Source organism: Moschus berezovskii, chromosome 19 (genome assembly GCF_049115385.1).
Source record: "Moschus berezovskii isolate FMDL1 chromosome 19, NW_MosBer_1.0, whole genome shotgun sequence".
NCBI classification, from domain to species: domain Eukaryota; kingdom Metazoa; phylum Chordata; class Mammalia; order Artiodactyla; family Moschidae; genus Moschus; species Moschus berezovskii.
This window is the reverse complement of record NC_142478.1, coordinates 64113684-64185438: the sequence shown is the minus strand read 5'-3', so window position 1 is coordinate 64185438 and position 71755 is coordinate 64113684. Positions and strand designations below refer to the sequence as shown.

General features: G+C 48.6%; 1 long non-coding RNA gene across 2 annotated transcripts; it reads left to right on the top strand.

Annotated features, from left to right (window-relative positions):
• Window positions 1-44840: 44840 nt before the first annotated feature.
• LOC148774894 (uncharacterized) lies at window positions 44841-52842 on the top strand. Of its 2 annotated transcripts, none has more exons than XR_016035280.1 (4): window positions 44841-45113; window positions 45623-45766; window positions 50081-50131; window positions 51357-52842. It is a non-coding gene; the product is annotated as an uncharacterized LOC148774894 (long non-coding RNA). The 2 variants fall into 2 exon arrangements; XR_016035279.1 differs by lacking the exon at window positions 51357-52842 and adding an exon at window positions 50422-51107.
• Window positions 52843-71755: the final 18913 nt, after the last annotated feature.

Genomic DNA, 71755 nt, shown 5'->3' with positions numbered 1-71755 from the left:
TGGAACTGCTCGATGAACAATTCTTCAGAGAAGTCAGGAGACCAGCTGAAGCCAGACTATAGCTCCTCACCAGTTCCTCTTGGGTTGGGACACAGGTTTGAGAGGCACAAGCCCGCTGTGATCCCCTTTGTCTGGCAAAGCAATAAAGCTCTTTTTTTCCTGCTTCACCAAAAACTCTTGTCTCCAAGATTTGACTGTCACCAGTGCATAGAGGCCAAGCTTCTGGCATCAGTTAGAGACTGCTTCCCCAATCGGAGCTTCAGGATAACTACTGAGAGGGTGAGAACAGCATCCCAGGCAGAGTATGGGTATGTGTAAAGGACCTGAGGCAGCATGTTTGAGTCACTAGTGGGAAGCCAGAGGTCTGGGGGAACAGGAGGGATGGGCGGGAATTTCAACCAGTTTCTTGAGTCTCATTAGGAAGCTCCGGGAGTTGGTGATGGACTGGGAAGCCTGGTGTGCTGCAGTCCATGGGGTCGCAAAGAATCGGACACGACTGAGCGACTGAACTGAACTGAGGAAACCACCCTTAGGACTCTTGTGCCCCTAAGTTTCTCAGATTAGACGCTGTGACCTAATGTAGAATTTAATGCTCCTGTAATGCATTTTTGCTTCTGTACTTTGCTTGCTGCTTGTAAAACCAAAGTTATTCCATTTTAAGATAAGGTTGTTTTTAAGTAAAGATTCCTAAAATTGTTTTTGAGTAAGGATGTATAATGATCCCTGGATCAAACTCTACCCACGGAGGAAGATTCCTCCGTTTGAACAACAGAAAAGGGGGGAATGTAAGAATGGGTTAGCATAAGAACGGCCATCTTAGAGGCCGGAAAAACCATTTTTACTGAGTATGTGACTTGAAGGAAGAAGAACTAGATAAAACCTGGGAGACAAGTTAATCTTAAGTACCAAGAATGTGGGCGGCTGCGACACTGAAAATTAGGTAAACAGGTCTGATAAGTTTATCTCGTTAAGACACCAGGATAGAGATATGCACAGCTGTGTATGTGTGTGTGGAAAATTCCTGTGAGTTAGGTAATTTAGAAATATCATGATTTGAAAATGCTATATAACCCCTTGGCTCTGAGTGCTCGGGGTCCTTGTTGAAACCCGCTGCGTCGGGCAGACACTTGGACCCCAGCTAGCTGGAAATAAACCTCGCTGTGTGTCTTGCATTATCGTGAGTGTCCTCTGTTCCTTTGGGGGAAGGGCGACTCCGGACCCTAACAGTCCCCAAACATTCCCAGCCCAGGCCACCCAGCTCTGGGGCACAGAGCAAGACTCAGGGAGGGCTGGTTTGATTAGATCACTGTCAGGGAGGGACGGGAGGTTAATTGCTATTCTCTCTGAGTCTGGCTTGGTCGGGGAGCTCTACTCCCAACTCTGTGTGTGTGTATGCATGCGGATGTGCGTGTCTGTGTGTCCCTTCGCTGAGGGAAGTTCGGCCTCGGGTTGGAGGGAGGCCACGGGGCCGGGGGTGGGTTGCACAAGTTCTCTCTTCGAGTTCTGAGCCTTGTCTTGTCTGGTGCGCAGCAAAGAGCAGTACTTAACAAGCATTAAGGGACGCAAATAATGCCCCCTTTCTCCTCTTTGTCTATTCTTCCCTCTCTTTTCTTGTAAATCCCGCTCCTTGCATGTGAATAGCGGAATGGCTTCATCTGGGACCTTTAATCAGATCCCTGGTAGGCGCTAGGAGGGCAAAGTACTGGAGGGATTACCTTTTATTTTAGGGTTTTTCTCCCCTAGTTTTGCCTCTCCACCCCCGCCCCCTCCCCCGGGCGCGTTTTCCTCCCTGGCGTCTGTTCTCAGCAGAAGTAAGGAAGGAAGGCTTACAGGGCGGGGGAGGGGAGCTTACAAACTTAAGGGGATCGGGCCCTATTCAGCAGGGCTTGTCCACAGTCTTTCTGCTTTTGTTCCCGGGCCATTCTTCAGCTGATTTCTTCACTCCAGTAAAAGCACTTTAATTCCCTTTTAGATACGGAGAATCCGTCTTCTTCCCCTGGCTGCCGCCTCCCTCCCTCCACCCCACACACCCCATTTCACTTTCTCAGACCCTTTATGCTGTGTCCTCCTCCGCCCCAACAAAGACCTAACATCCTCGCTGCAAAGTATTTCTTTCACGGATCGAGTGAGGCTGGGGAGAATCTGGAGGAGGGGGAGGGGAGCAGAGCGCAAAGGAGGAAGAGAGGGTGCTTCTTGGGGAAGAGACCCTCCCCCACCATAAACCGGGGCTGGGGAGACCCTTAGCTTCGGACTGTACCCGCTTTGGTCCCTGCCGCGCCTTGGATCCAAAGGAAAGGCGTGGATGCCGGCACGTGTGTTGGGAAGGACCGAGTGTGTGTGAGCGTGTGCCCGTGTGAGCCTGTCAGGGGCAATAGAGACATCCGAGGCCTGGTGTGGGCTTGCTCAGCATTCCTGAAAGAAGCCAAGAGGTTTCCAGGAAGAGGACACAGGCCCTTCAGCCTCCATCAGAATCCCTGAGACCTCTCAGCAGAGCATCAGAGGGACCAGGAGCGAAGCCTGGGGCTCCTGGTCTCCCGGCTAAGACCAGACAGCATCTTGTGGAAATGTTTGAGGCCTGGAGGAAAGTGGCTGGCTGCAACATAAAAAAATACAGCCCTCAGCTCCAACACGAATCAATGCAGAGTTTTAAAGGCTGCACAATGTATCTTAGGTCGGCTGTCCTAATTGTTCAATTCGACACTGATCAAAATTTCACGGCGTATGAAAAGAACTCGTGGGGCAGGTTTCATTGTTTCTCTCCATCCGTGCCTCCCTCTCTCCCTCCTTGTCTCCTGCCTTTCCCATGATATAACTGAACACCTGGGGACCAACCCAAATCTGGAGCATTGCTGTTACTTAGTATAACATACTCAACACGGACAGGGTATCATGACTTACACTGTCTTGGCCCTCCCATCCTGATTCCGAACCTCTCCCTCCCTGCCAGGGGTAACCATCTCTTTATATTTCCCAAACAATATTCCTTTATTTATTTATTAATTTTTCATTTTGTAGCTACACCTATGGGATCTTAGTTCCCCAACCAGGGATTGAACCCCGGGCCCTGGCAGTGAAAGCACCAAATACTAACCACTGAACCACCAGGGAATTCCCATCCCTTTCTTCTTCCTCGTCTTCTTTTTTAAAAATAATTTTATTTATTTATTTTGGCTGTGCTGGGTCTTGGTTGCTGTGCAGGCTTTTCTCTAGTTGCAGAGAACGCAGGCTGCTCTCGAGTTGCAGTGCGAGAGCTTCTCATTACCGTGGCTGCTTATGTTGTAAAGCACAGGCTCTAGGGTGTGGAGTCAATAGTGGCAGTACACGAGCTTAGTTGCTCCAAAGAACATGGGATCTTCCCGGACCACGAAGTGAACCCCTGTCCCCTGCATTGGCAAGGCAGATTCTTTACCACTGAGCCACCAGGGAAGCCCTCCATCACCTTAGCTTTAGTTCAGACTTTTCTCACTCTGCAATAACTTGCCAAGCATGCCTGCGGATGGCTGGGCAATCATAGCTGACCATCAATTCAGTGAGTTCCTTACAGCCAAACTGCAAAAGGAAAATGTGAAAAATCCTTTCAGATTTTTTGACAGCAAAGCCAGGTCTCTGTCCTGCTTTTAGCTGGATTTTATAATGTGGGAGGGAGGCTTCAAGGTAAGCGTGTCCGCGGGCCTACCTATCGGGAAATGGTTCTGCCTGGAATCCTTTCATGATGGAATCGTGTGCTATCAGTTATCAGCCTTGGTGTCCTCATCTATGAAATGGGAACAACAATGAGGCTCGGCTTTTCACTGAGAAAAAAAATGGGGGTGGGGAGGATGAGCAAGAAGCAATCTCCCTGAAAGATAAAGTGAGCTATTCTATCTTCTCCTCTTTCTGTGTGAGACGTGAGAGAGATGAGACCCTTTTCAAAATGTCGACAAATTGACGCCGGGCCATTTAAGAGAAAGTGGGCCGCGGCCGTAATAGCCCAATTGGGAGTCTGAGCGGCAGAAGGGGCTGGCTTCCTCACCATGCCAGAGGATGGGCAATTACTGCCAGGCATTTTTCGGGCAAAATAGAAGGCAGAAAAATAGCAAGTAGGGGCCCCAATTATGGAGAGTCATTCTCAGGACGAAAAATGCTGTCTCATTCTTTTGCCGCAAACTGTGGTCTGTGAAACGAGGCGTGGGGCAGTCAGAGTGGTTGGAAGACGTGGAAATTTCAACGGGGATAATGTCTGGTCTTAGCCTAGAGGCTGAGCTGGGGGAGGAGGAGGGTGGCTGGGTGGTTTGGGAACCCGTATGGATTGCTTCTCCCTCCTGGTTGGTCTGAGACCCGAGGAAGGCAAGTCAATTTCTCTTGGTCCCCCAATTAAAGCAAGGGATCTTTGCCCCTCTGTGCTTCTAGACTTGCAGACAGAAATGACCGTGTGTCTTAAGCCACCATGAGGGTTTTAGGCAGTGGTGTGCTGGTAAAGCTTTATCATCAGGCTCTATCGCTCCTGCCCACCCTCTCCAATCTGTGAGCTTGTCAGTTACCACGGTGCAAATATTCCCGCTTGACACGGTGGAACAGAGTTGGGAAGCGACCACTGTGTGTCTTTTCAACCCTCCTCTGATGTGGGCAGTTGTTGTTTATTCGTTAATTCGTGTCCGACTCTTTTGCGACCCCAAGGACTAAAGCCCACCAAGCTCCTCTGTCCATGGGCTTTCCCAGGCAGGAACACTGGAGCAGGTTGCCTTTTCCTTCTACAGGGAATCTTCCCGACATGGAGAATCGAACCCACGTCTCCTGCGTTAGCAGGCAGATTCTTTAGTGCTGAGCCACCAGTGAAGCCCTGATGTGGGCATGTTTGGTCCTTCTATGACAAAGAGGCATTTCATCTCCCCTGTGGAAATCTCAGCCAATGAGGTCTGGGATCTAGTGGAGACTAGCTCCACTAGTGGGGAGACAGGTTCCCCACTTCCTTTATCTAAGCAGATGGTTCTGGAAGGCATTCTGTACGGTCGGGGGTTCCCAGCAGAACCGAGCTCCAGGGACCCAAGGCAATGGTCTCCACAATTCACCCTGGTATTGCCTTCTTTTTGAAATTTTTTTTGGTTCTGCTTTGCGACGTGTGGGATCTTAGTTCCCTGACAAGGGATGGAACCCGCGCACCCTACAGTGGAAGCATGGAGTCCAAACCACTGGGCTGCCAAGGAAGTTCAGTATCGCTTTCCGTTTTCTCCCTGACGTCTTCCCTCCCGCTTCCTGGGATCATCAACCAATGTCCTACCTGTACACGAGGAGGAAGTGGTGGTGGTGGGAGGAGACTCAAGCTCAGCCAACACTATCGAGGGTAATGCAGTACTGGGAAGCTACCTGTGAGACGTGCACAGGGCAGCATGACTGGATTGGAAAAGCAGAGAACTGAGTGTGGGGAGGGGGGAGGAGGGAGCAAATAAGTATTCAATACAGCATAATCCGCATATGTGAAAAATGCACGCACGCAAATAACTGGCTATTTTGCAAGGACACATTGAAAGCAATCATTAAAATGATATCTGGGAGAAGGAAATTTGGAGTGAGGATAAATGGGGAAGAAAGAGAAAAGGAGAAAGGAAGAGAGGGAGGGGGAGAAAAGGCCTTCCTTATGCAGAAATAAAGGAAGAAGCAGTTTGGCTGGAGATGGGAAGCATTCTGTTGTTGCTGTTCAGTTGCTCAGTTGTGTCTGACTCTGCGACCCCATGGACTGTAGCCCGCCAGGCTCCTCTGTCCATGGGATTCTCCAGGTAAGAATACTGGAGTGGGTTGCCATGTCCTTCTCCAGGGGATCTTCCTGACCCATGGATCGAATCAGAGTCTCCTGCTTTGGCAGATGGATTCTTTACCGTCTGACTCACCTGGGAAGCCCTATCTGTCTTTTTATGACTGGCTTATTTGATTTACAAAACATCCTGAAGGTTCATCCTTGTTGTAGCATGTGACGAGACTCCCTTCTTGAATAACAGTCGTATGTATGTATTTACCACATTTTTTTTATGTATTCATTGGCTGATGGACATCTGGGTAACTTCCATTTCTTACCCAGCTGCCTACTGTAAAAGGCTCTTTGGGGGCAGGTCTGACTCAACCCCTGATAGGCAGGTCAACCTATGGAAGGAAGGACCCAAGGACCCTCTCTGCGGCAGCCTGGGGCTACAGCTGTCCTGACACTTAGTGTCCCAGAAAGGCTGCACCTCTCAGGGCCAGGTGAGGCCCGTTCAATCCCCTAGGGGACCAGTTGGCTGCTGGCTCAGGCCCCCTCCTCTAGGCTGTCACATGGCCGACACCCTCCCTCTTCTCCATGCGGGGTCTAGGTTGGGTGGGGGACAATGCTGATGGTTTTCTTTGCTTTTATTCTATCTTCTGAGTCAATGTTCCCTGCAGAGAGAGCACTTTCACCTCCTGGAGCCCTCACTGTGACTGGCACCCAAAGGTCTGGAGGGGGAAGGGGTCTGAAAACAGCCCTGGGTCATAGAAGGTGATGGCAATGGCCTCTCTGCTCAAAGTAACAACTGCAACAATAGCAATCAACGTAACAGCGCCAATTTAAACATCAGTATTAGTTACTGAGTTATGTGCCTGGCATATTCCTAGATCCTTTAAAACATTAGCTCCGTTATTTTTCACAACAATGGACAAGGTGTGGGTTAGATGGTAGAGCCGTGGCAATGTCAGGGTACTGAGGTTGAATAACTACGTGGTGGTTAATTGTGGCTCCGGCTCTAGGGAAATACACACTGGAGTACTAAGGAGAGAAATGGCAAACAGTCCAACAAAGAAAGGAAAGTAGAGACAGACGGATGGGGAGACAGATGTTGAGAAAGCAAATGTATCAAAATATTAACACTTAAAAAAGAAAGAGAGAAAAATATTAACACTTGGGGAATATAGATAAAGGTATACAGATGTTCGTGGATTTATTATTCTTGCAACTTTTCAAGAGGTTTGAAACTGGTTTAAATAAAAAGGAAAAACACAAGTGTGAGGGTGGCATTGTTATTGCTCCCATTTTGCAGATGGGGAAACTGAGGCATAGAGCAGCTAGCATCTGTAGGATATACTCAAGAAATGTTAGATATTTGAGTCCAAGGCTCATCTTCACACAGCATGAAAATGGATAGACATTGGCTTTGAAGGGCCTCACCTATCTCCTCCCCAAGGGCTATGTGGACCCCAGGCTGGTTCAGACAAGGCTGAGGGTGACAAAGTGGACTTTCTCCAAGGGGCCTTCAAATCAGGCACCCTCGTCCTCCCAGCTGCAGGGCGAGTCTTCGTGGAGTCGGTCCCTTATCCCTCCCCTGCTGGGACCCCTCCTGGGAACTCTTTGCTCCTTCTCCTGGCTCCCCCATCCTCTGCACCAGCAGCCCCATTGGAGGGGCCTGGCAGGCTGGGGATATTTGCTGGCAAACACGAGATGTGTGTTAAACACTCTGCCGGCAGCTTCTTCCCACCCGGCGGTGTTTGCTCAGCAAACATCACTAATTTCCCTGATTCTCAGGCTGGGCTGGGGGCCCCAGAGCAAACTTTATTTCCAGCAGTCCCACTGACAGCTCCACATCCTCCTCTCCACTCCCACCCCCTCTGGCCCCCACGTATATCTATCCCCTCTTTTGTGGATTTCCTTCCCATGTAGGTCACCGCAGAGAACCGAGTCAAGTTCCCTGTGCTCTACAGTAAGTTCTCATTTGTTACCTATTCTTGCACACGGCAGTGTATATGTGTCAGTCCTAATCTCCTGGTTCATCCCCTGTGCTTCCCTCTTGGTGTCCACATGTTCGTTCTCTACATCGGCGTCTCTGTTTCTGTTTTGCAAATAAGGTCGTCTTTACCATTTTTCTAGATTCCACATAGATGAGTTAATGTGCGATACTTGTTTTTCTGTTTCTCACTGACTTCAGTCTGTACGACAGTCTTTAGATCCATCCATGTCTCTGCAAATGACACAGTTTCATTCCTTGCATATGGCTCAGTAATATTCCATTGTGTATGTGTGGTAAACTACCACCGCACCTTCTTTATCCATTCCTGGCTTCATTTTAAAAGTTCACTGGCTGCTATCTGCAGGGATTGAGAGGAAAACAGAAAGTAGGGCTGGTCCTGTGAGGGGAACCCCTAGTGTCCTGGTGAGACACAATGTAGCCTGCACCAGGTTGGCGGAGGCAGTGGTTGTGGAGAGAAGTGTCATCACTGGAGAGACTCTGCATGTGCAGAGAGACGATCCATTGATCTATCCCGCAATTACTGAGCACTGGCTATCTGCCACGCAGCGCTAGGTGCTGGAAATACAGCGAGGGGGCAAAGCTGGACAAGATCCCAGGCTTTCAGAACTCAGAGGCATGAAAGACAAAATAACAGTTTTGATCAGACACGAGGGGGAAGATGCAGCTGTTTTGGCTGCCCTGAACCTGTAGCTGTTTCCAGAGATGAAACCCATCAGTTGGAGGAAGACCTACCACCTAACTGGGAGAAGTGCTGAAGAAAACTCTCTCTGGAGATGCTGTTAATCCGGAAGTTATCCCCACCATCCTGCAATATGGCAGCCTCCTTGGAATAAGCATATGGCCTCCCAGGGTGACCACTTTGAAGGGAAACACCCCCTTGGGATGGTTGGGTGCTGAGTCGTGTTAAAAAAGAACCAGGACTCTGAGTGGGTGGCCTCCCTCTCTCTCTGGTCTTTAGAGGAAATTAGGAGGCCTGCGGGGAAGATGGGGAGAGGCCCATTAGCTCTCCCCAGTCCTCCTTCCCCAGCTCTCAGGCGGCACTGTCTCCCCCGTGACTGATGACGAGTCATGGCAGGGGGCTGATTTAGAAGAAACGAGGCCAGGAGACCCCTCAGCTCCCATGCTGGAGACACCCCATTAATCTTTAACAAACAGGAAGTTCCAGGAAGCCAAGCGCTCAAGTAATGAGGCCTGGTTTTCCAGGACTCCCTCCAGGGAAAAGGAATTAACCACCAGAGGTCCTGCAAGCAGGAATCTGATTCCCTAAGGAGGGGGACTTCCCTGGCCATCCAGTGGTTGGGACTTTGCCTTCTAAGGCAGGGGAACACGGGTTTGATCCCTGCTTGGGGGCACTAAGATCCCATGTGCCTTGAGGTAAAAAAACATAAAACAGAGGCAATATTGTAACAAATTCAATAAAGACTTTAAAAATGGTCCACATTAGCAAATCTTCAAAGAAAAAAGAACGAGGGTGGGCTTGTTCTCAGTCTCTCTCATTTGGGGCCACTTTGACCATCCCTCCCCCCAAGACTCAGGCCATACCATCAATTCCCTGATATGTCTCTTTGTGGACACTCATTTTTATTTATTTATTTGGGTTTTGTTGTCTTTTGCCTGGTCATGCGGTTTGCAAGATCTTAGTTCCATGACCACGGTTGGAACCTGTGTCCTTGCAGTGAAAGCATGGAGTCTTAGCTACTAGACTGCCAGGGAATTCCCTGGACATTCATTTTAAAAAACAACTTTACTGAAGAGTAATTGACATACAATAAGTTGCACCTATTTAAAGTATAACTATCTTCCCAACCCAGGGATTGAACTCAGGCCTCCTGCATTGCAGGTAGAGTCTTTACCAGCTGAGCCACAAGGGAAGCCCAAGAATACTGGTGTGGGGAGCCAATCCCTTCTCCAGAGAATCTTCCTGACCTAGGAATCGAACCCAGGTGCATGGCAGGCGGATTCTTTACCAACTGAGCTATCAGGGAAGCCCTTTGATACAGCTGCTGCTGCTAAGTCACTTCAGTCGTGTCTGACTCTGTGCGATCCCATGGACGGCAGCCCACCAGGCTCCGCCATCCCTGGGATTCTCCAGGCAAGAACACTGGAGTGGGTTGCCATTTCCTTCTCCAACGTGTGAAAGTGAAAAGTGAAAGTGAAGTTGCTCAGTCTTGTCTGACTAGTAGCCATCCCATGGACTGTAGCCCACCAGGCTCCTCTGTCCATGGGATTTTCTAGGCAAGAGTACTGGAGTGGCTTGCCATTGCCTTCTCCGTTTGATACAGCATATGCCTATAAAACCATCACCACAGTCAAGATACTGAACATATCCATCACCTGTGAAAATTCTCTCTTTGCAATTCTCCCTCTTCCCTCTCTCCACACTCCCATCCCCAGACAGCCTCAGGTCTGCTTCCTCTCTCAGTGTAGATGACTTTGCACTTGCTAAAGCTGAACAGGAAAGAGGTCATACAATGTGTAGTCTCTTTTGATCGGTCTTCTTGCAGTTAGCATAACATTTGCAAGTTCATCAGTGCTGTTTCTATCGATAGTTCATTCCTTTTTATGGAGGAGCAGTATTCCGTCATGCGTGTAGACCACAGAGTGTTTATTGATTCCTCTGCTGATGGACATTTGTAAAGCCATTCTCTATCATTTTAAAAAGCACATTAAAAATGTTTATTTATTTGGCTGTTGTGTCTTAGTTGCAGCATCTTTAGTTGTGGAGCTTGGGCTTAGTGACTCCGAGACATGTGGCACCTTAACTCCCCAACCAGGGATCAAACCCACATCTCCTAGCATTGCAAGGCAGATTCTTAACCCCTGGACCACCACGGAAGTCCTCTCTTTCATGTTAAATAAACTTTTAATTTTAGAATAGTCTGATTTAGTTTGATTTACAGGAAAATTGAAAAGCTAGGACAGAGAGTTCTGTATACACCCACACTCTGTTTCTCCTATTAGTATCTTACATTGCTCTGGTACATTTGTCACTTTCAATGCACCGATACTGATACATTATTATTAACTGAAGTCCATCCTTTATTTAGATTTCCTTAGTTTTACCCATTGTCCCAGGATCGCATGCATGATACCACATTACACCTAATGGTCCTAACTCCTTAGGATTGTCTTGACTGAGACAGTTTCTCAGACTTCCCCTGTCTCTCACCTGGGGTTTGTCAGATGTTTTTCTCATGACTAGATTGGAGTGATGGTCTTCGGGAGGAAGACCACAGAGGCAAAGTACCATCTTCATCACATTGTATCCAAGGTACATCAATGACCAACATGATTTCCTGCTGTTAACCTCGATCACTTGAATGTCTTAGGGTTCTAAAACTCTATAATTCTAAGACTTTAAAATTCCGTAACTCTCACACTTTGTATATTTTATTCTAAAATTCTATTAGTTTAATATTCTAAAAGTCTGATTCTTATGCAAGTATAAAGCTCCAAGGATATAAGGCACCTTAAAGCTAGTTTATAAAGTTAATTAGCTTAATATTCTCGTGCGCTTGTGCTCAGTCACTTAGTCGTGTCCGGCTCTTTGCAGCCCCATGGGCTGTAGCCTGCCAAGCTCCTCTGCCCATGGAATTTTCCAGGCAAGAACACTGGAATGGGTCGCCATTTCCTCCTCCAGCAGATCTCCCCGACCCAGGGATCAAAGCTGCATCTCTTGTTTCTCCTTCACTGGCAGGCAGACTCTTTATCACTAGTGCCATAAAAATTCCCAGATCTTACTCATTACCTTTTCTAAAATTTTATGATTCTTAGGTTATATAAATTTAGAGCTGTCAGGCTTTAGGGGTTCAATTTTAAAAGACTTCTCTAATTTTGAAATTTTATGGTTCTGAGTTCTTATAGAGCTAGAATTTTAAGATTCTCTTGGTCTAATATTTAGAAACTCTAATTTTAAGATGCTATTGTTTTGTTTCCTAAAATTCTAAAATAACATAGTTCTGGGCTTCCCTGGTGGCTCAGAGGTTAAAGCATCTGCCTGCAATGCGGGAGACCTGGGTTCGATCCCTGAGTCGGGAAGATACGCTGGAGAAGGAAATGGCAACTCACTCCAGTATTCTTGCCTGGAGAAGCCCATGGACAGAGGAGACTGTTGGGCTACAGTCCATGGGGTCGCAAAGAGTCGGACACGACTGAGCGACTTCACTTCACTTCTTCACTAAGTGTCTCTTGAGCTAATATTCTAAAATTCCCTCACTCCAAGATTCTACGATCTCTTGGAGAATCTGCAGCTGGAGAGCTATCTCTGAAGTCAAAGAGTAACCTTCCCAGTGCTTGGACCCAGATTCTCCTGGGGATCACCAGTCCAGTTCTAGATTTAGGTCAAGATCCAGCACCTAGCTCTGGAATAGAACTCGAAGATCACCAGCTCAAGGTGGCTCGCTTCTCCACTCCACGAGGGGCACCTTAGGTGTACTGAAGCCTGGCTCCTGTGGACCCAGGAGCTGTCATAGGCATGGAGATGCTGCCTAACTAAATGAGCAGCCACCATTTGGTAGATGACAGGTCCTCAAGAGAACACAACACAGGACCAATAAGTTGTGTTGAAGGTTTCTTAGCTGGCAGGCTCTTGTATCTGGATGTAAATGGAGAGCTGTTTCTTCAGACCCTTTCCTTCCTTTCCTATTTTGAAATTTTGCCTGGAGCCAGTCCTTGCTAAAGGCCAATTTTCTTCCCCATCTCCTTACGATTTATGGTCCTTCCAGGTTGCTATCTTTGCTGGGTAATAGAGATGAGAGAGCAAAGTGGGTGATCATTTTGAGCAGGAGGGATGTCAAAGCTATTTCTCCCAATCCTTCCAGTTTCTTCTCACTTTCCTTACAACTCTTGGAGAGGATGTACCAGGCAGGGGGTTTTCAGTTTCAAATACAGGAACCCCACTCTGCCAATTAGGATTGTATTTGGTTGCAGATAGATAGAAATGCAAGTACAGTAGTTGAAACAAGCAGAGGGGGTTATTTTTTCACAGGTAACAAGAAATCCAGAGATAAACATTGCATTTGTCATCCAGATAGGAAAAAGTGGAAGGGCAGAGAGCAAAGAGCTAAGAGCCTTCTCCCAGGGTCTTGTGCTTTTCCTTGAGAATGAATGTCCTGCCAAAGACTGCCACTCTTCTCATTGCCTAGAACTGGGTCACATGGCCACTGAGAGCTGCAAAAAGTTCTGAGCAAACATTTCAGTTGGCTGCGCTGAGGCCTCAAGCAAAATCTGGATAGTATGGATAAGGAAGAGAGGAAAAATGGATACTGATAGGTGACCAGCAGCATCTGCCATACCAATAAAAGTTATGTAACTGGCGGCTCAGACAACGAGGAATCTACCTGCAATGCAGGAGACCTGGGTTTGATCCTCGGGTTGGGAAGATCCCCTGGAGAAGGGAATGGTTACCCACTCCAGTATTCTTGCCTGGACAATCCCATGGACAGAAGAGCCTGGCAGGCTACAGTTCACAGGGTCACAAAGAGTCGGACATGACTGAGCTGCTAACACACACACACACAGACAACTAAAGATAAAAGGAGGGAATCCTGACATACATGGGTTTCAGGCACGGCTGGATCCAGGAGCTCAAACAACGTTGTTAGGAATTGTGGTTCCTCTGTGTGACTCCACTCTGGGTGGCAAAATGGCTTCTAGCAACTGCAAGCTGACTTTGCTATGCTACCAGGTTAGCAATCCCAAAAAAGAAGAACACTTCTTTCCTAGTAGCACTGGGGGGGTCAGACATCCATCTCTGGCTTACTCCATAATGGCTGAGAAGAGACTCGGATTGACCATGCTTGGGGAGTGTCCTGGGGCTGCAGGTGGGATCAGCTCCAGTGAAACCACATGGGTGGAGACCACGGAGATGGAGGCAAGCACAAGCAGGGACAGGTAAGGTCATCTATTCCCACAGTAGGATGGACATGGACATGCCAAACTGTTGTCTGGAGAATCCCATGGACAGAGGAACCTGGCGGGCTACAGCCCACGGGGTCTCAAAGAGTCAGACACGACTGTGCGACTAACACTTTCACTTTTTTTTTTTCCCCACGGAATGCTAAACATGGGCCAAGCGTCTCGCTGCATGCTCTACATACCTGTTCTCATTCATCCTCCTCCCAACAGCTCCATGAGTAGGTAGCTTGATGGAGGCTGAGGAAACGAAGGTTCTCCCGTTTTTTCTCCCTGTTTTCTCCATTACTCCCAATGAAGGTCAACAGAGGATCAGCAAAGTTTCTGAATGCTGAGTCATAAGTCAGAAGAGGTGGCTTTCATTCAGTCATCACATATTCTTGATTCTTCCTGTGTGATTTCAAGTTCATCACATCCCTCTTTAAAGAACTCAGCACCCCTCTGGGAAAGATGCAGACCTACCTAAAACCCTTTCATCCTTAAGACAGTTGGCTCTGAGGTCAGACACCTTTGTTTCATTCCAGTCTCTGCCGCTTCCCAGCTCTGTGGCCTTGGATAATTCACCTCCCCATTTGGAACCTCCGTTTCCCTAACCTCCATCAACCTACCTACTCATGGAGCTGTTGCGAGGAGGATGAATGAGAACAGGTATGTAGAGCATGTAGCAAGACGCTTGGCCCATGTTTAGCATCCGTGAAAAAAAAAAAAAGTGAAAGTGTTAGTTGCACAGTCGTGTCTGACTCTTTGAGACCCCATGGGCTGTAGCCCACCAGGCTCCTCTGTCCACGGGATTCTCCAGGCAACAATTTGGCAGCAGTCATCATCATCATCATCCTGGTTATTATTATTATTAGTACCAGCCTCAGGCCCCTGGCCCAGAAAGATTCCCACAGAGTCTCAGAGCATCATAGGGATATAGAACAGACCCTCAAACACAGGAACTCAGTTCCCTTTGCCTACCTCTCATCTCACCTCCAACAGCCAACTGCCTTTTCCAGCTTTTGCTTGGGTTGTCTCCCCCTCGTCATAGCTTGGGGGACAGTGACTGACCCCTTCTTTAAATTCATCTCCCTCCGTGTTCCAGGAGGGCCATCCCTGTTGGAAAAAAATGACTCACAAAAGATCCCTCAGCAGCAATTATCTAAATGGGAGGCTGGGAGGGGGAGAGCCATTTAGAATCCACTTCATTGCGGGATTAGCTAATTAATTAACGGTTTCACTGACAACTCGTTGGAGAAGTGTGTGTTAAACAGGAGCGCACTGGGGCGTGATTTATAGACTTTGACACCCCCATCCCCAGCCTCTCCAGCCAAGCCCCCTCCCTCCCACTCACCCCATGGCCCCCACCCTTTTGCTCACCACACCCCCCCCCCCCAGAGCAAAGAAGCCTGGGGACCCTCTCGGGAGCTCCCTCTGGAGTCCTGGGGCTGGGCTGCTGGCTGGGGGAGGGCGGGGCACGTGGAGATGACAGAAGGGCGGCCGGGGAGGGGGTGGTGGACTGGGGTGACAGGGAGACAATGAAGAGATAACAAGGCAGCTGAGGCTCCAGGGGTGGCTGCATCTGCCCCTTGCCCCCAGCCCAGAGCCACTCCATCTGTGCCCGTCCCGGCTTGCAGGGTCCCGTAGGCACCTGCTGGTCACCGCTGCTCCCCCTGCCTCCCAACAGTCTGGGGCTTTTCAGAGCACGGTCCACACTATTCGTGGAAAAGAGAGCATGGTCCAGGGAGACCGGAGACTGGGCTTCAACTTACTCTTGGGAAGGAAGTTTTCAGAGGACTTGAAATAGCTGAGGGAAGATGAAGGGCAGGGTGCAAAAGCAGGGTGAGAAAGACAGGAGGATGGCGCACATTCTCACCGGCTTCCTGCACTGAGGTTTCTCCAAACACAGCCCACAGGCCACCTGCACGAGCACCACCTGCAGGACGGTGGGTCAACCCTGTGCTCGACCCGGATAGAGTGTACACCAACCCAACGTCAAACTCAGCTATGGGGCCAGGTGTGTGCAGTGTTAACACCGTGATTCTGAATGCCAGCAAAGCGTAGGGCTTGACCAATGCTTTTGCTAAAGGAGATCACTAATTTGGTCCATACGATGAACTTGGTAAAGCCCAGATCCGTATTTCAGCTTTGGATTCTCTTTGCTACCATGGAAATTCTCAGCCAGCTGCAGGGTGAATGTGGGGGCCCTGGAGCTGCAAGGCGAATATTCTGTGGGTAGACAGACAGGCAGGCAGGTTTTTGGGGAAGAGGTTCTGGAGCATCCATAGATGCTCTTAAGCTGTGGATGACCTTAGAAGGAGTGCTGTGTGCTTAGTCGCTCAGTTGCGTCTGACTCTTTGGGACCTATTAGACTGTAGCCTGCCAGGCTCCTCTGTCCATGGGATTTTTCAGGCAATTCCTTACCCAGGGGATCTTCCCGACCCAGGGATCAAACCCGCGTATCTCGTGTCTCCTGCTTTACAGGCGGATTCTTTACACGCTTGAGCCATCAGGGAAGCCCCCAGAAGAGGTGAAGCATCTTCAGATTAACGTCTCTGAAATTCAGTTTCCTTCTCCGTGATTCTAGAAGAATCATCCAAATCCTTCACACCATGGACCGATGTGAGTGACCGGCAAAGAGATGCTACACAGGGCAACCCATGAGACACCCCCGCAGGGGTCTTTCCATCGGTCCCTACTCTCTGCCTGCTCCCACCAGCACACTCATATTGAGTGGGACTCAGCCCACTTCTCAGTCATCAGGGTCTGGTCACCAGGTGCTGAGAGAGAAGGCGCCTGGGCTGGGTCATGTCCACCAGGAAGATCCTTTCTCCAAGGAGGTGGACTACGCTGTGGGGGCCTTGATGGAAACCATCCCAGCAGGGGGATGGGGGGATGGAAAGAGAGGAAAGGGGCCATGTCTGTCCCACTCCAGCACAGAGGCTTCTGAAAGAGGACTTGGAGAGTCCATGCTACCTTGCGTGGTAGGATCCATTGTCCCCACTGCATCGATGAGCAGAGGCATCAGATCAAGTGACCACATTAGTGAATAATGGAGATCAGTAAATGTTTTACATATACAGACGTGCATATGTTATATATGTGTTATGTGTGTGTGGGTGTAAAAGGTAGTAAAGAAAAAAAAAATATATATATATATATATATCCTAATAGTAGAGCAGTTCCTGGCCCACAGTGAGGACTCAGTAAATGTAATTGTTATTTTGCTTTATGTATCTACAAAGCAGACCCCACTAGGAGCCCGACGTTCATCACCTGCTTCAGTCTTCACAAGGGCTCCCTACGGAAGGTAGTAGAATGCTTCCCATTACACAGGAGAAGAAAGAGAGGCACAGAGAGGGTCGGAGGCTTCCCCAAGTTCACCAGCGGGTGCTGGTGGAGCTGGATGTATGGAACTGGGCGAAAGGGGTAGGCGGGCGGTCAGAGCCGGACATCATCACTGAGACCTCACTTTGCTGGGAAGCCTGTGTGAGAGTCAGGCCCGCTCACTCTGCCTCAGCTGTGGACCCCTTCCAGGCCCAAGTTTCAGCCTCGCAGTCCGAGTCAGGTGTCGAAATCCCTCCTCCGAGCCCTCAGGTGGGGAAGTGAGGCTCAGAGAGGGACAGGGGCTTGCCCCAGGTCACACAGCCCGCCAGGGGTTAGGGCGGGAGGAGACCCTTGACCTCCCGCTGCCCTTGGCCCTCCCCAGCTCAGAGTTCAAGGATGCGGAGAGGACCAGACAGGGGTTAAAATCCAGCCGAACGCGAAACGGCAGCCGCAGCCGCCCCCGGCCCGGGCTCGGCCCCAGAGCGCCGCCCCCGCCGCGGGCCGGCCCGCATCTGGGCGCAGGGAACAGATTTCCCGTTTCACACCGCGCACAATGGGCCGCCTCAAAGGCGCGCCGCGGGCATTGTTCGCGCCGGCGCCCGCGCGTCCTACCTCCGCGCGCGAATTAACCCCCGTCACCCTCGCCATTGTCGCCGCGCACTTCGGGGCCGGCCACAAAGGCGCCAGAAAACCCTGCCGTGTTCGCAAGGATGGGGGTGGGGGCGGGAGCCGCCGGGATGCGAGGGAGGGAGGGGGCGCGCGGGCTGGGGCGAGGACCTGGAGGGGGAACCGCCCAGTGGTGGGGGTGGGGTGGGGTGCAGCGTGCTGCCTGCCCGGGAACGGGGGGCGGAGGGGGAGGGGAGGGGCTGGAACACGCCGCAGGCACAGGCAGGGTGGGGCGCTAAAGCACGGGAGCTGGGGTGCAGGCAGGATGGGGGGCTAAAGCATGGGAGCTGGGGTGCAGGCAGGATGGGACGCTAAAGCACGGGAGCTGGGGTGCAGGCAGGATGGGGGGCTAAAGCATGGGAGCTGGGGTGCAGGCAGGATGGGGCGCTAAAGCATGGGAGCTGGGGTGCAGGCAGGATGGGGGGCCAAAGCACGGGAGCTGGGGTGCAGGCAGGATGGGACGCTAAAGCACGGGAGCTGGGGTGCAGGCAGGATGGGGCGCTAAAGCATGGGAGCTGGGGTGCAGGCAGGATGGAGGTCCTGCACATGGGAGTGGGGGTGCGGGTCAGAGCCTGACATCATCACTGCCGGATCCAGAGACCCCCTTTTGCTGGGTTTGGGGGGGGCGGCTGGAGCAGGGGCGGGGCACAGGCAAGAAAGAAGGGGCACTTGGAGCCCAAGGGTGGGAGGGCCAAAGCGGGGAGAGCGGGTGGGGCAGGCAGGATGGAGGGTGCTTGGAGAGGAAGTAGGTGGCTGGCCGAATTGGGGAGGGGGCGCAGATCTGCTCCTATCCATGGCCTCGTCTCTGGGTCCGCTTTAGCTTTCTCCCTCTCTGTCCCTCGCCGCCTCCCTCCTTCCCTGCCTCTCTCCCTTCCCCGCTCCATTCTTTCTCCGTCTGCCCGTGGCCGTCTCCCTGTCTCTCCACCTTTGTGTTTCCATTGCTTTGCCTCTCCGCTATCCCGTGTTATCCCGCTTCACCTCTGATTATTTGACTCTGTCTCTGTCTCCACCTCTGGGTCCATCTCTCTGTGTCTCACTGTCTCCATCTCTCTGCCTTTCCGATTCTGTCTCTTTCTCTCTGTTTCTGACCATCTTGCTCTGTCTCTCTGTGCTGCTTTAATTCTCTGTTTCTGTGCATGTGTCTGTCTGTCCGTCTCTCTCCAGGACAAAGAAGGGTGCCCTTGGTGGAGACTCTCGGCCCCTGCAGTTGGATTGCTGCCCCGCCCCCTGCCCCTCCTCCTCCCACAAACAGTTGTGTTGACATCTCAGGAAAGGAGGGCATGGGTGGGGGCCTCATAGAGCCCATTGTACAGATGGGGAAGCTGAGGCTCACAGTTGTCAATCCAGTGATTATATGCCCTGCCCTGCCCTATTTTCCGGAGTGAAATATTCAGAAGAATAACCAAGCTGTCCAAGAGTGACCTCTAGCATCCTGGGACATTGTCCCTTCTCAGCAGGGGTCTGTGTCTTGGGTCTCCCAGGCAGGCAGGCAAGCAGGCAGGCCCCTAGGTCCCCAGCCCCCAGCCTTGGAGATAGCTCTTGTAGACCCCAACTCACCATCTCCTACTCAGCTGTTAATGCCTCCCAGATTGGGGTCTGCTGGGGTGAGTCCTTTCTCTGGGGCCTCCTGCTGCACTGTGGGGGTGGGTGGGGGAGGGGTGGGACTGAGGAGGGGGCACCCTGGCTGGGGTGGTGGCACTGATTCCTCCCCTGGAGAGAGACAGCCCCCAGCCAGGCCTGCTGCGGGTTAGATAAGGAGCAAAGCCACACAGCTCATCCTCCTTTTTTGTAATCTCCTCCACCACCATCCCTCCCCAGCACCAACTCCCCCACTTTTTTTTTTATATCATCTTTATGGCTTTGGAATTATCTGGGCTGACACTGCATTCATTTAGCCAAGGGCAGGTGGGATCACAAGAGACAACTTACTCATATGTGTATATATTCTCTGTGTCCCCCTGCCCCCACTCTAGTGGGAACTTTGGAAAAGAGGGAATAAGGAAACTGGAGGAGAGGTTGGGGACAGCCAGCTCAGGGCAGAAAAGAGATTTTGAGTGCCAGAGACCCTGTGGTGACAGAGGCCAGTTCTCAGCCAGCCATGGCTGAACCTCTGCCCTCCCCCTTGCTCACCCCCTACCCCTTTGAGGAGGAGAATCATCTAAGGTTTAATTAAAGAGGCACTGGATGACAAAGGAAGTGAGTTTTAATAGTAAATATTCCTTCCTTCCTTCCCTCAAAATAGACCTCAAATTTCAGAACATGGATTTTAGTTTTCACCTGGCTTGAGACCTGTGTGAGGCTGTGTGACCTTGGGCAAGTGGCTTCACCTCTCTGAGCCTCAGTGTCCCCATCTGTAAAATAGGGACAACAGTAAAGCCCACCTTCTTTTATGTTATGAGGATTAAATGAAAAGTTAATGAAACTCCTTGGCAATCACTGAGTATATCGTAAGGGTAGTATCATCACTGCCCTTAAAAGGGACTGCTTTTATTACTTGCTCTTTGCTTGCTGTTTGCTAGGGGTGCCCAGAGACAACTTACACAGCCTCTGCCCCCAAAGGTGCTCTCTGACATGAAAGAATGGCTCTCCTTTCAACCGAGTCAGGGTTTTTGTTTTTGTTTGTTTGGGCCATGCACAGCCTGTACAATCTTAGTTCTCCCACCAGGGATTGAACCCTCACCCTCTTGCAGTGAAAGTACCCAGTCCTAACCAATTGATTGCAGGAGAAGACCCCTAAGTTAAGTTTTTCTTAAATAGTTTTTTATTTCTGGACAGGAACACAGATATGTTCACAGTGCTTAAAAGTGATACCAAACTTCTGAAGCAGATAAATTACAGGTGGATTATTCTCATCACCAAACAATCCACTACAGGGATTTTTGAAGTAAAGAAGACTGGAAGTGTAGAAATGTTAGCTGGAGCTCACTCAGCCTGGCTTCCCTCTGGAGCAGTTGATGGTGGCGAAGTGAAACAGGGTCTGGCCTGAGATAGGAGCTCTGGGTTTGCACATCTGACTGACTGGGCAGTTGCGGGGCAGATGGCTTCCCTTCTGAATCTAGTCTGCCCACCTGCACGATTGGTAGACTAGATCACATGTCTGCAGCTGTCTCACCTTCACCCTTGGCCATGTGCTTTTGTTGCTTCGCTGGACAACTGTTTCCCCTCTGGCCTCTCTGCTTCTTCTCCCCTCTCCCCTGTCGTCTCCCTTCTCCATATCACAGCCACAGAGATCTTCCAAAAACCTGAATTAATTTCTTCTGCTTACAGCCTTCAAAAGCTTCCCCTTATCTTCGGAAACCTTATTTTGGCCTTTGAGGCTCTCCATGACCTGGCCAACTTATCTCACCTCTTCCTACTCCCTGCCTTCCCCACCTAACTCCTTCTGCCCCCACTCATTTCTACCTCAGGGCCTTTGTACTTGCTGGTCCTTTCTGGGACACTTTATACCCGGCCACCCTGGCTCTTTCTTGTCCTTAAGTTCCCAGTTGAAATGTCACCATCTCATGACCACTCAGTCTAGTAGACCTCTAATATTCACTCTGTCCTCTATCTTTATTATCTTATTTGTTCTTGGCACTGTCTGATACTATCTTTCATCTTTGCTTGTTTCATGTCTGGTCCTCCCATCAGATTGTCAGCCAAGGGCAGGAAGCGGATCTGTCTTGTTCGGTAGGCATGTCAGTAACTTAGAGAGGAGCTGGTGCAAAGCAGGACTCGATGAGCATTTGTCAAATCAGTCATTGAACCTTGGATGGGTCAACATACTACTAGATGCATTTTTAGTTATTTATAAGTGAGTGAGTGGTTTCCTAACTTTTGAAAAACAAAATATGGCAGGAATTCAGTCACACAGGAAAGTCTTCCCAGGCACTTCCTTGCAGGCTGGCATGCTGTCTTGGAGCAGGGATCAAAAGAGTGGCTTCCCAACCACCCCAGGGTGATAGGTGACTCTCAGCCAAGCCCACTCGGTTGCAGCTCAGGAAACATTTACTGAGGTCCTGCTGTTGGCGATCTTTTAGAAATAATTTCTTAGTTTTATTTTTGGCTGTGTTGGGTCTTCCTTCCGTGCGGGCTTTTTTCTAGTTTCCTGGGCTTCTCCTTGTAGTAGCTTCTCTTGTTGCAGAGTGCAGACTCAATAGTTGTGGCACATGGGCTTAGTTGCTCTGCAACATGTGCGATCTTCCCTGATCAGGGATCGAACCCCTGTCTCCAGCATTGGTAGGCAGCTCTTTACCACTGAGTCGCCAGGGAAGCCCCTGTTGCTGGCAATCTTGATGACAAATTATTGTTTTCCTTTGCAGGACCTGGGCCTGCCTGCCGTGAGTCCCGTGATAGAAAAATGGTCACCAGCGACTGGCCTGAACGGGCTCCACAAGTCAGCTTGGCCACAGAGTTCTAAAGTGATTTCCGTCAACCAATAAACTAGAGATGCAGGATGAAAGAAAGCTCTCCGAGAGGCTCATGGGAAATGCTGAGGGTCTGAGGAGCAAGGGGGAGGCTCTGAAAAGATAAGGCTGAGATGAGAGGAGGAAACAGTAGGCAAAGAGATTGCATATTTAGTCCCATGTTGGGGGAGGTGAGACTGGGTCTTTGCTTTCTGGTTCTCTTGCTTTGAATTGATTCTGAGACTCTCAGAAGACATTTGCCTGATCACCTTGAAAGGATCTTATAAAGTAGATGCTGGAAGGGACCAATATTTATTGAGGGCCTAGTATGTTCTGGGCCCTCTGAAACTGTCTTATGTGATTCTCTCTAGTTGTCACCATAGCCAATGCCATCCGACTTTGGTATCGTCATTCCAGGGACTAGGAAACACAGGCTCAGAGATGCTAAGTGGTTTTTCTAAGGGCACACAGCTCATGAGTGCTGAAGCTGGGGTTTGAACTCAAATCTGTCTGGTTCAGTGCTTACTCTTTTCATTATATCTCAATGTGTCCTCAGCTTGGAAATGAAGATAATGGAGATGTTGGGAGGGAGGAGGGCCCAAGGAGGGATGATGCTGGACAGTGTGATCACGGTGATAAGATTTGGGAAGGCTGGATTAAGTGGGGTTTGGCTCCTAGAAGGCATCCGGCATCCATGTTCCCCGTCCCACTCCACCCAGTCCTCTCTGCCCCCAGTCCGGAGCCTCTTCTGGGGGAGGTGGGGAGGGGGGAACTAAGCATCATGTAATTGCCCTGGCTCTTCTGTGAAATTTGTTTCGGGACACATTAGTTCCAGTGAATTTAGCTGAACAGCGGGGAGCCCTGAGAAATGATTTGCAATTAGCCGCAGCCCCACGGCCCCCCGTTGGGACGTGAGACTTGGGCACCGAGTAGGAAATGGCCAGGGGGTGGGGCTGCCGCCCAGTGCCCATGGAGACGGCGTGGCAGTGGCTGAACTTGAACATCTCAGACCTGACTGGTCTCTGAGCCTGGTGGGGCCTGACTGGAGCTGAAGTAGGCACAGTTTGCTCCCAAATAGTCAAGGCCAAGACCTAGTCAGGCCAGACGGGCATTAGGAATGATCAAGATCTGATCTTGCCCTTCGTAGAGGGGGTGCTGGATGGGGCTCTGACCATGGCATACTCTTGCCTCTGTAGAAATGGTACCCGGAGCATCTCTTTGCAAGTCACTGCGTTCTCGGCACTGTGCTGGGTACCTCCCCTCTGATCATAAATCCTCCCTAACAGGGAGGCAGGGAGATGATTCCTGTTTGCAGGTAAAATGGATGTTCAGAGAGGTTATGGGATTCTTGCAAGGTCACTCCGGAAGTGGCAGGAGGAGGACTTGAACTCTGGCCAGTTGGACTCTCAAGGTCATTACAGCTGCCTCTTACAGTGACCTCCAAAAGGAGGCAGAAGAGGGTGGTGATTAAGGCCCACCAGGTACAAGTCTCAGCTCTGGCTGTGTGACCTCCCCTAGGTGACCTCTGCTCTCTAAGAGTCAATTCCCTCATCTGAAAAATGAGGCTGCTGCTGCCTATGTCATAGTGTTTCTAGGTTTAAATGAGCATATAAGGCATTATGGCAGCAGACAAGACTCAGTGAATGACAGATGTTATTATTACATCCTGATCAAGCTTTGCTGGAGAAGAGGGGGTCTGGGGTGGGCCGCCTGCCGGCAAACATGCCCTCAGTATAGTCAGCCTGCTCTGCCCCAGAGGCTTTGAGTGGGTGTGGAAGTGACCAGGACAGCCCGGCCTTGCATGAGCACTCCCTAATGCTTTTGGAGTGAGCCAGGTAAGTGTGGCAGTGAACCATCATGGCACGCAGAAGTGAGCTGAGGTGGTCAGGGAGGGCGTCTAGGAGTTGGTGACCTTAATCCAGAATTGTCCCTATTATGACTATGAGATGATTGTGAGAATCCACATTGCATACCCCCAGGGGATGTCCTTCCCATTGTGGTCCCTGTCTTACAACACAGCAACTCTCATTTTGATAAAGATGGTAAACACTTACCCCATTCCAGGCGCTGTCTTAAGCTCCTTACAAATATTTTTAGCTCATTTATTCCTTACTTAATTTTACAAGGTGGCTCCTATTATAAGCCCATTTTTCTTTCTTTCTTTTTAGGCTGTACCATGCAGCGTGTGGGATCTTAGTTCCTGAACTAAGGATTGAACCCATGCCCGCTGCAGTGGAAGCATAGACTCTGAACTACTGGACCTCCAGGGAAGTCCATAGGTCCACTTTTAAATGAAGAGGAAAATAAAACAATGACAGCCTTTTTCCTCTGGTCACACAGTAAAAGGTGTTGCTGGGAATCAACTCAGGCCTAGAGAGTTCTCGAATCACCCTAACCATTGCACTTTCCTACCTACTGCCCCAGTGCCTTTCTTTCTACCTTCTGCTGGTCACTTGCCACTCATTGTACTCCCATGAATGAACCAGTCAGGGCAAGACAGTCAGTCATGCCCCCCACATGTCATGAGAACCCTGGGTAGTGACTCAGGAGTGGCAGGAACCCCATCTAGAGTCTGACCTCAAAGCCAGCCTGCTTCCTTTGCGGGGTGGGGTGTGGCCAACCATTTTGCTAAGTGTAAGCCCAAGACCCTGAGGATGTTTAGGGATTCTCCTGTGAAGAGGAAGTCGAGGCCATTGGCTATCAGCCGTCACACCTCCTGCTCCTCCTGACATAGCTCCTGGCACATAGTAGGCCTTTAGCAAAGTGAACTTGGCCATCTCAGGGAAAATGTTTCCCATCTCAGAGACTTGCCTGGCTCTAGCCAGTAGCAAGGATGATAAGTACGTGATTTGCAAGCAAAGGTGAAGGAAGGAAACCAGCATTTCTGAAACTGCCTATTCTGCGTTACTCGGTTTTGGAAGAAAAAGACAGGCAGTTGGAGCTGGGGGCCTTCATGGAACATGGAGTTATCTGTGAGCTGGGGTGATCAGGGAGTGCTTCTGGGAGGAGGTAACCTTATTCTGGAATTTGTCTCTTAGGACTGGGGGTTCCACGTGTCACAACTCCAAGGGGTTTTCACTTCTGTCCCTGTCCCAGACCAGAGAGGTAGGTCATTCCTACAAATAAGAAAACTGAGGGCCTGGCTTCCCTGGTTTTACAGTGGATAAGAATCTACCTGCCAATGTAGGGGACATGGGGTCAATCCCTGGTCCGGGAAGACCCCACATGCCATGGAGAAACTAAGCCTGTGCGCTGTGACTACTGAGCCTGTGCTCCAGAGTCTGCGAGCCGCAGCTACTGAGCCCATAACTTACAGGAGCTACACTCAGTAGCTGTAACTACTGAAGCCCGTGTACCTGGAGCCTGTGTTCCCCAACAAGCCACCGTGATGAGAAGCCCTCACACAGCAACGAAGAGGAGCCCCACTTGCCTCATGCAGCAATAAAGACCCACTGCAGCCAATAGATAAACAAATCTTAAAAAAAAACTTGCCTAAGACTGTTCATTTTAGCACTGAAATTCCAGCATCCCAGGAAACCCCTCAGTCTTGGCAAACTGGAATGATTGGTCACCCTCATTTTAAGCGACTGGACTAGGATTTGAACACAAGGCCCGCCAACTCCTCTCAGCCCCCTCTCCCCCAGGACCGCCCCTCCTCAGCCCTTCCCACCCTGTTCCTCCTCCTCTTCTGAATTCATCAGCTCCAGTCCCTCCCCCACCCCACCCCGGCCCCATCCCCGGAGTGCTGCCCTGTCCCACGCCTTCTGCGGATTTCCCCAATGCCCAGGGCTGTGCTTTCTCTCTTTCTGGCTCCTTATCTTCCCTTGTCTTCTTGTGGAAGAAGAGATAAAAGTAATTCTTATGGCCGCTTCTCCACCAGCGGCGGCTGTCCCGTCCCCCTCCTGCCGTATTTCCCTGGCCCGGCCAGATAAAGGGTTAGGCCTAAGCACATGTCATTTTCTTTGTGTGAAATCAATATTCAGCAAAGTTTATCTGCCCGACATAGCAGGAAGTGCTAATTTCATCCGCGTCAATTATTTTGATGAATGTTCATAAAGCTCAGGGTGTGAGAAGTAGATAAAAGAATTACTGGAATAATGCACACGTACTACACACACACACACACACACACAGTCACCCAGGAGTTCACACTGGGGCACAAACAGACCGGGTGAGGAGAAGGTGTTAAATGACAGCTGTCCCATCTACCCGGGATGTTGACCATTCAAAACATCTCGGGAAGATGGAACTGGGGTTGGATCTGCACCAAGGTGCTGGCAGTCCCTGATTTGTAGGATAATACAGCGGTTTTCAACCTTGGTGATTTAGACCCTTAGGAGATGTCTGGCAAGATCTGTAGACATTTTTGGTTGGGGATGAAGATGCTACTAGTATCTCGTGGGTAGAGGCCAGGGATGCTGCTAAACATCCTCCAATGCCTAGATCTCATTATAGAGAATTATCCAGTCCAGGTTTCAATGGTGCTGAGGTTGAGAAATCCTGGAACCCAGGTTTTTTTTTTTTTTTTTTTTAATTTAAAAAAGTGTTTCTCAGTAAATATAGATCTCTCATTTCATGAGAAGGAAGTACCTGTGCATTAGTACACATAGTTTTTATTTTTTAACATTAGAATTATTTTTTGACATTATTTAATTTTTTTATTTCTTGGCTGCACCACGTGGCATGTAGGATCCTATTTCCTCAACCAGGGATCAAACCCACACCCCCCGCCCTTGGAAGTGTGAAAACCACAGGACCACGAGGGGAGTCCCATACATATAGGTTTTAAAAGACAGGATTAAGAAACCAGAGATCAGATGCTACATACAAGAATAAAAATCTGTATTTACTTAGGTAATTTTAACTCCTTGGTGATCCCTTGGGGAATTTACAAAAATAAAGATAAATGTGTGATAGAAATTTTCACAGCCTGAACGGACCTGGCCAGGCAATTGTCACACCGAGTGGAAATGCATGGTGCTTGCTGGGAACTGTTTCTGAGGCTGGAGACTCTTTCCTGGATGTGTGTGTGAGAATGTGCAGGCACCTGCACTTGGTATCCCTGGCACGTGGCAGTGAAGTCACACGTCTTCCTTGCTTGTTTTGAGCTGGGCATGAATACAGACCCAGAGGACCCTCCTCCTACTTTGTCGTTCAGTCGCTAAGTCGTGTCTGACTCTTTGTGACCCCATGGCCTGCAGCACGTCAGGCTCCTCTCTTCTCCACTCTTTCCCAGAGTTTGCTTAAGTTCATGTCCACTGGGTCAGTGATGCTATCTAACCATCTCATCCTCTGCCATCCCCTTCTCCTTTTGCCTTCAGTCTTTCCCAGCATCAGGGTCTTTTCCAATGAATTGGCTCTTTGCATCAGGTGGCCCAAGTATTGGAGCTTCAGTGTCAGCATCAGTCCTTCCAATGAATATTCAGGGTTGATTTCCTTTAGGATGGACTGGTTGGATCTTCTTGCAGTCTAAGGGACTCTCAAGAGTCTTCTCCAACGTCACAGTTCAAATACATCTCTTCTACTTAACAGCAGCTGAATATGAACATCCTGTGTCCAGCAGCACTTCTTAAACTGTCATGTGCTCTCGGATCACCTGAGGATCTTATCAACTTGTAGTCTGATTCTGCAGGTCTGGGGCAGGGCCCGAGACTGTGTTTCTCACCAGCTCCTGGGCTAGTTAGGCGTCTGACTCACATTTCATTGTGAGGTCAAAGGATGTGCTATTGCCGTCAAGGTTGGTTAACATCTTGAGTCACCTTTGAGTCTATCTCTGGGTGTAGCAAAAATACTTGCAGGTAAATATTTCTAAATCATCCGGGTCCAGGAGACCATACAGCGACAATGTCCTTGGCTGTTAGCAAGCAGTGGGCCAGACAATTATGACTTCAGTTAGACTTCTTGGGCTCCAGTTTCTGCATCCTGACTTACTTTGGGCATCACTAATTTTTTGGAGTTTATTTTTTATTGTCAGCTTCTCCCACGGATCTCTGTTTTGTTTGATTGCTGTACTCCCAGTCCCTAGGATAGCATCTGCCTTATGCACATCCTTCAGTTCAGTTCAGTTCAGTTCAGTCGCTCAGTCGTGTCCGACTCTTTGCGACCCCGTGAATCACAGCACGCCAGGCCTCCCTGTCCATCACCAACTCCCGGAGTTCACTCAAACTCATGTCCACAGAGTCGGTGATGCCATCCAGCCATCTCATTCTCGGTCGTCCCCGTCTCCTCCCACCCCCAATCCCTCCCAACATCAGACTCTTTTCCATTGAGTCAACTCATCGCATGAGGTGGCCAAAGTATTGGAGTTTCAGCTTTAGCATCAGTTCTTCCAATGAACACCAGGATTGATCTCCTTTAGAATGGACTGGTTGGATCTCCTTGCAGTCCAAGGGACTCTCAAGAGTCTTCTCCAGCACCACAGTTCAAAAGTATCAATTCTTCGGCAATCAGCTTTCTTCACAGTCCAACTCGCACATCCTTAATACCTATTTATTGACTAAATCCATGTGCCTTAGTTGTCTTACCTGTAAAATGAGCATGATAACAATGATACCAATTCCATAGGATCGTTTAAGTACTCATCAAATTTTGGTGATTATTATTATTATCATTGTCACTATAACTATCACCACATCCGTGCATATTGTGCCAGTTTCTATAGTTGCCTAACTAAAAGACCCCAAACATAGTGGTTTAAAACAATCCCAGGTGATCCAATGGTTACGTACCCACCTTGCAATGCAGGGGACATGCAATACCCTGTCAGGGAAATGAGATCTCATGTACCTTGGAGCAACTAAGCCTCTTTATGGCAACTACTGAAGCTCATGAGCTCTGGGGTCTGCAAGCCACAACTAGACAGCCCAATTGCTACAACTACTGAGCCTGCAAGTTACAACCTGAGAGTCCATGCACTGCAATGAAAGATCCTGTATGTTGCAACTAAGATCTCATGCAGCAATTAATTAATTAAAAAAATAACCCCAGATTTTGTCTGGTGGGAATTCAGACAGGGCAGAGTGGGGATGGTGTGTCTCTGCTCCATGCTGTCTGGGACCATGGCTGGCGACCCTTGAAGGCAGAATATAACACAGCAGCTAGGGGCTAACCTCACCTGGAAACATCTTCAACTCACATGTTTGGAGACTGAGCTGGGGTGACTCAGAGGAAAGGTCTGTTGACTGGGGCACCTGCACATGGCCTCCTCATGTAACCCTGGGCTTCCTCACAGCATGGCGGCCTCAGGGTAGTCAGACAGCTTATGTCACGGTCAGCTGGCCACACATCGCTTCTCCCCTATTTGATTGGTTGAAACAGTCATATGCCCCCACAGATTGAAGAGGCAGGATATAGGTAACCTCCACTCAGTGGAGAGGTGTCAGAGAGTTTGTGAACCACGTGTTAAATTGTCCACTGAGAAATCTGATATATACACACTGTGTAACCAGTTTCATTTTCCCAGGATTTGAGCCCATGAAGGCAAAGGCCTTTTTACTTTGTCCCACCTAAACCATGCCTCATGGATGAGGAGCTACATGCAATGTTGTGCTGTTATAGTATGCTCAGTCGCTCAGGCATGTCTGACTCTTTGTGACCCCACAGACTGTAGCCTGCCAGGGTCCTCTGTCCATGGGATTTCCCAGGCCAGGATACTGGAGTGGGTTACCATTCCCTTCTTCAGGGGATCTTCCTGACCCAGGGATCGAACTCACATCTCTTGCATCTCCTGCACTTGTAGGTGGATTCTTTACCACTGAAATGTTGCGTTAGGATTCTTCTAACTCTATTCAAGTCAGCCTCCAGGACTTTAGAAAACACCCCACCTTCTAACAAAAGTCAGCAGCACTTTTTTTTTTTAAACAAATATATCTGAGGACGCTCCTTCTAGGAGGAAATGCTGAGTGTCGATCACATAATATATGATGTTGTGAGCAGATGTCATGATATTATATGATAAAATATTATGAGCAGATGATATGCTATTTATTATGAGCAGGTGATATATGATGCCATATTACGATTATGGATGATGATGTATTGTGTACCCTGGCATATGCGGGAGATTATGTATTCACACGCTCTGGTGTGAAGAGTCTGATTTAAGAACTTCCTTCGACTTACCTACCTCTGGCTCTGCCAGTCAGTCTCTTTCACTGAGTGGGACAAAGGATCAAAACTCTTCAATCCGAGGCACTAAGCTATGTGTGGATTTGGGATTTCGGGGGATTTCAGGCCCAGGGGTCACAAATTCTGAGCATCCTGCCACTTGCCCAAGGCTTTGGGTCTGCAAAAGCTATATCTCGGAAATGTTTGTAGAAGGAGTAATATTGAGGATGAAATTGCTGTGGGCCAATGGCTGGTCCGAGGTATATAAAGAAAAAGCTGGATGTGCTCACAATCTTGAAACTAAATTATAAGGAACAAGAATGGAATCAAAAGGGAATATGTGAGAGTCAGAGCAGGAAACCTTCGGAGGTCATTTTATCAAAGCAACTGTTGGGTGAATACCAGTGCAAATGCTGTAGATAAACAATCACCCCTCTCTGATTTGGAGGCGTGGAGGGAGCAAAGAGGGGCTTGAATGAGGAGCAGGTCTGAAAACTAAATATCCCCCAATCAATAAGAAATCAATTTCCTTCTTATAAGATTCTAAATGAAGGCCTTGAATTTCTAAATGCAGAGATAACATTCACTGGGAAATAGCAATTGCAGAGGTAACAAGGTACAGTGCCTTGGGATGAGGGCTCTGGAGGCAGATGGCATAAAGTTCAAATCCAGGTTCAGTCTCTGGGTGACCTCAAACAGGTTATAGAATCCCTTGGGACCTCCATTTACACATCTGTAAAATGGACATAAGGACAAGTCCCATCTCACAACATGTTTTTGAAGACTGAAGAGAGATAAAGTGCTTTGGGCAGTGCCAAGCATGTATGAAGCACTCAGCAAATTTCTATATTATTACCAATGAGCCTATTTAATTAGCAATTAAAATGCTATACTCCTGGGACCTCCCTGGTGGTCCAGTGGTTCGAATGCAGGGGATGAGGGTTCGATTCCTGGCTGGGGAACTAAGATCCCAGACGCCACGGGGCAACTAAGCCCCTGTGCCTGCATGCCACAACTAAGACTTGATGCAGCCAAATAAACACAGAAATAAAATTTTCAAAAAATGCTCTACACCTTAAAGACAATTCCTCCTCTGAGGAAGCTGAAACATGCTCCCAGAAATTTTGCTGCAGCACAAAGCTGTGCCCAGTGCATTGATCTCTTCGCTGGAGCACAGGTGGACTTCTGCCTGGTGGAGGTGGCAGCTGGCTTCATCAAAATCACCAAGAGAAAGAGTTGGCCAGCAAGATGGAAGTGCCAGTCTTACGTGACATCATCAAGGAAGTGACATCTACCACCTTTGCTGTATTCTATTGGTTAGAAGCTAGTCAAGGTCCCGTCCATCCTCTACAAGGTATGAACCCAGGAGGCTGGTATCCTTGTTGTTCAGTCACTAAGTCATGTCTGACTCTTTGCGACCCCATGGACTGCAGCACCCCAGGCTTCCCTGTCCTTCTCTATCTCCCAGAGTTTGTTCATTGAGTCAGTGACGCCACCCAACTATCTCATCCTCTGTCACCCCCTTCTCCTCCTGCCCTCAATCTTTCCCAGCATTAGAGTCTTTTCCAATGAATTGGCTCTTCGTGTCTGGTGGCCAAGGTACTGGAGTTTCAGCATCAGTCCTTCCAGTGAATATTCAGGGTTGACTTCCTTTAGGGTTGATTGATTTGATCTCCTTGCAGTCCAAGGGGCTCTCAAGAGTGTTCTCCAGCACCACAGTTTGATCACGTGGATCATAGCCTTGTGTAACTCCATGAAGCTATGAGGCATGCAGTGCAAGGCCCCCCGAGACGGACGGGTCATGGTGGAGGGTTCTGACAAAGTGTGGTCCACTGGAGAAGGGAATGGCAAACCGCTTCAGTATGCTTGTCTTAAGAACCCCATGAACAGGGTGAAAAGGCAAAAATAAATAAACAAATATTTTTTTCAGAAAAGGGAAAGGTGGTAAGTTGCAGGTATCACAATGACACGTGGCTCAGCCAACAATGACCTGGGGGGACTGTATCACAACCTTAATATCTGTGCTCCTTAACGTACTTGAATGTTTTACTACTCATTCTAAATTTTAAACAAATTTTTCCCGAACTGTTAACAATGGTGAGAACTGCGTGAAGGGATAGGGAATGATTTTTTTGACTCTCACTATGTGTTTGTTTTAACAGGAAAGCTAACAAAAATATTATTTCTAAAACAACACACTGAGATCAGATGAGTGGAGAGCAAGGCTGCCCTTGAGGAGGCCCAGAGTTGATAATCCTTTCAGCAATCAGGTCAAGGGCAAGAGTCAAGGCTTACTTTTCTGGAGTTTTCCTAGTGCTCCGTCATAAGTCAAAGGCCAGGTTCCCACCCCAGCCTCTCAAATGCTCTATTCTAGGGCGCCAGAAACCAATATGGAATTTCCTCACAGACTCAACAGCATCCCAGGAAATCTGAAGACCAAGGGATTTTCTTATTAGTTTTGAGATTATTGTTGCTTTATTGTTTCAAATGAGGGAATGACAAATGTCATACAAATTACACAATTAGTACGGAATGCAGTTTTAGCCCCCAAACAACCCTTGAAGCTGCCAAGAAAAAAAAAAAATCAACAGTCTACTGAAGAACAATTTCATTTAGCAGATAATTTAGAATCTTGTAATTATTTTCTTCGTTTTCTTCAAACCAAAGCATGCAAACAGTATTGCAAAGAGCTCACTGCTGTTGGTAACTAGGCGAGTGTTTGCGTAATTAGCAATGTGGCTCTTTGGAAGAGCAATATGGCTCTTCTTGTTTGGAAAGAGGGGAGTGAATTCTCTGCGGTGTCTTGTTTGTTGATGCGGGTTTTTACAAGTGTCATGACTAATATGTCTCTGGACTTGAGCCAGATCACATAATGTTTGGCAGGCATTTGGTGCAGGCAGGAGGAGGAAGTTTGGTGAAGGGCTGAAATTCTTTCTGTAACTCTTGGCTGGTGCGATCCGAGTCTTTGTGTCCCAACTGGATCCTGTGTCTGGACAATGTGTGGGATCACTGGCTGGGTAGAGGCGGAAGTTCTGGGGTCATGGGCAGTTTCACAGGCTTGGTGAGTCCAGAGCCGACCGTCCTTCCGCAGTGGCATGAGCCGCGGCTCAGTGTAGTGCATGTGGCCAGTGGCTCAGTCGTGTCCGACTCTTATCGACCCCGTGGACTGTAGCTCACCAGGCTCCTCTGTCCATGGGATTTCCCAGGCAAGAATACTGGAGTGGGCTGCCATTTCCTTCTGCAGGGCATCTTCCTGACCCAGGGATTGAACCCAAGTGTCTGGGTTGCTGGTGGGTTCTTCACCTGCTGAGCCACTGGGAAGTCCCACTCAGTGTAGGAGCAAACCTAAATTCTGCTTCTAATATGCCACCTTTGGGAAAGGGCTAACTGCATTGTACGAGTCAGCATGGGCTAGGTCTTACTGTTATAACATAGTCTGATGATCTCACGGTTTAAAAGAATAAAGGTTCGGACTTCCCTGGTGGTAGAGTGGCTGAGAGTCCTCCCGCCAATGCAGAGGACGTGGGTTTGATCCCTGGTCTGGGAAAATCCCACGAGCCACAGAGCAGCTAAGTCCATGCACCACAAGTATTGAGCCTGAGCTCTAGAGCCATCTAGCCACAACTACTGAGCCTGCGTGCTGCAAATACGGAAGCCCTAGAGCCCTAGAGCCCGTGCGCCAAAACAAGAGGAGCTACTACAATGAGGAGCCCTCGCACAGTAACTGGAGAGTAGCCCCCAGTCTCTACAACTAGAGAAAGCCTGCATGCAGCCATGAAGACTCAGCACAACTAAAACAAATAAATAAATTTTTAAAAAACTAAAGAAAATAAAAAACAAAACAATGAAAGTTCATTTTCACTTGCCCAGTGTAGGTCAGCTGGTACATCTCTGCTCACTGGAGTCCTGGATGCAGCTAGAGGAACAGTCACCATTTTATGCCATTGACATCTCAGCATACATTTCCATGATCCATGACTAGAGGAAGAGGACAGTGGAGTCTAAGCACCCGGACGTCAATGCTTTGGTCAGGAAGCAATGCAGTTGTGTTCTTTTTTAATGAGCAATGTAATGAGCAATTACTTTTGCTCATATGTAATTGGCCAAATCCAGTCACATGATCACACCTACTTTCAAGGGAAAGAGAACTTGTAACCTTTTCTGAACCTGGAACTAGAGACCTCGATATGGATGGGTATTTACGATGTCTACTGTATGGTTCTTAGAATGTTGGGGATCAGACATTTTGGGGGTCTGGGAAATGGGGTGCCCAAGGATAACTTCCCCAGAATATTAAAATTCTCACTTATTAGTAGCAACATTCCCATCGCCATCCTTATTGTTTTTGTACTTCTTTATATTCTCTGCAGGATATCCACAGATATCTTTCTTAATCTTTTCAAAGCTCTAAATAAGCACTGATATTTTCTTTTACCATTAACCATGCACCGGGGACTTTACATATGTTGTTTCACCTAATCCTGTGAGCACTATATTACGATGAATCCCCATTTTACAGGCAGAACACCTGAGACTCAGAGAGGTTAAGCAACTTGCTCGAGGTTGTCCAGCTAACAAATGGCAGAGTTAGGGTTTGAATTGAGGTAATAGGTGGCTAGTTATGTTTCTAATGAGGAAAGATTTCCTGAAGAAGGAAATAGCAACCAACTCCAGGAAAGTTGCCTGGGGAATCTCATGGACAGAGGAGCCTGGTGGGTTACCATCCATGAGATCGCAAAGAATCAGACACGACTTAGTGACTGAACAACAACATGCTCCAAATACTGGCCCTGCGTCTCCCTAAAGGAGGGGGAAAAAAAGAATTTTGAAAATTGAGTAGTATGGCTGATTATGTGAAACTGGACAGCTGGAAAACCTCTGATTTGGATGGTCAGGTTAGACTCAGTGACCACTTCGGGCAAAATTTTAATTTCTAAGCCATCTTCCTCTTCCCTCCCCACCCCCCACCCCAGCTGTGTCTTGGCCTGTCTCTGAGATAGGCATTAATAGGCATTTGGGTTGGTATTCTGGATGCTGTATGGTGGGGAGGAGAAAGAGGCCTTGAAGAGATGTAGAGGGGACCCCATGCTCAGGGAGACAGCAGCAAGGGGGTCTTCTCTCTAAGGATGCAAAGGCAGGAGGGGCTTCTGGTGAGCTCCAGAAGGGGCAGCGCTGACACCCCATCTGCCTCACTGCAGCCTCGGCCCCATCTGTTTCCCTGTAGTCTCCAGAGACACCTGACCTGACCCCTTTCATCAGCACTTAGAGAAGGGAGTTTTGAAACATGCTTTTGTCAGTAAGCTCCCCCAAACCCTGAATCAAAAGGAAATGCCTTAGAAGAGCGTTGTTCTATAGAACTTTTTGCAATGATGGAAATGTCCCACACTGCCCAATGTGGCAGCCATTAGCCATGTGTGGCAATGGAGCACTTGGAATATGGCTAGTGAGGCTTAAGAGCTGAATTTTTCATGGTATTACATTTAAATTAATGGAAATGTAAACAGCCACATGGGGCTATGGGCTGTCTTATTAGCTTACGCAGCTTTACTTAAGAGAGCATGCTTCCTAAGAACAGAAAGTGTTAGTTGTTCAGTTGTATCCAGCTCTTTGCGACCCCAAGAACTGTAGCCCACCAGGCTCCTCCGTCCGTGGGATTTTCCAGGCAAGAATACTGGAGTGGCTTGCCATTTCCTCCTCCAGGGTAAGTAGCTCACAGAACTTTAAATAATCTTGAATCACATGGTGAGAAATCGTTGCCTTTTTTCTCTTCCTCCAGTCTTGGGATTCCAGCAAGAAGACAGTCTCCATTAATGCCGATTGGTCTTGAGCATTTTTCTAACAACTGTTCACCTCTGTTTTTAATGAAGGGAGAGCAGAAAAAGCCTGGAGCCTTCAACAGGTAAAAATATTGGCTTAAATTAATAGCATAATTTTGTTTTTGTTGTTACTTGTACTTATTTGTGTGGTTACCATCAATTTATGGCAAGAGAAACTGGTTTTCCATGTATAATCATGGCATGGTTTCATTTTAAATTAAAATGTTAAAAGTAGAGATTCCCTGGTTGTCCAGCGTTGAAGCCTTCACCTTCCAATGTGGAGCGTGCAGGTTCGATTCCTGGCCGGGGAGCTAAGATCCTACATGCCTTGTGACCAAAAAAACCAACACATAAAACAGAAGCAATATTGTAACAAATTCAATAAAGATTTAAAAAATGGTCCATATTAAAAAAGAAGCTTAAAAATTATTTTTAATTAAAAAAAAGAAAGAGTTCAATAGCATTATGACTAGAGTTAATAATTCTGTATTGCATACTGGAAAGTTGCTATGAGCATACAACTTAAATGTTCTCACCATAACACTTCATCCCTATCAGATGTTCATCCTCAACTCTCTGCTTGCATGCCACTAGTGACGGGGAGGTCACTCCCTACCAAGGCAACACCTCTCATCTTTGGACAACTCTGAATTGGATTCACAAGGTTCTCCCTGACACTCTTGTCATTTGTCCACTGACTGTCTTCCAAGTGACAAGTGGAGAAGGCGGGTCTTCAAACCCAGGTTATCTGGCTCCAGAGTCTGCATTTGGGATGCCACGCCAAATCATGGTTTCTTCTGGCCTCCTCTGTGGCCTTCTCATGAAGTGTTCTCCACCCAGCACCAAGTGATCTTGTAAAAATGCAAGCCCTCCCATCTGGTTTATGTTAGTTCTCTGCATGAGACCCTCCAGTGGCTTCCCATTTCAGTATTCTTGCTGGGACAGTCCCGTGGACAGAGGAGACTGGCGGGCTAGAGTCCACGGGGTTGCAAAGAGTCAGACACAACGGAGCACTCATGGACGGGCACACTTCTGACTTCCGGGTTAATAAATCTCTCCCAGTTCCCACCAGATCTCCAACCTGACTTCCTGTAGCCTCTCTTTGAACCTCTGCCCCTTCATACCGGTCTCCTTACTACTCATACACACCAGCTCCTTCCCTCCTTGGGGTCTTAGCATTTGCTGGGTTTTGGAGAACCTAGCTCATTCCCTGCTCTTCACAAGCCTGGCTCCTTCTCAACCTTTTGATCCACCTCCTCGGGGAGGCCCTCCCTGATTCCTCAATCACTGCAGACTTCCCTCTGCAATCTTCACTCCTTGTTAGCCTCGGTCACCCGTGCCCTGTTGACGTCCCTTAGCTCAACCTCACACTCTGTTTTCTTTACTGATTTCCCTGCCTGTGGCTTAGTGCCTCCACTCGTCTGTGAGCTCCAAGAAGGGATGGGGCTTGCTCCCCACTATGTCCAACCTCTAGAACCCAACACAATGCTTGGTCCAAAGCAAGTAATTAGAAAAAAAAGAAAGAAAAAAGAAATGACCATTGCTACTTTAATTCCCATTTTATACAGTAGAAAATTGAGATTCAAGGAATTCCCTTGTGGCCAAGTGGTTAAGACTCTGTGCTTCCACTGCAAAGACACGGGTTAGATTCTTGGTCAGGGCACATGCTGCACAGTGAAGCCAAAAAAACAGGAAAGAAAATTGAGGTTCAAAAAGATGAAGAGACTCTCCTAATCACACATATACAGTGTGTGTGTGTCTGAATATCTGTGTGTGTATGTTGCAGGGGATATGGTGCCCAAACTTCACCCCTTATATGGGACCACCTCACCTAGAACATTCTGCCTTTACCTATAACCCTGTGTGCGTGCTCAGTTGTATCTAACTCTCTGTGATCCCGTGGACTGTAGACACCAGGCTCCTCTGTCCATGGAACTGTCCAGGTAAGAATACTGGAGTGGGTCGCCATTTCCTCCTCCAAGGGATCTTCTGGACCCAGGGATGGAACCTGCATCTCTCGCAGCTCCTGCATTGGAAAGTGGATTCTTTACCACTGTGCCACCTGGGAAGCCTACCTATAACCCTAACACACCAGAAAAGCTGTGGCTAGGAAGAGGTTGGGGTGGTGGTGGCGGGGGGGAAAAGGGGGAAAGATAGAAAGGAACAAGAGAGAGTTAGGCAAGGACACAAGAAAGAGAAGCTGAATTTGGAGCGTGGAGAGGAGGTTGTGGGAGGGGATCCATGGAGGGAGAGATTTTTCCCATCAATTAACACAGGCTTCATAGAAACGGAAAGTATTCCTGGCAGCCTTGCCCTCTTAATACGTCATATCTCTAATCCCCGGCGCCCTCTGACCTTACCCATAATCCCTCCTCTTTTGTGCGGTTGCCTAAAACCTTCCTACCCTGGACCCAGCGTTCCATCCCTGGTGAGGTCTGAGCCGAAGAAAGACGGTGGCAGGGAGCGGGGGCGGGGGTGGGGGGGAGGTGAAAGAATACATTCTCCCGAGTGTTTGACCAACAAAATCTAGCTAAATTCCCAGCCCGCGCAGTAAACTGTTCTTCTGAAAGGCCCGGGAGCCTCACCCCGTCTCTTCGGAGCCTCCCCCGCCCCTCCCCTTCCCTCCTTGGTCCCCTGCCGTCGCCGAGACACAAAGCTGGGCCCGGGATTATCTTAATTTCCATATGGAGAGCTGTGTAAGCCAGTTCAATGCATGGCCAGTCATTTTGTTCACAACTTTGCAGCAAGCAGGAGCAAAAGCCGCTGGGAAATTAGCCATTCATCCTATCTCGCCTTGTGTGCGCATGCATAGATCAGTAAATACAGGCACGGGGAAACCGAGGCTCCTTTGTTAATTACCGCGGCGCGGCCTGGCGGGCCGCTTCCCCGACCCTCCCGGCAGCCCTTGATTTTAAAGGAAAAAAATGTACACACACACACGATATATATAGCACTTGCTTTTAAGCAGCATTGCAGGTTATTGGGTTTATGCACGTATGTTTCTTGGAAATGGGCAGGCAGGAGGAGACTTGGGGTCTTCTTGGATCCTTCGCTTATACTCAAGGGTAATCCAGTCTGTCCTGCCCCCTTACACACACACACACACACACACACACACACACTCTGTCTCTCTCCACATCTCCATCCTCTGTTCACATACACACCTTTCTCCATTCTCTCTCCTCACACACACACACACACACAGACACACTCTGTCTCTCTCCACATCTCCATCCTCTGTTCACATACACACCTTTCTCCATTCTCTCTCCTCACACACACACACACACCCAGACACATACAGTCTAGTGCCCTCCTCAGTTCCTCCCCAGTCAATTAAACCTCTGATTTGGGTCATGCCATTTGACAGCGCCTCCGGGCCCCTATCTCCTGACCCCCACAGGATCTCCCACCTTCCTTGCTGCCCCCCTGGCCTTTCCCCACCCTGACATCGTCCTGACGGGCGCGTGTCCTGGAGGGCTTCTCCGGTCAGCCAGCCCCCCCTGCTGTCTCCTGAGCTCCCTGCACCTCCATGGACCCCTCCTGCCTCCTTGGAGCTGGAGGCCTCCCCAGGTAGTATCAGGGCTGTTAGTGTTATAATTACTAGTCTAAAACTTCTATGACTGTTACTACATTTGCTGTGTTACAGTTCCTGGAATGTTCTAGTGTTTCATAAATGGTAAATAGTTGTTGTTGTTCAGTCACTAAGTCGTGTCCTACTCTTCGCGACCCCATGGACTGTAACATGCCAGCCTCTCCTGTCCTCCACTGTCTCCTGAGTTTGCTCAGATTCATGCCCATTGAGTCAGTGACGCCATCCAACCATCTCATTCTCTGCTGCCCCCTTTTCCTTTTGCCTTCAATTTTTTTCTAGCATCAGGGTTTTTTCCAGTGATCCAGCCCTTTGCATCAGATGGCCAAAATATTGGAACTTCAGCTTCAGCATCAGTCCTTCCAATGAATATTCAGGGTTGATTTCCTTTAGGATTGACTGGTTTGATCTCCTTGCAGTCCAAGGGATTCTCAAGAGTTTTCTCCAGCACCACAATTTGAAAGCATCAGTTCTTCGGCGCTCCACCTTCCTTATGGACCAACTCACATCTGTACATGACTACTGGAAAAACTATGGCTTTGACTATATGGACCTTTGTTGGCAAAGTGATGACTCTGCTATGGAGAGACATCAAGCTATTAATCAAGAAACCCAGGAAATGGCTCCAAGCACACAGTGCCCTTCACAGGGAGAAATGACTCTGAGGGGAGCGGTTTGGCCAAGAAAGCTTCCCAGGGGTGGGCACATCTGAGTTGGGTCCTGAAGGATGAATAGGAGCTGGCTGGCAGAAGGAGACAGGGAACCTCACTGATGGGTGTGACTAGGACAGGACAGGGTGAGGCCACTGGGAAGGTGGGAGGAGCTTCTCCAATGGCTGGATAGAGAAGACTCTGCCCCAGCCATCCTCTGGGCAAGGAGGGCCTCTGCTTTTTGCAGCAGCTGAAAGTTTGGGCTCTGAATTCAGATGCCTGATAAGTGACTTTACTCTCCGAGCCTCAGTTTCCTCATCTATAAAATGGGGATGATAATAGGACCTCTCTAATAAAGATTATGGAAAGAGATTGATAGAGATGGTGTGTGGATACCGTAAATTTGAAGTGGACTGACCACCCCCCCACCCCCAAAGTAACCCATTTGAGCATTTCTGTGCTGACTTATCCATGAAGAGCTGGAACTTCCCTCTCACAGGCACAGGCCTGTTTGTTCAGCTGATTTGCAAATTCCAACCATTGCTGAGACCCTATTTCCTGCTCCCCACCTGACACCCTCAAGCTCCATCTCTGGCCCCACTCCCAGCTCTTGCATACTGGTGCCTCTGCCTGGAACTCCATCCCCCTTCCTCTTCCTGAGACCCCATCCCATTCTCTGGGAGCCGACTTAGATGATGGCTCCCCGAGGAAACCTTCTGAGCTCCCCAAGTTAAGAGGGTCCCTGGCCCTCTCGGGAGACCCTGCTGTTCTCTATGTTTTCCATCAAGCACATGTCACTCTGTGTTATCCCTGCTTGACTGTGAGCAGTTTAAGGCCAGGGAGCACACAGCAGGGGTCTGACACACAGTAGGCACTTGATTAAAATGTCTAGAAGGGCGACTGATCCCTGGGGAATATTTCAAGATTTCTGGGCCATGTCCTGCAAAGCCCTGGTGATGAGCTCAGATTAATGGCCAGAATGTCTTGATTTTCTCTTCCTGTGAGTCCTTTTCAGCTAAATAAGGTGCTCCAGAGCCCCTGCCTGACTTAGGCTTCCACTCTTGGGGCTCTTGGGGTCCCCATTCAGCCCCTCCTCCTCCTCCAGGAAGCCTTCCCTGATCCCCTCACTAGCATTTAACTTGAATTCTCCTTCTGATCTGCCAGTGCCTGTTGGGGTGGCTTTTCCATTTGGGTGGCACTAAGTCTTGACACCCTAATTAGGGGCCTCCACAGCTGACCTTCCCCTGTGAATTCAGGACCGGAGTGTTCTCAGGCAAGGTGTTCTTGTTCCTCCATTTCTGGAGTCAGGTTGCCAGGGCATGGTCCTGGATATCCCAGTTATGGACTCTGAGATCTTCTACCTGTTAGTTAACCTCTTGGTGCCTTGGTGTTCTCATCTGTAAAATGGGGATAATGACCCCCACTCTGAGGAATGCTAGGGGATTAACTGAGCTCAGCTGCTTAACAGAGAGAAAGGCTCCTAACAAACCCAGGAGCTGCACAAAGGCACCCTTTGATGGCTCTTAGAGAGCACTTCTGACAAAGCCTGGCCTGCAGTAGGCACTCAATTAATGTCTAAAGGATGCACAAAGAAGAATGTTATGTTGTTAGCTGGATGATTCTGGACACACTTGTGAGCCTCAGTTTCTGCATCTGTAAAATGGTATGGACCTACCTTGCATGGATTCTTTTGTTGGGCATGTGGCATAAAGAGAATAAAACATGCAGTCTCAGGTAAGCCCAGGATGAAAAGAAATCTCTAACATGGTATTTCCTAAGTGCCAGGCCCTTTCATTATGCATTGACTCCCCGCCATCCCATGACGGAGGGACTGTCATTATCACAGGTGGGAAAACTGGGGCACAGAGAGGGGAAGCTATTTGGCCAAAGTCACATAGCTTAGGCGGCAGAGCAGGAAGGCAGAGCGGGCTTCCACAACGACACTTGCTTTCCTACCACAATAAATGTTTCTTTCTGCTTCCCCCACAGTTTTCCATTAGACCACCAGCTCCAGGGTGGAGTAGGTGGATGCCTGGGGTACAACGTCTCTTCTAATAACTGCTTTCTCCGTGTCTAGGCACGGTCCTAAAGGTACTGGGCCAACACTGTGTCCTGAATTTGTATGACACTGCAGTCCTGCAACAGCAGGTTCTGGAAAACAGCATCTTGGGGCTATATAAGACTACAGGCTTGGGGGATTTCTCTGGTGGTCCAGTTGTTAAGACTCCAAGCTTTCACTGTAGGGGGCAGAGGTTCAATCTCTGGTCTGGGAACTAAGATCCCACATGCCCTGCAGCCAAAAAAAAAAAAAGAGAAGCTTTCTTCTTAAACAAACAAATAACAAAGACTTGGGACTTCCCTGGTCGAGTGGTTAAGACTTCACCTTTTAATGCAGGGGATGAAGGTTCGATCCCTGACCTGGAAACTAAGGTGGGATCCCTGATCCCACATGCTTCATGGCCAAAAAACCCAAAACATTAAAAACAGAAGCAATATAGCAACAAATTCAATAAAAACTTTAAAGAAAGAGTCCATATTAAAAACATCTTTAAAAAAACACTATTTTTAAAAAAAGACTATTGGCTTTGGGGCAGACAGACTTGGGTTCAAGTCTCAGCTGGAACTTTACTCTGCTGTATGACCTTGGGCAAATGACCTCCCCTCTCTGAGCCTCAGTTTCACATTTGTTAACTGGAGAGGAATAAGCCACCTTCCTCTGATAGAGCTGGAGCCTGAATTAAATGTGCTACAGCCTCAAGAGCCAGGGCTAGCCCATGGCCTTTGGGTGGAGAGAAAGCCCAGGGCAGTGGTCCCTGGTCGCGCTCCTGGAGGGGCAGGGTGGAGATTCCAAGAGTGGCCCCAGCGGGCTTTCCGGCTGCCTCCCGCGCGGTGTCAGGCGGCGGGTGATGGATCGGCCGGGACACACTCCACAATAGCTCGCAGACACTCTATTACCCGGTGATTGTCCGCCCAGCGGCCCCGCTCGGGCCATGCTGCCACAGATAATGGCCCAGAACAAAGATGGCAGCTGCTTTGTAGGGGAACAGATTTGTGGCAAGTTGAGATAAAATAAAGAGGAAGGAGAAAGGGGAGTGGAGACGGTGGCGGGGAGCAAAAAACATACAAGGAAAAAGGAGGGAGTCGGGGGAGAGAATGGGGAGACAGGGGCCAAGGTGTCTCAGGGAGAAAAGGGCGGCAGGGCTCGGGCTAGAGAAAGAGCGAGGAGGGCTGGCTTTGCCCAACAATAGCGACAGTAATGACGGCGATAATCATAATAGGGGTAAGGTGCCACCAGCACTTGTCCCTGGAAAATGCCCTCAGAGAGCAGGCTGAGCTGGTTAATTTCCTTGCTGCCCTCACTCAGCAATATCAGCAGCAGCAGTGCTCCGGTCGCTTGCCTTGGGCCTCGGGAAATGGTGGGGGTTCAGACCATGAGGTGCCACCCCAGGTCCAGTTTCCAGCCCCCCTTATCTTAATTCTTCCCCGGTGGCTCAGACGATAATGAATCTGCCTGCAATGCAGGAGACCCAGGTTCCATCCCCGAGTTGGAAATATCCCCTGGAGAAGAGAATTGAGTGGTTACTCACTCCAGTATTCTTGTCTGGAGAAGTCCATGGACAGAGGAACCTGGCAGGCTACGGTCCATGGGGTTGCAAAGAGTCGGGTATGACTGAGCTACTAACACTTTAACTTTCATCCTTATTCTAGGCTCAAAGAAGGTGGAAGGATGGAGCAGGTTGAGGATGTAAAGGGGATACCCATTGTCCAGCTAGGGTAGCTGCTGCTTCTTTTTTAAAATATTGATTATTTGGCTGCATTGGGTCTTGGTTGCATCATGTGGAATGTTCATTGTGCCACTGGGAATCTTCCCATTGCAGGGCACAGGTTTCAGTGTGTTGTGGCAGGTGGGCTTAGTTGCTCTGTGGCATGTGGAATCTTCCTGGACCAGAGATCGAACCTGTGTCCCTTGCATTACAAGGCAGGTTCTTAACCACTGGGCCACCAGGGAAGTTCCTGGGAGAGCCCCTTTTAAAGAGCCCTCAAGATCTCTACTCCCTGACATCTCTGGACATCTTATCTGCCAGCTTAGCTGCAAGGAAAGCCAGAAGATACATTCTTTCCACTGGCCCAAAGCTGCCTGGAATAAAATCCAGACTCTTCAGCAAGGAAGGCGGGGAAATGATATTGTGATATTGGGTAGGCAGTTAGCTGTGTCTACCCCAGGGGCTTCCTAATGAGCGTTTGTGAAGCACATATTGTGTACCTTGATCCAAAGAGGCTGATGGAAGACCTCACCTAGAAAGGAGCAGCCAATCCCTTTGACAGATGGGGCAATTGAGGCTCAGAGAGGTGGAGTGACTGCCCAAGGCCACACAGCACGGCAGCACTCACGCCCAGGACTGCCCCAGGCCAAGGTCCATTCTCACAAACCCAGCATGGTCCAGGTCCCTCCTGGCTCTCTCTTTCTTCACTCAGAGAGGATTCGAATTGAAGCCTCATCTTAAAATGCAGGGCGGGCCTGGAACAAGGCAGGGAGATGGATCTGGGGTATGGAGAGAGAAGCCAGCTTAGAGGAGGTGTGGACTGAGGGCAGGGATGGGGTGACAGCAGCGACAGTCATATCTGCTGACCACTCTCACTTCTCAGGCCACTTCCTGCCTGATAGCTCAGTGGAAGTTGGCAGCTGCCTGTGATAGAGTGGGGCCAGCTACCAGCAGCTCTGGAACAGCTGGGGAACCAGACGCAGCACCCCAAACTGCCGGAATGAGTCAAGCCCCACCTGCGTGTGCTCCTGCCGTTTTCTCCATCCAGAAGGTCCTGCCCTGAGGTGCACCCCTCCTCCTTTATCAAGGCCTGGTGGGATGTCCCTTCTTCCAGGAAGCCCTCCCAGAACCCTCTGCTTCCTCTTGGACTTGTCCATAGCTGAAGCAGCACTGCCCTGGAGAAGGACGGTGAGAATCCAGATGGTGGAGTTTATATCTCCTGTCCCCATGTGTCCCCCATGCTCTGCTCAGCCTGCATGTCTCTGGGTTTGCAGGCGCTGGAATAAAACCTCTGCTCATTGTGACTTAGGGATGTGAATCCTGTGAGCAGGGTGATCTTGGGAGAATCCCTTCGCCTGTCCAAGCCTCAGTTTCCACATGTGTTCCTTGGGGGTAGTGATCCTGCCAGCCTTGACTATGGGGGTGATGTGAGGGAGGGAGTGCTGAGTCAGCACAGAGCCGGGACCCAGTAAATGCTCGAGAAACGTCAGCTTGAGGACAACCCTGACCCTACCTTTCAGGGCAGCCGTGGCTAAAGGAACAAGACCACCTGAATGTGCTCGGAATGGAAGCGGAAAGTAATTCTGTCAGCCCTCGTCCTCTTAATATGTCAGACTCTAATTACAGTCCCTCCTCTTTGATGTTATTGCTAAAACCTTCCTGTGCTCCGTCGCTCAGTCGCGTCCGACTCTTTGCAGCCCCACGGACTGTAGCCCGCCAGGCTCCTCTGTCCATGCGATTCTCCAGGCAAGAACACTGGAGTGGGTTGCCATGTCCTCCTCCAGGGGATCTTCCCGACCCAGGGATTGAACCTGCATCTCTTACATCTCCCGCATTGGCAGGTGGGTTCTTTACCACTGCACCAACTGTTTATATATATATATAAATATTTTTTTAAGCTGTTGCACTAGAACATTCTTTAAACTGTCCCTGAATCATCAGGCGACTTCCTTGTGCGGAGGTCAGGCCCACTGGGCCCCATTCTAGAGGAATTGGGGGTGTCCTTGTCACCCCAGAACTGGAGTGCAGCGCCTGCCTCCTCTCTGGAGAAAAAGATATATAACGCTGAATGCTGTGAAATTTGCCGCTGTGAGAACAGCTAATTTTTCACACCCAGACGAACTGGCTGGGTTTGTTAAAGCCCAAGATAATCAAATAATCATTATAACTCATCTTCGCCCCTCCTGTCTTTCGCTCTTTGTACCATTAATGTCCCAGTGGGGTGCAGCTCTGGTGAGTGCAGACCTAGCCTATTTAGATAACCTTCCGGTTGGTCTTCTGAGAGCGAAATATCCCTCCTGGAGTATCTTACAACAAATGAACCAATCCTCTCTAATCTTCTTATCGTTGTAGCCTCTGCTCCAGGCCTGGTTATCTCGTGGGCTTGCAAGAGAGAGAAAGCCAGAGATTTATACATATATATTTACGTTTGATAGAAATTGCTATAAATATATGTATATGCATGAAATAAGAAAAAAGGAGGCACCAAACAAGAGGCTAAGCTCTTTTCTCTCTCTCCAGTGAGGCAGCCTGACTGGCCTCTCTGCCTGGCCCGGGAGGCATGGAGAAGGTTCTAGAGACCTTCGTGCGCTCTGCTCCCTCCGCCTGCCTTGGTGGTGGCAGGGGAGGCGAGGTAGGGGGGTGGGGAGAAAGGAGGGTGGCCGGCCTGGCCATGGGTTAGGGGGCCAGCATCCAAGTGGCCGGCTCCCTGGAGACCCATCTCCGTCCAGCAAGGAGGTTCCCGTATCTTTCTCTCTGTTTCCCCATCTTCATGACTGTCTGTGTCTATATTTTTCTGTTTTTATTTTTTTCTTCTAAGCTCTCTGTAGCTCCCTTCCCTCCACCTTTTCTTTCTCTCCCTCTCCATTTATTTTTTTTCCTCTCCCCTCTGCTGTTTATTTCCCTGTGTCTCTACCAGCCTGCCCTAGCCCACTCCTCCCTGCGTCCTTCCCCACCCTCCCTGCCAGCCCTTGCCTGCATTCTCTTCTCTCCAGACCCTCCCTGGAGCTCTCTATTTCCCCCTCACCTCCCCGGCTTTCAGCTCCCCCAGCATCTTGGTCCCTCCAGCCTCCCTCCCTCCGCCAGCTGCCCCAAGCATCTCCTCACACTCGTCTTCTCTGCCTCCCACACCCTTCTCTCACCATCCCCCACCAGTCTCACCTCCATCCCTCCCCCGGCCTTAATTTCTGATTAATATGTTCTTAGCCAAGGAACGAGAGAGAGGGAGGGAGGGAGAGAAATCTTCTAAATAAATCATTTCGTCATGTGATGAGCTAATCTTCAAATGACGGTCGCTATTTATCGAGTTTTTAGCAGTGCATGTTAAATAGTGATATGGAAGTTACATTTACAAAACCCCATCGGAGTGCTGGGATTTTTAACTTCATTGCCCAGAAAGAAAAATGGTGATGACCAAGATAAGACCTCTTCGAAGCTTTGGCCCTGAACCCTTAGTGGGAGCAATTAAGCAGTTGGGGGGTGAGGGGGGCAGGGGGCCCCCGCCCCTCCCCAGGCTGCCCCCCCACCCCGTTTGCCGACCCTTCATCCCCAGCCGAGTACAGTGCCCTCCACTTGCTGAGGTGCCTCACCCCTTCCCACAAGCTCTTCTGATTCGCCCTGAGAGGGGAAGGCGAAGTCTGGAGTCAGACCCAGTGGGGTTTGAACAGAGCCAGTGTTGCTAAGTGGGTCTCACTGGGCAAGAAGCTTTGTCTCCCGTGCCTCAGTTTCCCCATCCAATTCCTAAACGAGTGCTTGACACCTGGAGGGGGGGGAATACTACTTTTGTTATGTGAAGAGGAAATTTCAGAATCAAAATCGCAATATCCAGAGCAAAATTACGAAATTCCTTCCAGACGATTTTTTGTTGTTGTTGCAGAAAATTGTCTTTAATGGGGGGTGTAAATTTCCGTGTATTGGATACACTGTGGGGGGGGTCTTCCAGTGGTGTGTTGCTTAGGGCCCCTCCCGCCCGGAGTTCTTCATTGTTAAGAATGTTAAACATAGTACACTTCAGACTACCTCTTGGGAAAAGCTTAACTCAGAATTAGATATTTCTAACTCTTGACTTAGATGATTAATATTATGCTTTTCTCATATACATTTTATGTTATAAAGCCCTGAGATTTTATATTAAAAATTTACTAATGACAAAAGAAAAGAATGTTAAACAATGTTCATTATTAACAATGTTAAATGTTCTTAAATGCTCCAATATTGCTGCTGCTATTAATAATCTAATAATAATACAAATAATAATGATGATAATATCTTCTTCTCTTTTTTGTGTATGTGTGTCACGTGCTGGGGACGCTGGTCTGGACTTTACATAAGCTATTTTGTGTGATTTCAGCTTATTTCCTTGTCTTTCTACCTCCCCAGAGAGATTAAGTTGACATTTTCGTGTCTCACAGGACAGATGTGGACTAAGACGTAGAATTTGCAAGGGAAGAGACTGCAGCTCAAAATGATCTAGTCCATGAAGGTCAGGCCCGGTGCTGGGCTCTGAGGATCCTTAGTTGAAACTGAGGCTTGAAGCTTGGAATCCTCATAGGCAACCAGGGAGAAGGCAACTAGAGGTGCCCAGCGTGCTTTATAAGGTAGGGAGCCCCCCCATCCACTGGAAGCAATCAAGCTTAGACTTCCTAACAGAAATTCTTATGGTAAGCAGGAAGGTGGGTTTAATTCTGGGGTCAGATGGACCAGGGTTTGAGTCCTGACTGTTCCTTGCTTGGAGGAGAAAATTAAGCCTGCTTCTGTCAGTCTTCTTGGCTGTGAAATGGGTGCATTAACACTTCAGAAGGAAGATAATTCGAGGGCTAGAGCTAGTTTATGCAAAAGGCCCTGGCAAATAGTAGTTGCTCACTAAATGTCAGTGATCATTATTTCCCGGTCTTCTGCTCTCTAGTCTCCAGAGGGCTAAGAAAGCAGAAAGTGATGGAGCTGATGGATAGCAGGGTAACTGGCTTGTGTCTCTAAGCTCCCAGTTGTCCTGTGATCATGCACTTGCTGGTCCTCAGTTTCTTCACCTGTAAAATGGGATGATAGAGGAGACACAGAACTGTACTCATACAATGGGAGGGTCACTGGCAAGAATAACATTAACAGCTGCTATTAATGGTGCATTGTTAGGGATTTGCAGATGGATGATAAGAATGTGGCCCTGGGTTCAAGTTCCGGCACTGCCACTTACTAGCTGTGTGGCCTTGGATAAATTACTTCACCTCTCTGCACCACTGCACTGCCTTTGGGAAATATCCCCACCTCTTTGAGCTGTTCTGAGTGTTTGAGTCTGGACTCCTTAGCTCACGTTTCTGCTCCAGGGTGGCAGGGTCAAGGTCTTGGGCTTCTGTGTGATCCTCAAGGCTCAGAGCTGAATGCACAGCCAAGGTTAGGAAATACAGTATTTGTTGAGTGATTGTTTTATAAATATGTGAATAGTAACTACAGCAAGCAGCTGTTGCAGAGACTCCCCTGGAGGTCCAGGGGTGAAGACTATGCCTTCTGATGCAAGGGGGGCATGTTTAATACCTGGTTGGGAAACTAAGATCCCGTATCTTGCCTGCTGCTTGGTGTGGCCAAAAATAAACAAATAAAATCAAGTAAATTAAAAATAAAAAAAGAAGCTGTAGCAGATACTGTCAGCTGCCACACATGTCACTTGGCCCCACCCCAGGTTCAGAGAAGAAGTCTCAAACTGATGGGGACCTATCTCCAACACCTGCCTCTCTCTGCCCGGGAGCTTCCTATGGTCATAGGAGTGATCTCTATCCTCACACAGGGTTGGTCACAAGTTCTAGGAAGTTAATGCCCCCAGGAGCAATCTTCATCCATGACCGATGGGAGCAGGCTGACAAAATCCCAGCTTCTTTGCCTTTCAAAGGCACGTTCTATGCAGCCTCCCAAATGCCCTCAGCAGGACTGAGTTCCCCTTCCCCACAGCAGCTCATGAATGCATGCTGTATAGTTTTCTTCCTTCCCCTGTCTTACCATCCCTCCTTTCTGCTTTTGGCACCATGTCTCAAAGAAAACTGCTTCCTCTCCCTTTTGTCTCAGCATTTGCTTTGCAGGAACCCAGTCTAAGAGAGTGGTTTACATTTGCATTCCACAGAGGCTCCTAAGTTAACAAAAAATATTTTCTCACGTTTTTACATTTACAGTTCTGATCAGCACTGTGAAGAGACACAAGGGATGCTGAGAACTTCTGAAAAGTAGGTCTGCTCTGGTCTTGGGACGGGTGATGTGGAACAGAGATCTTGAAGGAAGAGAAGGATTTCACAAGGGGGTGGGGTAAAGGGCTGCTCAGGCAGGAAGAGCAGTCTGTGCAAAGGCCCTGTGGTGGGAGGCACGAGGTAAATTTTGGTCAGAGAGTGAGGGAGACAGCGTGCCCCCCAACTTACCATGTGATCTCTGGGAATTCATGTCACATCCCTGAGCTTCACTTCCCCCATCAGGGACTTCCCTTGTGGTCCAGTGGTTAAGAATCTGCCTACCAATGCAGGGGACACGGGTTTGATCCCTGGTCTGGGAATATTCTGCATGCCGCGGGGCAACTAAGCCCGAGCACCACAACTACTGAGCTCTTGCACCCTGGAGCCTGTGCTCTGCAACAAGAGAAGTCACGGCAATGAAACCCACGCACTGCAACTGGAGAGTAGGCCCTGCTCGCTGTAACTAGAGAAAGGCCACACAGCAATGAAGACCCAGCACAGCCAAAAAGAAATTATTTTTTAATTCTCCCATTTATCAAAAGGTGCAAAGCTATCTGCTTCTTCCCATCACTTCTGCTGAATGTGATGTGGGAACTTATATGCTCAAAATAGTAAAAGTGGCCTAGAATTGTGATCCAGGAATAATAATTCACATATTCTCTTAATGGCCACTGGTTGAATTTTTCCTGTGGAGGCACCATGAAGGGCCTGTCTGTGTTCCCTGCTTTTTCTCCAAGGCCTTTGGTCTCATGGGGTGACATTCCAGTGGAGGAGAGTCCAAAAATAGATATACAAATAGTTGAAAAATATTTATAGATGCAGTGATGAAATTTATGAAGAAAAATGAAGCAGAAGGTGCAGGCAGTGTAGGAGAGGGGACATAGTTTAGACAATAAGTCTTCTGAGAGCAGAGACTTGAAGCAGGTGGAGGGGCCCACCATGCAAATATCAGAGGACGAGCACACCAGGCAGCAGGAACAGCAGGTGCAAATGTCCTGAGGCAGAGTGGCTTGTGGGAGATATAGTGAGGAGGCTGGTATCCCTGGGACACAGTAAGCAAAGCGGGGTGGGAGGGGTGATGGGAGTGGAGATCAGAGAAGTGGTGTGAGTTAAGATCCCAAAGAACACGTGGGCCTAATGTGAGGAGTTTGGCTTTTAATCTGAGAGAGTCAAAGATCTGGGAGTCAGAGCTGGGGTGGGTGACATCGTGGGATTTATACTGAAGGATCATCCTGGCTGCTGCATGGAGAGTGGCCCATCACGGGGCAAAGATGGAGGCGGGCAAGTGATGGATGAACTTCTTCCCTGGACCACTCCTTCCCACACTGGTATTACATTGGATCCTGCTTCCCACACACCCATTCCTCCAATGCCCAATCCCCGGGCCGTGTGCTGGCCAGGGAGTGATGGGCTACAAATGAGTGGGCAGGCAAGCACCTCTAATTTCCACAAGCGCCGTGGGTAAAGGCTGTGGCAATGTGCAATTAAGCTCTGAGCTTTAAAAACACGGTAATAAGGGGCTACGGGCTGAGGAGGCAGCCTGGTAATTTAAATGACATCCAGCTCGAATATGGAGTGTCTAAATGTTCTCTTCCAGAGATTTATATCAGCATAGACCTGCCTCATTCATTTATTTAGTTAACTAGCTACTTATTGGCACGTCCTCCTAGCCGCTCTCCGAAGAAAGAGACAGAGGCCCGGGTGGCTGCTGGGGGCATCTCTGTGCAGGGATGGCCAGTGAGGATGATGACTATGGTGATCTTTGACCTGTGATGAAGACCTACTGTGTGCCTTGCATTCAGAGGCTCTATTGTGAGAACTCCACTAGTCATGTATGGATGTGAGAGTTGGACCATAAAGAAGGCTGAAGAATTGATTCTTTTGAACTGTGGTGCTGGAGAAGACTCTTAAGAGTCTCTTGGACTTCAAGGAGATCAAACCAGTCAATCCTAAAGGAAATCAGTCCTGAATATTCATTGGAAAGACGGGTGCCGAAGCTGAAGCTCCAATACTTTGGCCAGTAGATGCGAAGAGCTGACTTATTGGAAAAGACCCTGATGCTGGGAAAGATTGAAGGCAAAAGGAGAAGGGGGTGGCAGATGAAGAGATGGTTAGATAGCATCACTGACTCAATGGACATGAGTTTGAGCAAACTTGGGGAAACAGTGGAGGACAGAGGAGCCTGATGTGCTGCAGTCCATGGGGTCTCAAAGAGTCAGACATGACTTAGTGACCGAAAAAGAACAACATGGTGAGAAGAAGCAAGGTTGTACATGTCCATTATGATGTATCTCCCTGCAATTGTGAGGAAACAGACACGGGGAAGAGAAATGACTTGTTCAAGGTCACATAGCTAGTGAATGAGATAAAACCCAGGTCTCTGGGTGCCCAAGCCTGAGCTTTGTCAGTGACCTAACATTAAATATCATCTCCTCGCTTTGGGTCCTGGCATGCATGGCTGTTTCCCATTTAATGGTTGTTCAGCCATCAAAATTTATTTCACCACCTCTTTCAGACTCTCCAACCTGACTGGGACTTTACAAAACCCCATAGACCAAGGCTCTTAAAATCAGATGCCTCTAGCAGATAACAAGCTGATGAAAGAAATCTAAGAGTGTTGTGTGCAAGAAGTGGTTATGCCTCAATTTTTAAAAAAAGAGGAAAGAAATTAACACAGCATTGTAAATCAACTATTCCTCAATAAAAATTGTTTGAAAAGGTATTTAAAAAGAGGAAAATTAGAAGATGTCAAAGATGAAATAGCATCAAACTGAACCTTTCTCTTCAATGTTATCAGAAAGGTCAAGAGAATTAAAAAGGAATGCCTTTCATACTCTGTTGTTCTTATTAGTTAATTTTCCTTCTCTGGACCACTTACAATTATTGTGACTACCTGGTTCCTGCTCCACACTTTAGAAACAATCTTACAAGAATAACCCTGGGCCCCGGTCTGAGTGTTCTCCACACCTTGTCTTATCAAATTGGAACCATTCACCTTCAAGGCAAGTACTATGGTTGTTCCCATTTTAAAATGAGGAAACTGAGGTGCCCAGGTGATGTTGAGGTGGTAGGTCTGTGGACCACAATTGGAGTTGTTGTTCTTTAGTTGCTAAGTGGTGTCAGACTCTTTTGCAAACCTATGGACTATATATAGCCTGCTGTGCTCCCCTGTCCATGGGATTTCCCAGGCAACAATACTGGAGTGGGTTGCCATTTCCTTCTCTAGGGGATCTTCCTCACCCAGGGATCGAACCCATATCTCCTGCATTGGCAGGCATATTCTTTATCACTGAGCCATGGAGTAGCAAGCCATTAAAGCATGTGGTATGTTACGGGCTTCCCTGATGGCTCAGCCATAGAAATTCTGTCTGCAATTCAGGAGATGTAAGAGACACGGGTTCGATCCCTGGGCTGGTAAGATACCCGGGAGAAAGGCATGGTAACCTGCTCCAGTATTCTTGCCTGGAGAATCCCCATGGACAGAAGACCCTGGCAGGCTACAGTAGGGTTGCAAAGAGTCAGACACGACTGAAGCAACTTAGCACGCACACATGTTATAAATGCTTAGTAAATGCAAGTGATTTTCAGAAAAGTCTGGGCATCTCTGCAGCCTTAAATTTTTGTTTTTCCAGAGCCCTCTCTCACTCAGACCCCTCCTTACCTCACTGCTCGTGAATTCTCCTCCTTCCTGAAGGACAGCAGGTTTCCTCCCCTCCCAGAGTCCCCCAGCCTCTATCCTGACCGCATATGCTGGCAGGGCCTTTTTAACCCCTCCAGCCACTGGGGCGGGTTCCATTCTGTCTGGAGACGCCTTGGGTAGATTTTTAGGAACAGCTGCCAGCAGCTGAGATATAATGACTGCCTGGAGAGTCGTTAGGATATAATTAATATTTGCAGCACAGAGCTGTGACTGCTAAGATGTTCCCGCCCACAGAGCTGGGGCCTCCAGCTCTTCTCCGGACAGGAACCCCAGATTCTCAGGGCAACAGCATCCTTGGAACCGGAGGACCCTGGATGCAGAGGCTGGGGTGTGGCCAGCAGGGCTTATTTCCCAGGATTTTTCCCTTCACCCGGCCATCAGGGTTGGTGACTTCCAGAGGCTGCCAGACTGGACACATCAAGAGTGGTCAGAGGGCACCAGTGCCAGGGCTCAAGGTGGCCACGGTGTCTCCTTGCACCTGAGGCCAGCTGGCCTTTGGCGGTTGCCATGGCAATGGCCGTCCCCAGCAGTTGGGCAAGGACGTTTTGCGGCAGCAGCAGCAGCTGTGTGTGAGTGTGAGCGAGAATGGCAGTCTGGACCGGCTCCCCTCCGGCTTTCCATCTGTGAGGGGCAGACATCTCACTCGCCACCCTCGGTTTCCGCCCTGGAGGCAGCCCTGGTTGGAGGCCTGGCTCTGGTTTGCCACAGGGCATTTGGTTGGCACCGTGACTCCACTGGAGCCTGACTGTTTTCCGAGCTCAGATGCTAATTAGCAGTTTTGAGCTCCCCCAGCAGACGATCGAACTTTTTGAAGCCTCAGTTTTCAGGTCTATCAAATGGGCTGGTCACACTCAGAGGGGTATGGTTAGGATTAAATGAGATAATGGGAGAAAAATGCTTAGTTCTCCCTGGGGATAAGACCTTGTTGCTTCAGGTGCTGGGACCCAGAGATTTAAAAGGGGAGGGCCTCGGACTTCCCTGGTGGTCCAGTGGTTAAGAATCCGCCTTCCAATGCAGGGAATGTGGGCTGGATCCATGGTTGGGGAACTAAGATCCATTATACCTTTCCACCAAAATAAATAAATAAGAAAAAAAAAAAACCCAGAACATAAAACAGAAACAATATTGTAACAACATTCAATAAAGACTTGAAAAGTGGTACACCTCAAAAAAAATCTTTTAAAAGAATAAGCAGAGGACCTGAATAAACTTTTTTTTTAAGGGAAGGGACTTCTTCTATGGTGTAGACTCACCATTTGTCAAGTGCGTGTTGGATACCGGCGCTGTGCTGCGTTTGTGACATATATTCCTTCACCCACTGATTCCTTCCTGAACACTGTGTGTCTCATCTCATTTAATTCTCCTACTCTTCACGAGTGTTTGGCTTTATTGTCCCCACTGTACAGACGGGGAGACCGAAGCTCAGAAGGTCAAGACACTTAAGATTCCCAAGGTGACACAATAAAGACATTGCAGGACTGGACCTCAAACTCCCAAACCCACACTTTCCCCCTCTATGTTCTAACTGGCCTCCTGCTTTTCAGGCAGACCTGCATTCAAATCCAACCTCTGTCACATCCTTGCTGTGTGACCTTTCTGAGACTCAGTTGCTCCTCTGAAGAGTGGGGATAATAGCAGAGCCTGTGTGGATCAGAGTAGAAGTGTATGGGGGCTTCCCTGGCGGTCCAGTGGTTAAGAATTCCCTTTCCATAGCAGGGATGTGGGTTCAATACCTGGTGGGGGAACTAAGATCCCGCATACTGCAGAGCAACTAAGCCCACACCCCACAGTGAAGACCCAGAGCAGCCAAAAAGAAACAAAGATTGATGTGTGTGAAATGCGTGGTGTATAATAAACATCCACTAAGAGCACCTGCAATTTTCATTGCTATTATCGTTATTATTTCTCCACCTGTTGGGGATTGGATCCCATAATCTCTAAGTTCCCAGCTCAGACTCCCATCACCATAAGGGGATGGCCAGCCCCTGGTCTTTAACATTTGGGAGTGGCTCACGTGTCCAGCTGAGCCTCTTTGTGGAAGGCAATGGCCGATGGCAAGAGGGGCGGCCAATTCTGTGGCTGCTCCCAGCCCGCTTTCTGATCATCTGCCTGTTCCCACCAGGCAGCGTTAGGCGGGGTGTGTGAGCCCGGAGGGGGCAGGGGAAGGAGGGGCGGCTTTCCCTGGGAGGCTGCCTTCTGTCACTAGACAAACAAACACAGAGCACCCACACTCGCTTGGAAATGGAGCAAGGCATCAACGACAAGCAGACGGGAGGTAGAGGCGGAAATTTCCTGAACCTCGCTGGCCACAGCCGCCTGCCTGCACGGCTCCACAGGAAGCAGCTGATGTCCCCCGGTGGCGGTTACCCGCAGTATGAGCTGACCCGACCCTGCTCCACCTGGCAAGTGGAGGCTCTTGTGTGCTGCAGTGTTTGCTTGGCATTTGCCACTGCCCCTCCGGAGGGCAGTGAGGGACCTCTGGAGGTCACTGTGGTTCCCCACCCCCACCACAAACTTCTGAACAACATTTCCAGGTAGAGTGTCCACCCTGTGCCTCGGGCTGCAGAGCCCTTCAAGTGTGGCTAGCCTCCCCAGCTTCTCAGAGTACATCTTGGATACCACCTTCAGAGAAACCTCAGCTGGGGAAACAGGTCTGGGACCCACATCCCAACTCTACCACCCTGATGCTGCGTGACCCTGGACAAGTTACCGTACCTCTCTGAGTCTCCCAAACCTCCCCACTGGTAAAATGGCAGGTATAAGCACACCGTGGTTAGTGAAGGGACTAAAAACCAAGTATATAGAATTCCTGACATACAGGTGGGCCTGATCAATGATGGACGTTGCCTGGATCATTACTATTTACTATGCCCTGAACCTCACTTTCCAAATCTGCTCGATGAGGATAATTCCATACCTACCCCAGAAACAATGAGCCCGTGTTGCTAAATATGCGTTGTGTGTGTGTGTGTGCTAAGTCGCTTCAGTCGTGTTCAGCAGTGTGAGACCCCATGGACTGTAGCCCCCCAGGCTCCCCCGTCTATGGGATTCTCCAGGCAAGAACACTGGAGTGGGTTGCCATGCCCTCCTTCAGGGGATCTTCCCAACCCAGGGATTGAACCTGCATCTCTACTCCTGCATTGGCAGGCAGGTTCTTTATCACTAGCATCACCTGGGAAACCCTAACATGTTTTTGTTTTATTTTATGCTTCCCCTTGACCAAGTCACTGGGTAACACTAACAGCAACAACAATAACAACGGCTAAGAGTCTGGATATTGATCTAAGCCTGTGCTGTCCAATAGACAGTCATTGTGATTGTTTAAATTAAAACGAGATAAAATGAAAAACTTGGTTTCCTGTCTCACAGTTACTTTTGTAGTACTCAATACCCACATGAGGCTTGTGGCTACCAGGTCAGACAGCACAGATATAAAACATTTTCATCATTGCAGAAAGCTCTTTTGGACAACACTGGTTTAGATCAGTATGTTTCAAATTTAACGTTTCATAGGTATCACCTGGGATAAACAAGGTTAAACATAGACTCAAACACAGACAAACCTAGACAGCATATTAAAAAGCAGAGATATCATTTTGTCAACAAAGCTCCATATAGTCAAAGCTATGATTTTTCCAGTAGTCATGTACAGATGTAAGAGTTGGACCATAATCAGGGCTGAGTGCCAAAGAATTGATGTTTTTGAATTGTGGTGCTGGAAAAGACTCTTGAGAGCCCCTTGGACTGCAAAGAGATCAAACCATTCAATCCTAAAGGAGATCAACCCTGAATATTCATTGGAAGGACTGATGCTGAAGCTGAAGCTCTAATACTTTGGCCACCCGATTCGAAAAGCATTGAAAAATACCCTGATGCTGGGAAAGATTGAGGGCAGGAGGAGAAGGGGACAACAGAGGATGAGATGGTCAGATAGCATCACAAACTCTATGGATATGAGTTTGCGCAAACTCTGGGAGATAGTGAAGGACAAGGTAGCCTGGCGTGCTGCAGTCCACGGGTAGCAAAGAGTTGAACACGACTTAGGGGCTGAACAACTAGAGCAAACACAGACTCAGCTTTGGGAGGTCTGTGGGAGCCTGAGACTCTGCATTTCTAGCTCCCTTCTAGACCCTCTCTTCTAGTCGGGTCTAGAGCTGGACTGCCCAGCACAGTGGTCACCAGACACACAAGGCTATGGAACACTTGACATGTGATGTATCTAAATTGAGACGTGCCCTCAGTGTAAAACACACAGTGGGTTGAAAAGACTTAGTGCAAAAAAAAAAAAATGTAAAATATCTCGTTAATACTTTTTAATTGATTGTATGTTGAAATAACATCCTAGACACCCTGGGTTGAATGAAATATATTTTAAAAATTAATTTCAGCAGTGTCTTTATACTTTTTCTTTCTAATAAGGCCAGTAGAAAATTCAGAATAACATATGTGGCTCACATCTTTCTATTGGACTGTCGTGGTCTCAGCCCTGAGTGCCACTTATGAGCTATCTCATTTCAGATTACAATTTTAACCCATGTCTTTTTACCTCTGCCCATTCTGTTTTTCCCCCTATCCCTGAATTGTTTCCTGAGCATTTTTCACTCCAATCAAAGGGTAAAATCCTTACTGAAGGAGGCTGTGTCAGTCTGCCCCCTTCATCCATCATAGCACAAAATGTCACCTCCACTTGTTTGAATCTGTCTCTCTCTAAAGAAATAATAGTATCTTGCCTGACCTTCCTTTTTGGAACTCTCCCTTCCCACATGCTCAGGTCACATGTTTTGAATGGGGCTCACCCTCCTGGTCTCTATGATTGATTGTGTGACTGGGGTTTGGCCAATCAGAGCACGGAGATGGAGCTAGCTGTGAAGACTAGAGGCAAAAACCTTCTAGACAAAGATGGAGCAAGAACAAAGATCATGAAGGTTGAGAATTCTTGACTTTCCTTGGGGGTGCAAGTTCTGGTTCCATTACTAACTCCTTCTAGGAAAACCTCAGTTTCTTCATCTAGAAAATGGGCACAGTCTACCCAACTGCCCCGAGTTATTGTGAAGATGGTGAGAACACACTGATGGGAATGATTGTGGTTAACTTAATCTTACCAGCTGTTGTGGGGATGGCAGACAGTTTGGCTATGAGGTTGGCACAGGGGTGGGTCCTCCACAGTTGCTGTGGAAACAGCCTCTGGGATGCTCTGCAGTGTGAAGGAAGATGTGAAGACCCCAGGAGGGGACATTCCTCCTTCTGTGCTACAGGCAGAGGAAATGGAGCTTATGAGGTTTGCCAGGGTAGAACTGAGCTCCCTTGATTTTAAATAATAATGCTAGCTTAGAGTGATGCAGTTCTTACAAGGCACTTGGTATTGTTCTGAGCATCTCTCACACATATTATATGAGGTTAATTCTAATCGTGTGGGAGAGGTACCACCATTGTCCCCATTTGCCAGAGGAGATGCCTGAGGATTATGCCCTCTCAGCCCAATCTCCCCTGACAGTGAACTTGTCCATTGAGCTGCTGGCTTAGGGCAGCGGCTTCCCAGATAGATCAGTGGTAAAGAATCTGCCTGTCAATTCAGGAGACATGAGTTTGATCCCTGGGTCAGGCAGATAGATCCCTTGGAGAAGGAAATGACAATCTGCTCCAGTATTCTTGCCTGAGAAATCCCAAGGTCAGAGGAGCCTGGCAGGTTATAATCCGTGGAGTTGCAAAAGAGTTAGATATGACTTAGCGACTAAAGAACATTTTGGGGGGAGGGCAGCGGTCCTTCCTGTTTTGTATCCTCCTGCATGTCTGCACCTAACACTTCCTGGTAGAGATGAAGCCTTAATACACATCAGTAGCTGTTATTAATAATATGCACTTGTTTGTGTCCCCAAGTGGTGTTTTTTAATCTTTCCCACAAGAGTGCCAGCTCCACGTGGGCTGGGATTTTTGTCTGTTTCACTCCTCCCTGTCTACCCAGTACCTAGCATGGTGCTGGACACACAGTAGCTGCTCAGTCAGTACTTATTGAATGAGAGATTGTATGACTTTGGTTGAGTCCTGGCTGATCACTGAACAGGATGAGATCCATCGACCTGTCCCTTTAAGAACCTTGTCTTCCCTTCCCCTCTCTGGTACCCAAAGTTAATTAAGTGCCCTGCCTCTGCAGGGTTAATCCTGTTATCAGCTACTCTGCACACATTAACTGTGTGTTTACTATTTCTGGTCTGTATCCCTCCACCCCCAGTTAAACTGTCCATTGCTGGATCCCACAGAGCCCGGCACACAGTAGGTACTCAGTTCATTTGCATGGAATGAATGAGTTCACATCTCCCTCATAACATTCCCAGGGAAGGAGATGTGTTCAGACACTGGGAGACGGTGTGCTGGCATGGACCAATCTGCCAGTCTGTAGAGAGAATGGATTCTTTGTCTGGAAGAGGTGATGAGTAAAGGCCAGCAACACTCCCTAATGCAGGGTTTGGGGACAAAGACCGTATTGAGAAGTAGGGATAGGCAGACAGGGGCTTCCCCAGTGGCTCAGTGGTAGAGAATCCACCTGCAATTCGAGAGCCGCAGGAGACGCAGGTTCGATCCCTGGGTCAGATAGATCCCCTGGAGGAGGACATGGCAACTCACTCTAGTATTCTTGCCTGGAGAATCCCACAGACAGAGGAGCCTGGTGGGCTACAGTCCATGAGGTCATAAAGAGGCAGACATGACTGAAGCGACTTAGCATGCACGCATAGACAGAACAGCCTTTAGCGCTCCTTCTTCAGTTCCGGAGCATCCATGTCTGGGAGACGAGGGCGTGCAGCAAAGCCTCTCTCTCTGGATGTGACCTTTAAAGCCAGCAGCCCCCGACAGTACGTGGGGTGCTCTTGGCCGCTTGCAGATATCCTTGGCTCAGCCATGCCATCTCAGTGGCAGGTGCCCTGAGCCGGTACAAGAACAGGTCTCGATGTCCCCGATGACTGCTGGAATGCTGAGCACCCCTGAAGTGGTGAGTGAAGCTGGCTGTCTGACTCAGGGCTGGGTAAGTCGGCCACCTGAGACCCTGGCCCATCTGGAGTGTGGGTGGTCCCCTGCCCCACTACCTGATGAAGCAGTCTCCAGTTCATTCCTTCTTCCCCTGTCCCCCACCCCATCTCTTGTTTCTCTGCTCGCCCAGTGACCTCATCCCAAAGGGCAGGTCCTGTGTCTTTGCTGGAGATGGGCTCTGTGACCCAGCTCCACTCAGCCCCTGATGGAGTGCCCACGTGTCCTCTACCTCCCCTAGCAGGGCAGATGTTCAGCTGCAATGGGCTTCCGCAGAGATCAGCCAAGCATGAGCATGATCCTAAGACACACCACGGCCAAATCCTGCTTAGCCACCTGTGCCGTGCCTGTGCCTGGGCAAGGGACCTCGCTTCTCATCCGTCAAAGGGAGAGTCACGCTACCAGTGACGTAGTCAAGGCTCCTAGAAGCCAAGCCAGAGAAAGAGATGTGATGCAAAAACCAGAACAGAAAAGGACCCCAGGGAAGGGTATTCACCCCACTCCCATCCCCAGACCTTTATCTCATCCCATGGGGTACAGAGGGCCCCTGTCTATTTCCACAGGGCTTCTTTTCTGGTTCAGTGACCCCACCCTTTAGCTGCTGCAGGTGCTGCTACTCTGCTTTCACTTTGGCAACTTTTCCCTGGAGGACTGCCCTGGACGATAATTGGAGCTGCCTTGCTGGAACTGCCTTGGAATGACATGTGCCTCCCCAAGATACCTGGGTGGCCTGTAGCCAATGGATGACTCGAGTGGGGTACAGAAGCCTCGCCCCCTTGCCTTAGGGTGGGACAGACTCTGCGGTGCACTTCAACATCCAGAGCTCCCCTGGGGGTCGGGTTGGAACTAGATGTCACATCTTTGCTTGGCTTCTACCCCTGCCCGTTCCTGCCTCCCTCACTCCCCTCGAGGTGTCATCTGAGAGCTTTCTCAATCAGTCACTGACTCTTTATGAAACCCCATCACAGGTCTGCTTCCAGAGAGCTCACCTAGGGTTCCCTAAGACAGAGACTTTAGATAAGCTTGTGGAAGCACGTGGATTGTTTAACTGTTTGTTGTTTAGTTGCTCAATCGTGTCCAACTCTTTGAGACCCCATGGACTGTAGCCCACCAGGCTCCTCTGTCCATGGGATTTCCCAGGCAAGAATACTGGAATGGGTTGCCATTTCTTTTTCCAGGGGATCTTTCTGACCCAGGGATCAAGCCTGCATCTCCTTCATTGACAGGCAGATTCTTCACCTTGTTAAGCCACTAGGGAACCCCTTGCTTAAACATAAATTGGGTCTAATTACCCTGTTTTTGGCCAAGCATTTCAACTTCCTTTCAAGAAGCCCTAACAGCACTGGAGATTCAGAAGCAGCGGTCAGATGTTACTGACAATCGCTATGAGGTCTACGACGGGGCTCCGCAAATAGTGGAGAATGCAATAAATATTTATTGAGTGAAAGACAGAGATGAATCACCGTTTCTGGTGGTGGGAAGTAGAAGCTTCTGGAAGAACAGAGAATGTGCAACTGCTTTCCTGGATGTACCCAAGGTCTCCAGGATGTACCCAAGCTCAGAGACAGGCTGGGTGTATTGAAATGCGGGTCAGGTGCTTGGATCCTCAGAGCATCAGCAGGGGCTTAGCCTAAGAGATGGCTGGGTCCCAGAGGACAGCCCAGGCCGGGAAGGGAGTCATGATCACAGCAAAGATGATAAGAGCTTGTTAAACAGAGAGCTCTCCTGGCAGATGGTCAGTTGGCTCCCAGGGAAGGAAAACCCTTTCCCATTGGGAATCCCAGAAGTCTTGAGACCAGCAGAGCAAATCGTATCTTCCTGAACTAACAAGAACAACAATACTCAAACAGACAAAGCATTTAGCAGTTATGTAGCCAATATTCTTCAGGCATGTTGTTTATGCTTCACCATAACCCCCATCAGGGACACACTATCATGCCCATTTCACAGATGAAGAAAATAAGGCTCAGAGAGTGGAAATGACGTGCCAAAGATGGTGGAGACATCACAGACATGACGTGAAGTGGCGTTGACATCACAGCCTCCACATCAGCAGTCCCCAGCCTTTTTGGCACCAGGGACCAGCTTTTTGGAAGACAGTTGTTCCGTGGATGAGGGTCAGGGGGTGGTTCCAGGATGGTTCAAGCACATTACATTCATTGTGCACTAGTGGCTTAGATGGTAAAGAATCCTCCTGCAGTGCAGCAGACCCTGGCTTGAGCCTTGGGTCGGGAAGATCCCCTGGAGGAGGGCATGGCAACCCACTCCAGTACTCTTGCCTGAGAATCCCATGGACGGAGAAGCCTGTTGGGCTACAGTCCATAGGGTTGCAAAAGTCAGACAGGACTGAGCAACTAACACTTTTGTCTTTTTGAATTATTATTACCTTGTGATATATAAAGAAATAATTATACAACTTGCCACAATGTAGAATCAGTGGGAGCCCTGAGCTTGTTTTCGGGCAATTAGATGGTCCCATCTGGGGGTGATGGGAGACAGTGACACCTGAAGTGTACGATGGGGAGTGGCTGTAAATATAGATGAAGCTCTGCTTGCTATCCCACTGTTCACCTCCTGCTGCGTGTGCCCATTCTAGTACTGGGCCATGGCCTGGATGTTGGGGACTCCTGTTTTACACAGTCAGCCGGTGCTGAGTTTAGAAGGATAATAAGAAATAAGTTGGAAAAATTGAGGCATGAAAATTATTATAAATGTTGTAAAATCAGAGATTATCTCCAGGTGGATATAGAAAAAGCCAATGACAGTGGTTGTCATGAGTTGTTGATAAAAGGGAAATGTTTACTACATACAGTTTACATTTGTTGACTATTGAACCATGGTGCTGTAGATGACGAAATTGGTCCCCAGTGTTCCTCCATCCCCCATTCACACCTTCTGCCGTGTGATTTTTGTAGTCTTCACTCTGCTTGACCCTGGAGATATGATGGGAGTAAAACACACTTGGAACTTGGCCTTGATTTCGTAAGCAGCAGGGAAGACAGTGCGTGTATGCTCAGTCGTGTCTGACTCTTTGCGACCTCATGGACTGTAGCCCGCCAGGCTCCTCTGTCCATATGATTTGCCAGGCAAGAATACTGGAGTGGGTTGCATTCCCTCCTCCAGAAGGAAGACAGGGAGGGACTTAGCCAATTGTTCAGACAGTTAACTCGTTACTGTTGGGGGACAGGCTAGTGAAAAGCACGAAAGGTGTCCTTTGTGAATCCGAATCTGAGCTCTGCCCTGTAACCGGCTGGCTTGCTGTGGCTGATTAACTGATCTGTCTGTGTCTTGGTTTTCTCATTTGGGGACCGTGAGAGTTAAAACGAGTGACTCATAGCATTTAGAGAGCACTGGCCCCTGGTAGCTGCTCATGATTCTTGTTTTTGTGGCCACTGCTGTTGTCTCTGGACCCCGGCTGTCCCTTGACAGGAAGCTCCCACCTGCGTGGCCATCTTATCTGGGACGAGGGCTGGCTTCAGTGGCCCTTCTCTAACCCTCTGAATTCTAATCCATCTTTAATGCCGCTGGAGGAAGGAGCTTTGAACGGGCACCAGTTCCGGCCGCTCCCGCTGTCCAGCGGCCGATCTTGGTCTTTCAAGGGCATGACAAGGCTGCCAAATCCGCTCCAGGGACCTAATGCGATTGTCTCGCTTCCGCAGCTCTGCTGGGAAGCTTGAGCTTGGGGCTTTGGGTTGGGCTTCCGGACACCCCCAGAGCTGGGGAGGCCCCAGGGGGTTCTTGTGGGAGTCTAGCCGGCCAGGGAGCGGAGTCCCGAGTGAACAGAGCCAGGATGGAGGAGGCCACGTGGAAACACCTACTGTGTGCTGGACAGGATTCAGCCTGCTATGAGACCTTTCTTCAGTGTTAATGGGGTCATGTAGACATTCGCCTAGGATGACCAGAACTTGGGGCAGGGAGTCCTGATGCCCAGGTTCACTCCTACACTGAGTTGGTGCCCTTAGGACTAGCACGTGGTAGGCCTCAGTTTTCCGCATCTACATATTGGTTATCTCTTTTATAAGACATACGGTTCTGTGTTTAAGAGCTGACACTCTGGATCTGGACTGCCTGGTTTTCAGTCATTTAATGTCTGTGTGCCCTTGGGCCAGTTGCTTAACCTCTCTGTGCAAGTTCTATAAAATACGGGTAGCTACAACGCCTGTCTCTGTGGCCTCCCAGTTGGATGACCTCAAGCAAGTTGCTTCACCTCTCTGAGCCTCAGCGACCTCGTTTGTGAATCAGGACCAAGGAGAATGTCTAACCCCTGCTTCATAGGGTTGCTGCTAGAGCAGTAAATGGGGTAGCCCACGCTGAGCGCTTGAAATGGCACTTGGTGTGGGACAGTCGTGTGAGGGCTGATGAACTCCTGCTGTTATCTTTTCCTCCACTCCATCCTGGTTTCTCTTCCTCCTGCTTCCTTCCCTCCCTCCACCCTCAGATCGGGCACCCGCCATGACGTAGGCACTTTCCTCGGCACTGCATGCCTCTAGAATTATTTTAAGGATCAGATGTACCAAATGGGAAAGAGCTCTGGCAATATCAAGGCTGTTCTGTCATGGAAAAGAAGGGGGTCATACATTCACACAGTGGCTTGTGGTGACTTCTTTTTCAGCTCGCTCACATCTAGGGTCATTAATTCAGAGCCCCGACTAGGATTTCTATCATATGGGGCTGTAGTGACATTAATTTGATATTCACCAACCTCAGTTACTTGTGTATCATCATCATAATTATTATGACTTGCCATAGTCACATACCCCGTAAAATGATGCTTTTGTTTGGAATCAAAACTTTTTTAAAAATTTAAATATAACCTTAACCTAAGTGATACTATTCATGAAACCAAAAGTTTGATGTGCTGGCACCAATTTCACTAAACACTTTGCTATTAAGTGAAATAATATCCACCCTCCCATCCAAAAAGGGGTATCCTCATTGGTGCCATATCCTAACAGTATCTAATACCAGGCATTACCCTCTCGTCACTGAGCTGAGTAGAAAATGCTTTGATTCATTGCTTAGTATTTATCAAGTGCTATCTCCCTTCCCCAAGCCTAAGGCTTGATGTCATATGTGGCTGTAATGACATTAATTTGATGATGCTAACCTAGTCACTTCTGTATCATCATCACAAGCATCATTATTATTCTTTTTTGCCACAGCCACACACCAAATACTACTATTACTCAACACTTTGTTTTGGGTCATTCCTTTCCCTCTTAAATTTAGCCTCAACCTAAGCAATATCATCTATGAAATTGTGAATTCAGTGGGCTGGTTATGTATTTCTTTTTAGCATACATGAATGTGAATGCTTAGTTGTAAAATAAAATAAAACGTTTGCCCATCAGCTACCCTAAAGCGTCTCTATGTGTGCCATTAACTAACAGTGGGCTGCCGTCCCATGCGTTACTCTACTACCATTTAGCTAGTTAGGCAACTCTTTGACTTATGGCTTCATATTTGTCGACTGTGAGCCTCCCTTTTCCTAAGTCTTGAATTCTATAAAGGCATAGAGAGGTCAAAGCTCTGGTCTGGGGTGATGCAGCAAACCCCAGAACCCAGGAGTCCTGGTCCTTGGAGTCCTCTCTGTGGCCATGGGATGTCCAGTCCTGTTCTGACCTGCTCTGGGCTCATTCCAAGCACTTGTACAGCTGCCCCCTGCTTTCCCATTCTTATCTCTCTCCTCCCCGGCACTCGAAGACACAAAAAGGGTTAACATCCATCTCCCACTCTTCTTGACACATCCCACCCTGGGTTCTCTTGGATAATCACCCGCTTCCCTTGAGCAATGACCTTGCCCCCCACCGTGGGGGCTATCAAGAGACAGATATAAACACCTCAAAGTTCCCAGCTAGTTCCCTTAATTGGCACCTTTCTGTTCTGCTTTAAATTAATCAAAGCCAGTCCGATATTAATACTGTAGGGGGAATTAAAATCATGCAACGCATTAAAGATGTAATTTAAAATTAATAACTCATAATTATTTATCATGGCGTATCAGTGGAGCTATGAATTTTCCCTTCTAACCCAGCGCACATCCTCCTGCCTTTGCTTTTAATAGCATCTGGACCATTACTGCACCCAACCTCAGTTCCCGCAGACACCCAACCTAAGAGACGTAATTCATTTAATTTAATTTTGGGGGGCTTAATTGTGGTAAATCACTATTTAAGAAAAGACATCTATTTGAAAGGACAAATTGGGATAATTTAATAAAAGCTGGAGTGAAGAAACCCAAGGACTTAATCATGTGCCGTGGGTTTTGATCAGAGAAACGGACTAATTCTTCAATTTATTGAGAGATGCGAGATTCGAAGTCTTTAAAACAATGCCACCATCGTTTAATGAACAATGGAAACAACCCACGTGCACATCAACGTGGGAACAAAGAAATAAACTATGGTCTGTACAGCCAATGGAGTACTATGTAGTCATATAAAAGAATAAGAATGGATTGCATATGGAAGTACTGGGCTTCCTCGGTGGCTCAGCAGGAAAGAATCTGCCTGCAAAAGCAACTTGCTTGAGGCCATCCAGCTGGGAGGCAACAGAGCCAGGTATTATACCTATCCATATTTTACAGAACCTGCACAGAGAGGTTAAGAAACCAGCCCAAGTGCTTCACAGATGGCTTAGCTGGTAAAGAATCTGCCTGCAATGCAGGAGACACAGGAGACCCAGGTTTGATCCCTGGATCAGGAAGATCCCCTGGAGAAGGAAATGGCAACCCATTCCAGTATTCTTGCCTGGAGAATCCCATGCATAGAGGCGCCTGATGGACTACAGTCCACGGGGTTATAGAGTCAGACAAGACTGAGCACATAATCAATCATTATTATCAGGATATATTAAGTAAAAAATGTTAGAACAGTGTATGTCATTCTACTGTGACAAAAGAAACTATATTTTGGGTTGGTCAGAAAGTTCATTCAGGTTTTTCTGGAACATCTTAGAGAAATACATGCAATTATGGATATATAGAGAGTATCCCTGAAAAGAATTATAAGAAATAAATTAATAAGAATCAATTATCATTGATTGCTTCTGGGGACAAGACTGGGCAGCCAGGGGACCAAGGAAAGGAAACATTTTCATTCTTTATGCTCTTCTGTGGCTTTGAATTTTGTACCACATGCAAGTACTACCAACTCAAACAGATAAAAAATTAAAATTGTAATAATAGGAAAGATTTGCCAACTTGGGTCTGACAAATCTCACATCTTTTCACTCTCCTTTCCAAATGTTTCCCTGTGCTCCGTGCAGCATCTCTGTTTATCATAATAACTCTTATGCATCATGTCCTCTCTGGACTGGTCACTATGTAAACTTCGTCCTGCTTTGTCATTGTTGTTGTTTCATTGCTAAGCCATGCCTGACTCTTTGTGACTCTATCGACGGTAGCATGCCAGGCTTCCCTGTCCTTCACCATCTCCTGGAGTTACTCAAACTCATGTCCACTGAATCAATGACACCATCCAACTATCTCATCCTCTGTCATCCCCTTCTCCTCCTGCCTTCAATCTTTCCCAGCATCAGAGTCTTTCCCAATAAGTTAGCTCTTCGCATCAGGTGGCCAAAGTATTGGAACTTCAGCATCAGTCCGTCCAAAGAATATTCAGGACCGATTTCTTTTAGGATTAACTGGTTTGATCTCCCTGCAGTCCAAAGGACTCTCAAGAGTCTTCTCCAACACCACAGTTCAAAAGCATCAATTCTTGGGTGCTCAGTCTTCTTTATGGTCCAAATCTCACATCCAAACGTGACTTCTGGAAAAACCATAGCTTTGACTGTACAGGCCTTTGTCAGCAAAATGATGTCTCTGCTTCTTAATATGGTGTCTAGGTTTGTCATAGCTTTTCATCCTGCTTGGTCCTTACATTGACTTTGTAAGGCAGGTCTTATTAACCTCCTGGTCGCCAACGTTTCATTATGTTTCACACCTAAAGGTGAAAGGATCTTTCAATGAACATCTACATTGCTTTTTCCAGAGTACCTACCACCATCTGACATGTTAATTTTCTTATTTTTTCTCTTGTTTCCCATTCTACAAGAAGAGGAATTTTTTCAGTAATATATATATTTCAGATTATTTTCCATTATAGGTTCCTAATGTGCTGCTGCTGCTGCTAAGTCACCTCAGTTGTGTCCCTGTGCTGTACAGTAAATCTTACTGCTTATCTGTTTTATATGTAGTAGTTTGTATCTGTTAATCCCATACTCCTGATTTATCCCTCCCCTACTCCCTTTCTTCCTTGGTAACCATAAGCTTGTTTTCTATGTCTGTGAGTCTGTTTCTACTTTGTGTATACATTTATTTGTATCATTTTTAGATTCTACCTGTAAGAGGTATCATATAATATTTGTCTTTATCTGGCTTATTTCACTTAGTATGATATTCTTCAGGTCCATCCATGTGGCTGCAAATGCCATATTTCATTCTTTTTAATAGCTGAATAATAGTCCATTGTATTTCCACACTTCTAAAACCATTTGTCTGTCAGTGGCCCCTTGGGTTGTTTCCGTGTCTTATCTATTGTAAAGAGCGCTGCTTTGAGCATTTGGGTGCGTGTATCTTTTCGAATTAGAGTCTTCATCTTTTTCTGGTGTACATCTAGGCGTGGGATGGCTGGGTCGTATGGTAGCTCTCTTTTTAACTTTTTGCAGAGCCTCTGTACTATTTTCCGTAATAGGTACAGCAATTTACATTCCCACCAGTAGTGTAGGAAGGTTTCCTTTCCTCCACACCCTCGAGGCGAGGGGATCTGCATCTCTGAATGAAGCTCACAGCCGTACCCCAGGACCTAGCAGAGTGCTGGCACACAGTAGGTGCTCACTAAATATTAGCTGAATGAATCATTCAGTGATTCAACCTTAGGCACTGAGCCTGGCACACACGAGGTACCCAGACAATGCCTAGGGCACAAACGATGGATCCAGCCTGCCCGTGAGCGGGTGCTAGTTGTGTTTTTCCGCAGCTCCAGGGGTGTCTGTGCCAAGCAGCCAAGGTCCCTGTAACCAGATGGATGTGGCAGTTGGTTCCATCCCTGGGTTGGGAAGATCCCCTGGAAGAGGAAATGGCAACCCATAGCTGAAGGCTAGGCTGACTCTTAAGCAAAACCGACAGCCTCAGCCTCTCTCAATGCCTGTTGACTGCAGCTGGAGAAATCAATATAAAGATTGGCTTTGGGAGAAGGGAAAAGAAGAAAAGACCGTCTCTACTTCCTCAAGGAGGCAGCCCCAAGAAGGACAGGGGAGGGGACGGAAGGGAGGGGAGAGGAGCCCGAGGTCTGGCCCACAGGCTTGGCTGACCCCAGGGCGGCTGGTGCTTCTGCTTTCTCTGAGTTAGTGGGAGGAAGCGGATTAAGGGCTTGCTGGGAAAAGTTTTGCCAGGATTAACGAGGGCCCCTTGGAGTGCCAAGGTCCACACGTGCTCACTACTGTGAGCAGAACTGGCAGGAGGATGGGAGGGTGGGAAAGCAGCTGCAGATGGGGGAGGAGAAGGGAAAGAGGCTGAGCGGGGTCGGGGGGCGGGGAGAGAGGGAGGGGGTGGAGGAGCGGAGGGGGAAGACAAGGAGGGAAGGGGGAAGACAAGGAGGGGAGGGGAGGAGGGATGGGGAGGAGGGATGGGGATGATGGGCACTTGCTTGTACTCAGTTGTGTCCAACCCTTTGCAACCCCATGGACTGTGGCCCGCCAGGCTCCTCCATCCATAGAATTCTCCAGGCAGAAATACCGGAGTGGGTAGCCATTTCCTCCTCCAGGGGATCTTCCCGACCTAGGGATCGAACTCATGTCTTAGCAGGTGGATTCTTTACCAACTGAGGCACCAGGGAAGGTGAGGCATATCTCTGCTTGGTGGAGAGAGCCCGTCAGTGGCAAGCACTGGATTTCCCAAGTGCGCATTCCAGGAAGGACAGACGATGAGCACACGCAGAGCCCATCTTATTAGCATCCAGCAACGCACTCCTCAAAGACTCCCACCCCACCTAGTGGCCCAGGGACACCGAGTCGGGCACTGCAGGTGTGACCCACAGCTTCCCTTTTTTTATAGATGTGCTGGCTGACGACAGAGGTAGCATCTGTATTATCAGAGAGAGAGAATGTGATTTCAGCAAAGATTTGAGAAAGGTGACAGCATTTGCGATGAGGCTATCCAGGCAAAGGATGTTCCTGGCAGTGGGGAAACAGCCAGTGCAAAGGCCCTGAGGTGGGATCCTGGAGCACAGGCAGCCTGTGGCTGGAGTGAAGTAGCAAGGGAAGGAGAAGGGAAGGGGGTAAGTGTGGCCAGAGGGGCCAATGTCAGGTCATACATCGCCTTGTGGGCCATGGGGAAGACTTGGGCTGTTTCTCTGTGTGAGATAAGAGCCATGGGAGGGTTTTGAGCAGAGGAGGGACCTGATCTGACTTATTAGATTTACCAGGATACCTCTGGTGGCCATGGGAGAGAATGGACCATAGTGAGGCTGGGTGGAAACAGGGAGTCTGGAGGGGAGGCTACTGCACCAGTCCGAGCATGAGATGATGGTGGCCTGGACCATGGCAGTGGGCAGGATTGGATCTGCTCTGGATGTTTCCATCATACACTCATTTATTCCATTATCCATCCTACCAGTAAATATTTAATATTTGTTAAGAACCCTCTCTGTGCCAGACACCTGATACGAAACACTAAGCAAAACAGACACAGACCCTTGTCCAGATAGAATGGAAGTCTAGCGGGGAGACAGATACTCGTCTGTCTCATTTTCACTCATTAAATAAGACAATGCTGTGGGTTTCCCAGGTGGCACTAGTAGTAAGAAACTCGCCTGCCAATGCAGGAGACCTAAAAGACGAGGGGTTCGATCCCTGGGTTGGGAAGATCCCCTGGAGAAAGAAATGGAAACCCACTCCAGCATTCT